This window comes from Nicotiana sylvestris, chromosome 4 (assembly GCF_000393655.2).
Source record: "Nicotiana sylvestris chromosome 4, ASM39365v2, whole genome shotgun sequence".
NCBI classification, from domain to species: domain Eukaryota; kingdom Viridiplantae; phylum Streptophyta; class Magnoliopsida; order Solanales; family Solanaceae; genus Nicotiana; species Nicotiana sylvestris.
In genome coordinates this window covers 30,638,282-30,710,370 of record NC_091060.1, presented here as the reverse complement: position 1 = coordinate 30,710,370, position 72,089 = coordinate 30,638,282, and the positions used below count along the sequence as shown (strand labels likewise).

The following is a 72,089-nucleotide window of genomic DNA, read 5'->3' as shown; positions in this document are numbered from 1 at the left end:
AGAGAAGATTCAAATGGACAAATTGGGATGATGCCAAGTGACCTTGTGACCCTCGAAGTCATTCTTGAACCGTTAATTGTTGCTAGGTGCATTGCACGAAATGTGATATTTTGAGCTGTTAAATGCCCTAACGCTAACATGATGACTTCATTTTGTTCCTCTTTGTTCTTCTCATTATAGTAGAAGGGCGGTTGATTTGTGGTTCTTAAGGTAACTCGTCCATACAACACAAGGTCAAAGGGCAAGGTAGCCATGGCTAGCAAAAACTTGGGCACAAGAGTTGTTGACCCATAAAGGGAGTTTGTGGAGTCGGAGTCTGAATTAAAAGAGGAGGTCCAAGGGGTGAAACAACAGATGGCAGAAATGTATCAGTCTTGGATCAGGGGGCATCCTCCACCTTAATTCCCCACTAACTACATTGAAAACCCTGCAACTGTCCCACCACTATCACAAATCCAGATTCCCACTGCTGCTGATATCACCCCACAACCTTTTCACACTCCACTCGCCAAAACCACCTCGTATCATGTTCCTTTGGCCACTCATGCTCTTGTAGCTCCTCCCCCAGCTATTTTTCCTCTATCCTCTAACGAGGCTGTGTTCAAAGTCCCTAATGCCCAACACTATGCTTCAGAACCAACTTTCAAAGTCTCAGATTCATACTCTCCCGCTCCTTATTTTGAGCCTCCCGGTGAAACTAAAAAGCCTGCTAAGATAGTGGAGCAAGATGAGATATCCAGGAAGGTGAAAATCTTAGAGCAGTCTTTAAGAAACATGCAAGGGATAGGGAGTCAGATGAGCGTGCTTACAAAGACTTGTGCTTGTTTCCTGACGTCCAACTGCCTGATGGGTTCAAGATGCCAAAGTTCGATTTATATGACGGACATGGAAATCCCGTGGCCCATTTGAGAGGCTACTGCAGTAAGATGAGAGGCGTCGGTAGGAAAGACAAATTAATTGATGGCGTATTTCAGTCAAAGTCTGAGTGGGGTAGCTCTAGAGTGGTACACCCGCCAAGATGCTAGCAGGTGGTACACGTGGGATGATATGGCTCAGGCCTTTGCTAGGCACTTTCAGTACAATATAGAAATTGTCCCAGATCGCATGTCCCTCGCCAAGATGGAAAAGAAGCCTAATGAAAACTTTAGGGAATACGGGCTCAGATGGAGAGAGCAAGCTACCAAAGTCAACCCTCCCATGGAAGAAAAAGAGATGGTCGAGTACTTTCTTGAAGCTCAAGAACCAACTTACTTTGGGCATTTGATCACAACTGTGGGTAGGTCTTTTAATGATGTGGTAAAAATGGGAGAAATAGTAGAAGATGGGTTGAAGTCCAGCAAGATCATGAGTTATTCTGCTTTAAAAGCCACAACATAAGCAATTCAGAACGACACATGAAGCTTGATGGGTCAGAAGGAACATGATGATTTTGCCATGGTTGTTTCAGAGTCACGATGTGGACCAAAAGGTCCGCCTCACCAATATACACAGCCTCAACTCCAACCCCAAACCTATCCCCGAGCTCCACATAATCCACCTCAGTATTATCCTTCGAACAATGTCCGATCATATGTCCAACCACCAGGTCACTCCCTATGGCGAGCGCCAGTACCGCATAATGCATTCTTACCTTCACAACATTTCAAGCACCCAACAACCCTAGAAAATAGGGGCAGGGAACGGAACAAAGGCAAAGAAATAGTTTCACGCCAATTGGGGAGTCCTACACAAGCTTGTTTGAAAAGTTAAAGCATTCTGGCCTGATTGAGCCGCTCCTCAGCTATACTCCAGACCCATATGCAAAAGGCTTTGATCCTACTGTACGATGCATGTACCACTCTAATGTCCAAGGGCATAGCATTGAAGATTGTCGTTCTTTGAAAAGGGAAATAGAAAGAATGATTCAAGAAGGGGTAATTGTGATCAATGACAGTGACAGGGAGCATGCGAATCCTTTGCGGACTGAAGTTAATGATATTGAAGTTATTAATGGTTTTGGCAATATTGATGTGGAACCCAGTGGCTAAGATGTCGTGCTTGGTAATTGGAAAGACGCTTCATCTCTTGGCTAGCTGGAGAGGAGTCTTGGTGGTTTATTTTGTTGTCATTTCTGTTGTCCGGGTTATTTTCGGGGTTGTAATCTGGATATTGTCTAGTGATTCAAACCCTTCTATCCTTTTATTTTGCCTAGTTTATTTTTCATAGTAACTCATTTAGTGTTGTCTAGGTTTGTTCCAGGGTTGTAACCCAGTTTAGTTTACTTGTTTTGTTGTTCAAACCTTTTCACCATCTGTCTAATGCAATTTTCTATTTTTTGTTATTTTTAGTCATTTTTGTTTAGTTCTCTTTTCGTTTTATAGTCCTTCTCCTGTTGACTCTAGTGACATGACATGCACTCGTAATTCTCAGCCTGGTCTTAAAAAGTTAGTTTAGTCATGAAGCAATGAAACAATTTTAAAGATGATAGGGACATTTGAGGGAAAAAAGTAAAGGCATTTTGAGATCACTTCAAGCCCGACTTGTGAAACTGGGGCAGATAGAACAAAAAGAAATACTATTGAAACGCATACTACCACATCAGGTTGAAGCTAAAGGCAAGTTTGCCCCAAATTGGCAGGGGTCGTTCATTGTAATGAGAGTGTTGTCCAATGGTGCTTCATATCTAACAGATATAGAAGGCAAATGTGTAGATATGGCTATCAATTCTGATGAAGTCAAAAGATATTACGTATGATTTCTTTGGTTTGTTTAATTGTGTTGTTTGTGTTTGGCATGCTTTGAAGATTGGAATGACGAAGGCATTTTATTCTGCTATCTAAACACTTTATCCTTTGTCACCCCTTTTATCTTTATTTATTTTCTTTCATATCCCTCTTTTGGAATCAGAAGCAGAGTTTAGAAATGTGATATAAAAAAAGGGAGAGAAAAGAAAAAAAAAAGAGAAAAAGAGAAGGAAAAATGGAAAAAGAGTAAAGAAAGAAAAGAAAATGAAAAAAAAGAGGAAAAAGAAAAAGAAAAAGGAAGAGAAAACAAAACAAAAAGGAAAAACAAAAACAAAAGTTTCCATGAACTACGTTCGACCTGATTCCTTTTAAGGATACGTAGGCAGCCTCACAGTTTGGTCTCATCAAAATAAAAATCCAAAAGTCCCACAAGCAAAGAAACTAGGGCAGAAGTTGTTTTAAGAAATCTGATTCCGAAAGTTATAATTTTGAACCCATGTGAATTGTTTAGAGCCTTTGATATCCTTTCTTTTTTTAACTCTATCCAAAAGCCCACGTTACGGTCCAAAGAAAGACCTTCCGATCAGTCTTCGAGAGATGCCAAGTCAAGCAAGGAGAGGTAATTCATATCAGGGGCAGCACTCTGGTCCAAGCAGAAAAAAAAATAAAAATGAGAGAGTCTTATTGATGAAAACACTCACGAGCACCGTAAAGCAATGAGAGCTGAGAGAAATAAAAAAATGAGAGAGTCTTATTGGTTAAAACTCTCGCGGGCACCGTAAGGCGACGGTAGGTTGAGAGAAAGAACAAAATGAGAGAGTCTTGATGGTGAAAACCCTTCGGTCACTACAAGTCGAATAAGGGTTGTGAATCAGATTGGATAATCAGAGCATTGAAGCCCAATTTCATGGTTTAGGGGTATAACAGGAGTTGAACATCAGACTTGCTCGACAGAATAGGCCACTAGTGCATGTCATGGTCATTAGAGTTAGTATCCACATCTGATAGGTTTCTACTTTGTAGTTTTCTTGTTAGGAATCACCTCTTTCCTTTGTCCTTTACTCTGTTCCTTTTGTCTTGTTTACTTCCTCTTCCTGAGTCTATTTGGTCAAAATAAGTGAGAAATGACTTCAAAATTTGCCACCATCTTTCCAATTGCACAAAACGGGATCTGGCAGCACATCAAAGTGGCATAAGTTAGGAAAGAACAACATGCGCACTGAGTTTGTAACAATCAACATGCTTTGGGATTCATGTGACATACAAAAGGTTTGGTATATATCAATTCATGAGCAATGCAACAGATGGATGGTGTAGGGTGAACGGATCAAAAGTTATTTTCTGTGATAAGATTAACAAAGAAAGTGGTTAACCAGTGACAAGCAGGGTCTTCCAAGCAGAAATCAAAGTTATCATGGCAAGTGAAGGAGCAATAGACCTCAAGGCCAAGGCCAGTGGTTTAAGTCAAGAAAGAACAACATACGCACTGAGTGGGTGGAAATTGACGTGCTTTGGGATTCATGTGAAACACAAAGGTTTGGTAAATGTCAGTTCATGAGCAATGCAACAGATAGAAGGTATTGGGTCTGAACGGAGAAGATGTATTTTCTGTGATAAGGATGACAGAGAAAGTGGTTAGCAAGGTCTTCCAGTGGAAGTCAAAGTTATCATGGGAAGTGGAGGAGCAATCGCCCTCAAAGTCAAGGCCACAAACCAACCACCACATTTTTAAACTGACAAGATTTTTCTTTGATTTGAATTAGGGGCAAAAAATTTCGTTTGTTTCGGAGAAACCCTCCGTAAGGAAAGGCAATCACCAGACAGGTTTGATCATAAACTTTCAGGATCCTCCTGGACAATGGGATTTAGTTCTAAGACTTTCATAGAAAATAAGATTTAGCGTAAGTTTTACCTTTAGGAAATAGGATTTAGCTTTGAAGTTGTCACTCTTAAGGTGAGATTTATTTTGAAATTTTCAGGACCCTCCTGAAAAATGGGACCTAGTTTAAAATTTAGAAATAGCATAATCTAGCATAAATGTATCCCAAAGGAATATAAGTTGGTTTAGAAGATTGCATGTTTGAGATAGGATTCAATTAGAAGTTTTCAGGGCCCTCCTGAATAATGAGACCTAGCTTTAAGATTTCCATTAGATAACAAGGTTTAGCATAAGTTCTGTTGTAAGGTAATATAATTTAGCCGTAAAATTGTCACTCTTAAGATAAGACTTGATTTTTGATTGTCAGGACCCTCCTGGATAATGGGACGTAGTTTAAAACTGGCTTGGATAACAAGATTTAGCATAAGACATACCTTCAGTAGATATAATTTAGCTTTAAAATTGTCGTTTAATTAAGAGTTGTCAGGACCCTCCTGGATAATGGGGAATAGTTTAAGACCCTCTTAGATAACAAGATTTAACGGAAGTAACACCTTCAGAAGATATAACTTAGATTTAAAATTGCCGTTTAATTAAGAGTTGTCAGGACCCTCCTGGATAATGGGGAATAGTTTAAGACCCTCTTAGCTAACAAGATTTAGCGGAAGTAATACCTTTAGAAGATATAACTTAGATTTAAAATTGTCGTTTAGTTAAGAGTTGTCAGGACCCTCCTGGATAATGGGGAATAGTTTAAGACCCTCTTAGATAACAAGATTTAGCGGAAGTAACACCTTTAGATGATATAACTTAGATTTAAAATTATCGTTTAGTTAAGAGTTGTCAGGACCCTCCTGGATAATAGGGAATAGTTTAAGATCCTCTTAGATAACAAGATTTAGTGGAAGTAACACCTTTAGAAGATATAACTTAGATTTAAAATTGCCATTTAGTTAAGAGTTGTCAGGACCCTCCTGAATAATGGAGAATAGTTTAAGACCCTCTTAAATAACAAGATTTAGCGGAAGTAACACCTTTAGAAGATATAACTTAGATTTAAAATTGTTGTTCAGTTAAGAGTTGTCAGGACCCTCCTGGATAATGAGGAGTAGTTTAAGACCCTTTTAGATAACAAGATTTAGCGAAAGTCATACCTTTAAAAGATATAGCTTAGATTAAAAATTGTCGTTTAGTCAAGAGTTGTCAGGACCCCCCTGGATAATGGGACCTAGCTTTCAAATTCTTAGTAATATTTGGTAATATGATTCAGTTTAACACTCACATATGTGCTCAGCTACCAAACTAGGGCAGAAAATTTTCTTTGTTTTGTCTATTTTTGTTGAAATCAGGTACCCACTTGGAGAACAAGGAAAAGCAATTCAAGGTCAGTAGTCAGGCGCCCACCTGGAGAGTACGGGAATACAGTTCAAGTTCAGCAGTCAGGCACCTACCTGGAGAGCACGGGAATACAATTCAAGTTCAGCAGTTAGGCGCCCACCTGAGAGCAAGGGAATACAATTCAAGTTCAGCAATCAGGCGCCCACCTGGAGAGCACGGGAATACAATTCAAGTTCAGCAGTCAGACGCCCACCTGGAGAGTACGGGAATACAATTCAAGTTCAGCAGTCAGGCGCCCACCTAGAGAGCGCGGGAATACAATTCAAGTTCAGCAGTCAAGCGCCCACCTGGAGAGCACGGGAATACAGCTCAAGTTTTGGCAATCAAGCGTCCACCTGGAGAAAAGGAAAGCATCTCAGAGTACAATTCGAGTTCAGCTATCAGGCGTCCACCTGGAGAAACGGGAAAACACCTCAGAATGCAATTCAAGTCAGCAACAAAAGAAGCTCGTGGCAAGAATGCGAGTCAACAGTCCTAGGTGATCAACAGAAGTTAGTCACAATAAAGAAAAAAAACAACAAAAAGAAAGGCAAGAAGTTAATCCAAATGCAGAAGTTGATGAAAGATGTGGGCTGCTCAAGATATGGTCGAGGTCACAAGCACTACATGTCCGGTATTGATCCGAAAATCTGAAGAAGAACGAGCTAGCACCTACAACTAGCAAGCGTCAAGGTTCAAATCCAAAGTCTGCATGAAGAACCATTCAAGACTCAAGATCAAGCTTCAGAAGAGTTATAGATAGGAATCTTGTAACTCGTAGTTGATAGGCTTAGCTAGTCTTTTTCATGTTTTGATTTTTGATGTAACATCAGGACTGCGGACCGGAACCTCGGCGGAACGGCACCTCGACCAGCTCTCCACCTCGGCACACTCCATCATCTCACTCACCTCTGAACTACACGTGGCCTGATTCCTTTATAGCCAAGGATATGTGGGCAGCTCAGATACCAGGGCTCGATCACATTCCCCTTTCTCTTAGTTTTAGTCTCTCCAAATAAGGGTCGGGTCAAAAAACCTGTCTAGTCGTTCTTTGCTTGAAAAGATTTCGTCTTTCCAATCAAAGAGAGGCAGCTGTAGATATGTGATTTTTGACCCTCCCCAAGATTTTTCACGTTTTAGCGTAAAATATTTAATTTAGGCCTAATATAGCTATTTCAACTCATTTTTACTTATTTACTTTATTTTATTACAAGAAAACGAAAATTACAAAAAAATAGGTTCATTAATGTTTTGTAGTCATTTTTAATCTTGGAAAAATACCAAAAAAAAATGGTTTTGTTTTAATGGTCAGTCTTATTTTAATAATTATTTTTACTTAAGTAGAGCTAATTAATATTTTTGATAATACTTTTAGTTAATTAAGCTAATTTTAGACATAGCTAGTCACAAAGGCCCAAGTTTCTAGCCCATTCCTTAAGCTCAATATCTAATACCCATTAAGCTAATCCTAGGGTCCCTTCTAGACTCTTCTTTGGAACAAAAAATAAATAAAAAGACCCTAAGGACCTAATACACAAAAGACCTAGGGACTAATTGGCAAATACACAAAAATAACCTAAAACCCTAAACCTATAAAAGGAGGCTAACGCTAGAGACCAACGGTCAGCCATCTTCTACTTCAAAACACACAATCTAAAAAAGGAACTCCTCCATAGCATCCCAAGGACACCAGCACAAACAACACCAGTAGTCACCCATACCAAACGACCCCATCTCCGCCAGCAACAGAACCAACGTCCACCCCTGAACCGCACACCAACCACGCGAACGACACACCTCTCACACCACCTGGAACTCGCCGGAGACATCAGAAGCCGATGCTATTTCTTTACTGCCGAAATACGGCGAGAACAAACCCAGTTGTTGCTTCTTCTTCTTCCCATTTACAAAAGCTCACTGGAACACGCACACACAGTAGAGAACACGGACAAAACTTGGACAGAAGCTAAAAATGGAGTTTGCCGGAGGTTGAGGTGTTCGAGCTTTCTGGTTGATATTTGCGGTCCGCATTACTGTTCGAGATTTTCTATTTTTCATTGTTTAGCTCTAAAATTTCGGCAGTTAAAAGGTCCGTTCTTTCATCATTTTAGCAATAATGTTTACAGTAGTCCAATTTGGTCTTCTATCATTGATGTCGCAGGATTATTGTCACCTAAATTTGGTCTTTATTGGCCTTTCCACTCTTATTCTGATTTCAATTATATCTTGGCATGTGACCCCAATGATGAGAGTGTTTATGTTGCAATGTTGGAAAATTTAACATAGAGGTTTTACGTCATTTAATATCTCTCTCATTTAATACTACATGTTATGTTTACTATTTAAAGAGTTAATTAAATAGGTTAAAATAATTCATGAACCATCGTAGCGTGCTTTAGGCACGTAATAAAATCATCACAACTATAGGTACGGTTCCCATGGTGTAGTTGTGAGGCTTAATTTTGAATTAGTTTTAAATATGAATATCCGTAGTTCATTTAGTTGAATAGTTTTGAGGCGTGTCATTCAAACATTTGAATCATATAACCTATGGCCCTCAATTAATTAATTTTAATCCTTAGAACTCGAGGCGTGCCATTTAGTTGAATTTCCATGGCCCTCGCAAACTTGAAAGTGCGGAGTTGCTTTAGGCACGTTATTTTAATAATTTACCTTCCTAAACTCGGGTGCGCATTTATGTGAACCAAATCCAAATCTCAATATCATTAGATAAAATGTGTTGCGGACTGCGGGTGCATTTATGTGACGTGGTTCAAAATGCGTTTTATGTGACGCTGAAATCTTCCTAAAAATTAATTAATTAAAAGCGGTTTAAAGTTAAAAATGTGCATAGGTTTAAATGTGTACTACAATCAGATAATAAGCCAATTATAACAGTTGAGCGACCGTGCTAGAACTACGGATTCCGGGAATGCCTAACACCTTCTCCCGGGTTAACAGAATTCCTTACCCGGATTTCTGTGTTCGCGGACTGTAATACAGAGTCAATCTCTTCCTCGATTCAGGATTTGAATCGGTGACTTGGGACACCATAAAATTATCCCAAGTGGCGACTTTGAATTTAATAAATAAATAATCTTGTTTCGATTGTCACTTTAAGTTGGAAAAAACTCCCTTTTACACCCCTTTCCCGGGGTGTAGTAAATAAGGCGGTGTGACAAGGAGATAGAGGTATATGTAGATGATGTTATCATCAAGTCCAAGAAGGCCACTGATCACATGGAAAATTTAAGGAAGTTCTTTAATAGATTGCAGAGGTACAACCTGAAACTGAACCCCGCGAAGTGCGTATTTGGGGTTCCTGCTGGGAAATTGCTTGGGTTTATTGTGAGTCACCGAGGAATAGAACTGGATCCATCAAAAGTCAAAGCCATTCAAGAACTGCCACCACCAAAGAACAAGAAGGATGTGATGAGTTTCTTGGGGAGACTTAACTACATCAGCCGGTTCATAGCACAACCTACAGTTATCTGTGAGCCAATCTTTAAGATGTTGAAGAAGGACGCCGCTACCAAATGGACCGATGACTGCTAAAAGTCCTTCACAGAATCAAAGAGTACCTATCAACACCATTAGTCTTGGTCCCGCCCGAGCCAGGTAGACCCTTATTACTCTACCTTGCAGTATTGGATGGAGCTTTCAGTTGCGTTCTGGGGCAGCATGATGAAACGGGGAGGAAGGAGCAGGCCATTTATTACCTCAGTAAGAAGTTCACCCCGTACGAGGCCCGGTATTCTCTATTAGCGCACACATGTTGTGCTTTGACTTGGGTAGCCCAGAAGCTGAGACATTACTTCTGCGTCTATACTACATATCTCATATCAAGGATGGATCGTTTGAAGTACATCTTTCAGAAGCCCATGCCCACTAGCAAGCTGGCCAAGTGGCAAATCCTGTTGAGTGAGTTTGACATTGTCTACGTGACTCAGAAAGCAATCAAGGGACATGCACTAGCAGATCACCTTGCTGAAAATCTCATGGATAGAGAATACGAACCCCTGAAAACGTATTTTCCTGATGAATAGGTATCATTCATAGGAGATGACATTGCAGAATCCTATGACAGTTGGAGAATGTTTTTCGATGGAGCAGCAAATTTCAAAGGAGTTGGCATAGGAGCAGTCCTAGTATCAGAAACCGGTCAGCATTATCTGGTGTCTGCCAAACTCAGGTTCCCCTGCACCAACAATATGGCCGAATATGAAGCCTGCATCTTAGGGCTCAAAATAGCCATTGACATGAACATTCAAGAGTTGCTAGTGATTGGAGATTCGGACCTACTTATACATCAGGTGCGAGAAGAATGGGAAACCAAGAACTCCAAGATACTCTCGTATCTACATCAAGTACAGGAATTGAGAAAGAGGTTCACAAAGACAGAATTCCAACATGTTCCCAGAATCCAGAATGAGTTCGCCGATGCATTGGCTACCCTATCATCTATGATACAGCATCCAGACAAGAATTTCATTGATCCCATTCTGTTAAAGATCCATGATCAGCCAGCTTATTGTGCCCATATTGAAGAAGAAGCAGACGGAAAGCCTTGGTTTCATGATATCAAGGAATATTTGGTAAAAGAAGAATACCCAGAGTTTTCAAATCCTACTCAGAAACGCATACTTCGGAGATTGTCTAACAACTTCTTTCATAGCGAAGGAATCCTGTATAGGAGGACTCTTGATTTGGGATTATTAACGTGTGTCGACGCAAAGGAAGCATCCAGGCTACTAGAGGAAATTCATACTGGGACCTGCGGTCCACATATGAACAGTTTTGTCTTAGCGAAGAAGATACTCTGGGCTGGTTACATTTGGATGACTATGGAAACGGACTGCATCCAGTATGTCCTGAAATGCGACCGTTGTCAGATACATGCAGAAATGATAAAGGTACCTCCAAATGAGCTTAATGCAACAAGCTCATCGTGGCCGTTCGCCGCCTGGGGAATGAATGTTATTGGACCAATCGGGCACAGGTTCATCCTAGTAGCCATCGATTATTTTACCAAATAGGTCGAAGAAGCATCTTACAGAGCAGTAACTAAGAAAGTCGTGGCAGGCTTTGTCTGCAACCGCATTGTTTGTCGATTTGGGATTCCAGAGTCGATCATTACTGATAACGGCTCCAACCTCAACAGTGACTTGATGCAAGCTATATGTGAAAATTTCAAGTTCAGACATAAGAATTCCATAGCCTACAGGCCTCAAATGAATGGAGCTGTAGAAGCCGCCAACAAGAATATCAAGAAGATATTGAGAAAAATGATAGAGAAGTATAAACAGTGGCACGAAAAGTTATCATTTTCTCTATTGGGGTATCGCACCACAGTCCGCACATCAACTGGGGCAACCCCCTATATGCCGGTTTACGGTATAGAGGCTGCTATTCCCGCTGAGGTAGAAATTCCTTCCCTTAGAATCATACAAGAAGCTGAGCTCGGCGAAGTAGAGTGGGTGAAAAGTCGTTATGAGCAAATAGCTCTTATAGACGGAAAGAGAATGAACGCAGTTTGACATGGTCAACTCTATCAGAATAGAATATCCAAAGCCTTCAACAAGAGAGTCAAGCCAAGACAATTCATACCGGGGCAGCTGGTGTTAAAGAAAATTTTTCCGCATCAAGATGAAGCCAAAGGGAAGTTCTCTCCCAAATGGCAGGGTCCATACATGGCTCACCGGGTTCTAATAGGAGGAGCCCTCATACTTGCATAAATGGACGGAGAAGTCTGGCCAAAGCCGATCAATTTAGATGCAGTCAAACGCTACTATGTGTAATCTTTATGCTTTCCTTATATGATGTAAATTAAACTACGCCTGACCTGATTCCCGTTTAAGAGGGGATACGTAGGCAACCCTATGGGTTCAGTCATAATGCAATAAAATTTCATTCCCCTCCCCTACAATTGGAAACTGGGGTAGAATTTTGAGGAGGACCCTTAATATTGAGGGGGACCCTCAAAATTCCGTAGCTGGAGAGGTTGCAACATCCCGAGCTATGTCGCAGTCATCGGTTCATCTAAAAAGCTACTTTAATTACACACTTATGTCATCTTTTTACGAAATCATGCATGTTTATTACTGAAACTGCTTTGATTAGCAACGCTAACCCAATGGTACATGTAGTATCACCAGATCAAAGCCGAGCGAGTCAAGTAAAATCCATCGGGGATACGAACTAACCTCCCCTTTACAAAACTCACAATTTTTCTTTGGATGCAGGCACTAGGATTGCAAAGTCATTAAACATACTGAATGCCCACGGAACAAACACTGTTCAAAGATATGACTCTCTGAACCGTTGCACTTGTAAACATTCGCTATCAGCATATACCAGTGATGTCCTATACGTCACAATGCTCCCAGTAATCACAACACCACAATCTGCTAGCAGCTAAGAAAACTCTACTTCCATTGGTTATCTTATTTTCTGCAAAAGGCTACTATTCTGCCTTTTGAGACTAAACACTGTCTCCATCTGCATTCCTGCATAAGGCTACCATTCTGCATTCCGAGGTTAAGCTCTACCTCCATCTGCATCCGCATTCTTGCATAAGGCTACCATTCTGCCTTCCGAGACTAAACGTTGTCTCCATCTGCATTTGCATTTTGGCATAAGGCTAGCATTCTGCCTTTCGAGACTAAACGCTGTCTTCATCCGCATCTCGCATAAGGCTACCATTCTGCCTTCCAATCTGCATAAGGCTACCATTTTGCCTTCCAAGACTAAACACTATCTCCATCTGCATCCAGCATAAGGCTACTATTCTGCCTTCCAAGGTTAAGCTCTACCTCTCTCTGCATTTGCATCTTGCATAAGGCTATCATTTTGCCTTCCGAGGCTAAGCTCTGCCTCCCATTTTCTTCGAAACTATGCACTATTTATTTCGCTTTTTCTTACGGGCTAAGCTCTGCCTCCCATTTTCTTCGAAACTTCGCACTATTTATTTTGTTTTTTTCTTACGGGCTAAGCTCTGCCCTTCAATTCGCAAGACTAAGCTCTGTCTTGTCCGTATCATGCTACTGCATCCTTCATGGGCTGAAATATCACCAACTCATCCGAAGGCGTCATCGTTCGGAGGCACCATCTTCATAGCCCGATAATACCATGTCATGGCCTGAGGATCCCTTTCAATATTTTGCATATCCTTATTCAAAGGCATCATGGTTCGGAGGCACCATCCTCATAGCCCTAGAGCATCATTTCATGTCCTACGAATCCTTTATCATACTCTTCATGGCCTAGGACGTCATGGTCTAAGGACGTCATCCTAACCATCTAAAGACAATATTCATGGTCCGACGGAAATTTACATCATGTTTAAATTTATGCACATTATACGCTAGTATTGTTTCATTGCAAGTAAATCGGCAAGCAACGGCTATCCCGGCAGGAGCGATCCCACTCCAGGTTCTGCAGCCATATCCAACCTAACCATTCACACAAGCCGTCCACTCACCCGGCCCTAGATATTGCGTCCGTTCTTGAAAAAGCCTCCATCGACATACTCCGCCGATGGATTCTGAACTATATATGGACTGATTCCTATAAAACCAGGGATATGTAGGCAGCTCAGAAGCCAGTGTGCGGCCTAAACCTCTTCAAACCGTATCGCTCGGTCAAAATTGGTCATCATATCTTTACCCGACAACTCTTTCATCCTTCCCGGGTAAAGAGGGGCAATAGTTAATACCCAATTTTTTTCTATATATTTTCAATATGCAAAATACCTTCAAAATAGCATATAATGCATATATAAGCATGTCCAAATATTTTATTATTTTTTCATAATTTTTAAAAGTTTTAATTGATTTATTTCCCCTTTTTTATCCATAAAATCTCAATAATTATTTTCAAATTATTATTTTTGGTAATTCATCTATTGGATTTTCACAATTATACCAAAATATGGCTAAAATAATTTTTACAATTTTATTTAGTATTTTTTTAAAAAGCTAATTGCATATAATTACAATATTAGCCTTTTTAAGGTTTAATTGTGTTTTATATTCATAAAATCAAGTCCTATATTTTAAATTGTTAATTATATATTATAAATCATTTTACTGCTTTCAATTACTTCCAGAAATTTATTTACTATTTTTTATAATTCAAAAAAGGAAAAATTGGCTATTTAAATAACAACCCATTTGTGTTTAAATTTTAGCCTAAATTGAACCCCAAATCAGACCCAATTTCCCAGCCCAATTTCAATTTTAACCCGACCCCTAACCCAATTAAACCAACCCAACCCAGATTCCCCACCTACCCTTTTAAATCTAGGCCGTTGATCATTCAGATCAACGACCACCATTACCCCTTATAATTTTTAACCCTGAACGACCCTTAAACCTAACTCATTCCCCACCACCCGCTGCCTCTGAATCCCTCTCCTCTCAAACTCTCTTAGAAAGGCTAACCCTAGCCGCCGCCACCCAAATCTACCCTAATCCCCTTTGATCTTCACCTAATCCATGGACTCCCATGGCTCTTGAGAGGTTTACTAGTCTCCTATGGCTCCTGGTCGTTTGTTTCCCTGATTTCATGGATAGATCTCAAAGGGATCTAGTCCAGTCTTGGCTCAACTTCTATCTATGGCCTTTTCCCGGCCACCCATGGTCGATCAAGTCAGATCCATGGCTTTTCCGGCTAGATCGGTAACTTTTCAATGTCTTTTCTCACTTTTTCTGGGTTCTCTGAAACCCTAGCTTTAAGGTCTTTTGATTTACTTTAAGATCTATCTTAGATCTGTGCTTACTATGAACTTTTTAAGTATTTTCTTGAAGGTTCTTCGACTTTCTTTCAAAATGACTCTTCATTTTTCAACGATTAGGGTTTCTCTTAACCTCTTTTAAAGATCTCTTCTCTAATTTTTGGTGTTATTTCATGATTTTACAATGTTCAAACAACTTGTTTATGCTTTTATTCTATTCGATTCAACATATTGAAAGCCCTAGTTCTTTTGGTCTCATCTGAGTTCTGAACTTGTCCTTGTTTGTTTGAATGTGTATTTGTTCGATTAAGTTCTTTGTTTCTGATTCTCTTTTCTTTGTGTGACTTATCTAATTTTGGGTTATTATCATCTCTTAAACTTGACCACTGTTGTTAAAACCCTAATTTCTTAAAAAGGTTTTCCTCACTTATTTGTTTCTGACTCTCTTTACCTGTTACTATGTTCTCTTCACTTTTGATTATGTGTAACTACATAACCTTGTTAACTACTATGCTTCGAATAGATCTCTTTTACTACTGAATCCTAGCTTATTCCTGCTACTGCTGAATGTTTGTGTTATCTCTTTTGCCAATGTGTTTGGCACTCATGTCTGATGCTTCTGTTCACTCTATTTATACATTGAAGTGCAGAATTATGTTTCCTTCTTGATTGATTCTGACTCCCTCAATATTGTGACTGACTACAAAAGTTTTCTTGTAAACCCTAACATTTTACTCATTTGTTTAAAATTAATTGATTCCTTTCCTTTACTGTGATGTTTGATCTTGATGGATCCTTTCCCAAAACTAAGCATATTTTGAACTTAGTCTCAATTATTTACTTCATACTTTTACTGCCCCCTTATATGGCAATAATCAATCTGTCCCCAAACCGATTTCTTTCCCTAATTAAACCTGTCAGTATCCATTAAGCAGTGATTCCTTAATTAAAGGGAATCACTTGGTTTAATTGATTCTGATTGTGATTGTTTCTATGTTTGTGTTAAGACTTTACTTATAACCTTATTTTTCACTCGTTTTCAAAACTATAAATACCCTCACTCTCTTCCTTCAAACAGGCGAACAATTTGAGTTCAGAAGACATACTAACACTCAAAAAACCTCTCTCTTTCTTTACCACTACTTGTGCTATTGCTCTGTCTAGCCGGCTGAAAGCCAAGGCTAGACTGTGGAATCTTGCTTGCTTTTTCTTTCTGCACTTTGCTTCTCTACTGGTATGTCCTAGTTAATTTTTTAAAGTCTCAACAACAACATTTTCCTCTGATTGTTTCAATTTCTTTTATTCTTGTCTACTACTACTTATGTTCGTGCATTTAAGTTATATTACTAGCATGCTGTAATATGTTCCCTTCCTCTTTCAATTATGCTTCCCTATGTGTGTACTCTGTTAGTCACTTGTTATGTGTTTGCTGGCTTATGAATCCCAAACCCTCATATCCCCTCTAAGTGTTTGTATTCCTCTGGCTGGTTTGTGGCCATGCCAGCATCAGTTATTACTGTTCATGGCCAAACCAGACCCCTGCTGGGGTCATGTGCTTATAGACAGCGTATTCCCAAAATCCCTTGCCCCTTTGAATGACTACTGATTCTGTGCCGTTTGAGTTTTACTACAACTGTTTTCAAATCATCCTTACCACTTAATATTTTCAACCCAGTTTTAAATAAATCTTTTTTAACAAAGGTTCTGCACCTCCACTATATTCTTAGAAATTAGGTTTTGCCCCTTTTGTGTGAGCCTTGCCTTGGGACCCTTGAGCTCCCTCTGAACTTGGACACATAAGGGCTGGCCCTTCCACACTGCACTCATTTCTGTATGGTTATGCAAACCTGGGTGTGAGCACTGCTCGGGATCCCATGAGTTCCTTAGAGAACTCTGACACACCCATATATGAGAAAGGCTTTGAAACAACAATGACATTTGAGGTGGTTTATTCCATAACTCAGAGAGGAAGTCAGAATCAGGCTTCCTATGGTTGTAACTTCCTGTTTTACACTTTTTCTGATGTAATTTAGTTATTTGGTCTGTAATAATTTGTAACAAATATTGTGGCTGGCTAGTGAAAAGGGATGGGGTGACTATGCATGTTTTTGCTATTAGAGGGGTAGATAACATGTCTATAGGGTGTATCTCTATATGATCTGTTAGAGAACATGCCTATAGGATCTGCTTTGGTTTAGTAAAATCCTGCATGCTTTACTCTCACGAATAGAGATCATGCCTATAGGATTAAAATCAATTCTAATAGAAGTCATGCCTATAGGAATTTCACTTTGATCAAATAAATCCTGCCTACTTCACTGCATGTTCAATTAGATACCATGCCTATAGGACCAAAATCAACCTTTAAATACTTAGATACCATGTCTATAGGAATTAAAATCAGCTATAATAGAGGTCATGCCTATAGGATCTAAAATTAGTTTGGTTAAAATCAGTTTGACTCATGCCTGTCTGAATCAGATTAAATAACTCACTCTTTTCGTGTTAATTAAAACGGTTTAGAAAGCATGCTTATAGGATCTGAATCGCCTGTTTAAAATTAACCACTGCTCTACTGCATTCCTAATCAGTAATAGACATCATGCTCATAAAACATCATTATCACGCCTAGGAAAGCCTTAGGTAATAATGATAAAACTAAACTCGCCTTTGTCTAATTAGCACTGCTACAACCAGCAGGCAGGCCTGATTCGGACTTCTTATCTGAGTTATGTAATAAATTTGGTCTGCTTCAACAATTTAAACACCCTGCTTTAGTGTTTTAAAATTTAGACCCTAGTTGTGTTTAAGTCATGCTATTTATACGCATTGTTTGTGGAGGTATATATGAGCCCTTTAATTGTTTATATGTTCACCTTCAAAATGTAGTCCTACGTATTTTTTGTATGTCGTCTTAGCCTTTTTATCTTTAAAACCTAAGAGTCAGCCTAAAATCTTCCCCCTTATAGGAATAGTAGTCCTAAATTTCTCCGGGACTGATAGGAATGGGACGGGTAATAGCATGCAGTTGAGGTCGAGACCAACTCGCGCTTTAATACCTTAACGGGGTGGGAAGGGTAGATATGGATATGATGACCCGTGCGCTAATACCACGTGTATCCCCTCTTTTGAGGAGTGTCATACCGGGTATCGCATTGATGTGATCCATATTATAAACAAGACTAGGACCCCGCCCTCCCTTTTACATTCTCAAGTATTTGTAAAACTGTAACTCTTTTTTTCAAAATTCGCCTTTTAATAATTGTTTTCAAACGCTTGTGTGTTTAACTTAAATCCTATCTTACTTGATCCTTCATTTGTTTACTTGCTAATTGCACAAATTCACAAAACTGTCTGGCCGGGAACCACATTAGTGGATCCTGAGGGGTGCCTAACACCTTCCCCTTAGGATAATTTCAAGCCCTTACCCAATCTCTGGTTATCAAACGAATTCAGAAATGAACCTTATAGGTGTCCTAATGCACCTTAAATCATTAGGTGGCGACTCTTCAAATGCAAACCCAGTTCCCAAAAGGACTGAGTTGTCCCATATCAAAAATGTCATAAACCCTATTTTCCGATCTGAAGAAGGAAAAAGGGGGCGCGACACTTGGGACCTCGAAATTCAATTCCGGGCATACGCCAAGTCTCATATTTTCTTACGGACCCTCTAGGACCGTCAAATCACGGGTCCGGGTCCGTTTACCCAAAATGTTGATCGAAATCAACTTAAATTCATTTTTAATGCAATTATCATTTTTTATAGATTTTCACATAATGGATTTTCGAATACATGCCCGGACTGCGCATGTAAATCGAGGTGAGATACGAAGAGGTTTTTAAGGCCTCAGAATATAGAATTTATTTCTAAAATAAGTGATGACCCAAGTATACTTTCATTGAATATATTGTGGTAAATAGAAATGACATGTAGTATCTTTTATTTGTTGTATAAAGCTTGTATTATTAATAATATCCTTATACTCTTACGTAAAATCCTTTTTTTCATTTATATGTTGTACAATATAAGCTTAAGAAAAGTTATTTTTTGTGATTTTCAATCAGGTAAAATATTTCCGCTCGCATATGTTGTGTTTAATTCGGAGAATGATGCATTATGGGAGTGGTTCTTCCAGAATTATCGAGAAACATACGGTATAAGGGAAGGAATGTGCATTGTATCCGACATACATGAAAGCATTTTGAAGGCAACTTCAGTTGTGTATCCAGAAGTACCTCATTGTGAATGCATATTCCATGTATGGAACAACATAAAGTTGAGGTTCAAGAAGAGCCAGAAGAAAATAAGGCCCATATTTTTTGCTATGGCTAAAGCATACATAACTGAGGAATTCAACCAACACATGACAGAAATATGTAACCTTGACGGGAGAGTGAAACAATACTTATTCGACATTGGATATGATAGGTGGTCCGTAGCTTATTCAACAGTTAACAGGTCCATGGTGATGACTTCAAATATTGCAGAATTTATGAATTCTGCAAATAAGGCGGCGAGGGATCTACCTATATACAATTTGCTTGACTACTTGATGAAGTTGGTTGCATCTTGGAATAACACAAACAGAAATGGAGCAATGGCAACTGGTACAACGCTTAGTACAAAATATGAAATATTTGTCGCGCCCCCTTTTTTTTCCCTCCGCGGAGAGAGGTCCGGGTTTCGACATTCATTGAGGGTAAAAACTCATTTTCTTTTAGTAATTGGGTATTTGAAGAGTCTCCACCTAATGAATTATGGTGCGTTAGGGCACCTAGAGCGATTAACTCTTGGATTGGTTTGCATTACCAGAGATTAGGGTAAGGGCTCGAAATGACCGCGAGGGGAAGGTGTCAGGCACCCCTCTTGGTACACAACTGTGGGTCCGGTCGAACTTATTTTTATGAATTAGTCCATTAACAAATAAATACTTGAAACAAATAATTACAAATGAAGCGCGTTTGTGTAACTCAAATAATAAGACAAAGGTTTTGAACAAGTTGTATTATAAACAAAGTTTAAACAAAAGGAATTTTGAAAAAGGAGAGTCCTAGGTTGGTTAGCCTATAGGATCACCCCACACAATGTCCAGTAAATACTCCTCAATAAGGGCTACACGTGACATTAGCGTGTAGTCATCATATCCCATATCTAACCTTCTCACTCCTTTAGTGGTCATTAAAATGAGTGTTGGTTAGTGATCTCTATTGCGTGCTGTTACCCACCCCTTCTTAATGGTCTTGGAGGAATTTTAGGACCTCTACCTATAGGAAGTTCTAGACACACCCTAAGGTTTTAAAGGTGAAAATACTAAGGCGACAGGCAAGAACAATTAGGACCTTAGCACATAAGATAAAAGGGAGCAATTAGAGGCTCAAGTTTACCTCCTCAAACAATACACATAAGCAGCACGACTCAAGCACAAGTAAGGGACTTTTGTTAAACAATATCCCAAGGCATGATGTCTAAGTGAACATCAAAACACAGAAGATAGGCAGTTTATTTTATAAACTCAGAAGTAATGACTCTATCAGTTTGCCTACTAATTTTTAAAGCCTGTTAAACTCAGAAAAACATTAAGTAACGAAAACAGTTTCAGAGTTACAGGATTTGAAGACGCCCTATAGGCTTGCCTACATGCGGAACAATAATAACTACATTTATATAGTAAAAACAGGGAAAATTTTAAAATAGACTCTTGAATCCCTATAGGCATGATGTTTAATGATAAATTAAGGCAGTTTTAGAAAGAAATCATTTCAGGAAAAAAATAAAACACTAATTAAACCAATTTCGAAGGGAACTAATCGTGGACTGGGTTGATTTATTGGTTTAAATCTATAGGCAGGATTTTCTGGTGTTGTTCCATATAGGAATGATATCTAGTTGTTTGAAACTATTTTTTTAGAAACTTGCAGGCATGATAACAAATGAAAGCACATGTAAGCACTCGTTATAATAGAAATTGAACTAGACCATATTCTATAGGCATGGTATCTACTTGTGGAGTTGATTTTAAGACCTATAAAAATGATTTCTACTGTTGGAACCATTTGAGACCTATAGGCATGATTTCTAACATGGTGAGGCAAACATAGAAAAATATAAAGTTCTATAGGCATGGTTTCTACACGTATTACCTCACAAATATGTAACTACCCACCCTTATCACTAGTTTCCCCAATATTCATTTACAAATTATTACAGACCATATGAATGAATTACATAAGTAGATAAGAAAATAAGAAGTTATTCTATGGGGAACCTGTAAATAGGCTCAGATTTTCAAAGCCTCCAATAGCCTCAAATGCCCATATTCCATAGACAATGCCATCATCTATGTGCGTCAGAGTTTCCTAAGGATCTCAAGGGTCCCGGGCAGTGCTCACACCTAGACTGGGTAACCAAATTGAATAAGTGTAGTGTGGAAGGGCCAGCTCTAATGCATCAGATTTCAGAGGGATCCCTAAGCAGTCACACATTAGAGGGGCAAAATTTAAAACCTAAGAGTAGATGTGAGAGTGCTTGAAAAGATTTAAGCAGGGAAACAGTTTGAAAAGGAACTTGTTTGAAATAGTTTTGTAAAAGAGAACAGAGATAGTTTTGAAATGAGAGAGTGGAGTAGTAATAGCAGTCCAAACACAGAACCCCTAAAACATATTCATACACAGCGAGAGATCATAGAACCAAAGCAGGTTCAACAATCACAAACAGGGGTTCAAGGGATTTGGGGACACATAGGTTACATAGGTAAACACATAGTGACAGGAGCACTTAAGTACAGAATCAACAACATGCTAAAGGGTTAGGAGCTTAAGAATTAATACAGAATCGGGTTACTTAAAGATAGCCCAACTACTTTGCATAGATCATTAGTAAGGGGAGAGTCATATTGGGGTACACTAGAAGTGGTTTAACATTTCATAAACATGTTGAGTATAAAGGGTAGTATATAATTAACATAAAGAGATTAATTACATGTTGAACAGCAGAAACAGAGGTAGAAACCAATCAGGAACATGATAAACTGAAGGAGAAAAAGAAACATATTGTTTTTGAGACTTAAATTGAAATCAGGACATACCAGTAAAGAAGACAGTAAACAAAAAGTGGTGGAGCAGGAGAGCACAATAGTTAGTCTTGGCTTGCAGCCTGCTTACTCCTTTAATTAAGGGATAATCAACCAACGGCAATGGGTAGAAAAAATGTTTAAGGAGAGAAATCAAGTAGGGCATCAAGTACAAGTTAGACAATTAGGGGTAAGTACATAAGGTTCAATTAAGGAAACAGCTAGTGTAGAATCAGCAAAATACTCGCTAACCAAATAAGGTAAGAAAACAAAATAAAGTTGCAGAATATGAAAATAATCGAAAATCAGCATATAGTAAATCAGTGAATCATGACTCGAAATTACTGATTTAAGGAAAATATCATGGGTTCCCAAGTTTAAACAGGAGAATCGAAGGTCTAAAGGGAAGTTTTCAAATCAAGCCAAGAAACAGGGAGTTCAGAGTCAATCAAAGAGAGAGTTTTAGCATATAAAAAGAGTGAGATATGAGTAACCAAAAATAGCAAGCAAGAGGCAAGTATTGACCAGTCGAGATGAACAAAAACACATAGAGGTGATATAAGTTAAGATAAAAACTTAGTAAGAACATATTCAAAGCAAGATAGTCACGGAAACTCAAACAAACAACGGTTAGTCATGCTAACACACAGAACCAAACGAAGAGATCTAGAAAATTATGGCTTTCAATATTGGCGAGTTAAAAAGATAGTAAAATCATAGAATCAGTCGAAATATGCAAGAAATAGAAGTTTAAACATAAAGAATCAGTTTAAACAAAGTTTTTTTTAAAAAAAGTTCTGATACACTAATTTTTAGAAGAAGGTGAAAACACTTGAAATCAACGATTCTTGTAAAATAGTTCCAAGGATAGTGTAAAACATCAAAGAAACAAACTCAAATCGTTTTAAATTTGTATAGATCTAGGAGATGTAGGCAGAAATTAGGGTTTCTTAGTGTAAAACATCAAAGAAACAAACTCAAATCATTTTAAATTTGTACAGATCTAGGAGATGTAGGCAGAAATTAGGGTTCCAGAAGAAACTCAAATAGAGATGAAAGAACATGTCTAGAATCCCAAGGATTGTAACAAATACAGTGTAATTTTGCTCGAAATCACATTGGAGTAGCCAAGAACAGACAAGTGACGAACCCTATATGCAAGTCGGTGTGGCCCTGAGGCCCTTAAAGACCTTAGAGAAGGCAAGCATGGCATTAGAGAAGCCATTGGAGCCTTAAGGGTCATTGAGAGATCACCGGAGAAGACCGGAGAAAAGTGGTCAGCGGTTTGAAGGGCTAGGGTTTGGTTGAGTTACTGAGAGAGGAGAGGGGATGAGAGAATACAGAAGCGGCGGATTTGGAAAATGAATTAGGGTTAGGGGTAGTTTAGAGTTAAAAAAGGCAAGGGTTAATACGGGCCGTTGATCTCTCAGATCAACGGCCATGATTTCATTGGTTTTGGGTTGTGTAGGTGGGTTCAGGGTTTGGGTCAGGTAATTTGATTTAAAATTGGGCTGGGGTTGGGTTAAAATTGGGGCTAAAATTGAAATTCAATCTGGCTATATTTTAAATAGACAATTTAATCCCATATAATTTATAATAAATAACTGAAAATTTCTAAAAAATAATTGTGTGTACTAAAATGATTTAAAATAGATATTTAATATTTTAAAAAATATATAAGATCAATCGTTTGCATATAAATGTAATTATACATTAATAAGGCTAATATTGCAATTATATGCAATTTAGCTTTAAAAATGCGAAATGCAATTATAAAAATGCACTAAAAATATTTCAACAATATTTTGGCATAAATATAGGATTTACATGACTAAATAACCACAACAATAATTTGAGGGATAATTATTGGGCATTTTATGAGTAAAAGGGAAGGAAATAAATCAATTTAAAATCTTCAAAATTATAGAAAAATTATAAAAACCTTGTGCATGCTTATATATGCATATATATGCTATTTTGAAAGTATTTATGCATATTAAAAATATATAAAAAAAAATTGGGTATCAACAGCTGCCCCTCTTTACCTGAGAAGGATGAAAGAGTTTTCGGGTAAAGAAATTATGGCCAATTTTGACCGGATGGGATGTTTTGAAAGACAGAGGCTGGACTCTGGTCTTTAATATGCCTACATATCCTTGGTTTTACATTAATTAGACCATAAACGGGAATCAGGTCAAGCGTAGATCAATTACATCAGAATAGAAAAATGAACATAATCTAAGCATAGTATCTCTTGACTGCATCTAAATTGATTGGTTTTAGCCAGATTTCTCCATCCATTTCTGCAAGTATGAGTGCTCCTCCTGTTAGCACCCTGTGAACCATGTACGGACCTTTCCAGTTGGGAAAGAATTTCCCTTTGGCTTCATCCTGATGCGGGAAGATTTTCTTCAATACCAGCTGCCCTTGTGCGAACTATCTTGGTTTGACCCTTTTGTTGAAAGCTCTAGACATTCTGTTCTGGTAAAGCTGACCGTGACACACTGCGTTCATCCTCTTTCCATCTATAAGGGCCAATTGTTCATAGAGATTCTTTATCCACTCTGCATCGTTGAGTTCAACTTCCTGTATGACTCTTAAAGAAGGAATCTCTACCTCGGCTGGGATGACAGCCTCGGTACCATAAACCAACATATAGGGAGTTGTCCCGGTTGATGTGCGAATCATGGTGCGGTAACCTAACAGAGCAAAGGGTAACTTCTCATGCCACTATTTGTGGTTCTCTACAATTTTCCTTAGTATCTTCTTAATATTTTTGTTGGCAGCTTCTACGGCTCCATTCATCTGAGGTCTGTAGGCTGTGGAATTCTTGTGCTTGATCTTGAAAGTTTCGCACATAGCTTTCATCAGATCACTGTTGAAATTGGCGGCGTTGTCGGTAATAATGGACTCGGGAACTCCAAATCAGCAGACAATACGATCCTTGACAAAATCTGCGACTACTTTCTTGGTTACAGTTTTGTAAGATGCAGCTTCTCCCCATTTTGTGAAGTAATCAATGTCTACTAGAATAAACCTATGTTAGCTTGAAGCAGTGGGCTTAATCGGATCAATAACATCCATTCCCCAAGCAGCGAATGGCTAAGGTGAGCTTGTTGCATTGAGCTTATTTGACAACACTTTTATCATGTCGGCATGCACTTGACATTGAAAGCATTTGCAGACATACTGAATACAATCCGTCTCCATGGTCATCCAAAAGTAACCTGCCCTGAGTATCTTCTTATCCATGATGAAACTATTCATATGTGGACCACAGGTTCCAGCATGCACATCCTCAAGTAGCTTAGACGGTTCCTTTGCGTCGACACACCTTAGTAAACCCAAATCAGGAGTTCTTCTGTACATGTTCCCTCCGCTGTGGAAGAAGTGATTAGACAATCTTCGGAGTGTGCATTTCTGAGTGTGATTTGCATGCTCCGGATATTCTCCCTTTGACAAATACTCCTTGATGCCATGGAACCAAGGCTTTCCATCTGTTTCTTCTTCAACATGAGCCCAATATGTCGGCTGATTATGGATCCTCACCGGAATGGGATCAATATAATTCTTATCTGGATGTTGTATCATAGATGACAAAGTGGCCAATGCGTCCGCAAATTCGTTTTGAAATTTGGGCATATGCCGGAATTCTATCTTTGTAAACCTCTTTCTCAATTCCTGCACCTAGTGCAGATATGGCAATATCTTGGAATTCTTGGTGGCCCACTCTCCTTGTACCTGGTGCACAAGCAAATCTGAATCACCGATCACCAGCAACTTCTGAACGTTCATGTCGACTGCCATGTTGAGCACTAGTATGCAGGCTTCATATTCCACCATGTTATTAGTGCAAGGAAATCTAAGTTTGGCAAATACCGGATAGTGCTGACCTATTTCTGATACCAAAATTGCTCCAATGCCTACTCCTTTGAAATTTGCGGCTCCATCAAAGAACATCCTCCAACCGTCATATGCTTCTGTAATGTTTTTTCCTACGAATGATACTTCTTTATCAGGAAAATACATTTTCAAGGGTTCGTATTCTCCTCCTACCGGATTTTCAGCAAGGTGATCTGCCAATGCTTGTCCCTTGACCGCATTGTGAGTTACATAGACGATATCGAACTCACTTAGTAGTATCTGCCATTTAGCCAACTTCCCAGTAGGCATGAGTTTCCAAAATATGTACTTCAGAGGATTCATCTTGGATATAAGGTATGTAATGTAGGCACAAAAATAATTCCTCAATTTCTGGGTTGTCCAGGTCAAAGAACAGCAAGTGCGTTCAAGCAGAAAATACCATGCTTCATAAGATGTGAACTTCTTACTCAAGTAATATATGGCTTGCTCCTTTCTTCCCGTCTCGTCATGTTGTCCCAAAACACATCCGAATGCTCCATCTAATATAGATAGATAGAGTAGCAAAGGTCGTCTTGGTTCTGGCAGGACCAGAACTGGCGGTGTGAACAGGTACTCCTTGATCTTATCAAAAGTTTTCTGGCAATCCTCGGTCCAACTTCTTTCGGCATCCTTTCTTAGCATCATGAAGATGGGTTCACATATGACTGTGGACTGTGCTATGAAGCGACTGATATAGTTGAGACGTCCTAAGAAGCTCATCCTCTTAGGTGGTGGTAACTCATGAATAGCTTTAACTTAGATGGATCCACTTCGATCCCTCGACGACTGAAGATGAATCCCAGTAACTTTCCTGTGGGAACCCCGAATACACACTTTGCGGGGTTCAATTTCAATATGCACCTCCTTAGCCCGTCGAAGAACTTCCTCAAGAATGCTATGTGATCTGCGGCCCTCTTGGATTTGATAATGACATCATCCATATACACCTCTATTTCTTTGTGTATCATATCATAGAAGATGGTTGTCATGGCTCTCATGTAAGTGGCCCTAGCATTCTTCAGACCGAACGACATCATCTTGTAACAGTACACACCCCACGGTGTGATGAAAGTTGTCTTCTCTGCATCTTCTTCATCCATCCAAATCTAGTGATAACCCGCGAAGCAATCTACAAAGGATTGGAGTTCATGCTTGGCGCAATTATCGATCAGGATGTGTATATTAGGTAGTGGGAAGTCGTCCTTGGGACTTGCTCTGTTTAAATCCTGATAGTCAACACATACTCGGACCTTTCCATCCTTCTTCGGAACTGGCATAATGTTAGCTAACCGGGTTGGATATTCAATCACCTTGAGAACTTTGGCTTTGATCTGTTTGGTAACTTCCTCCTTGATTTTTAGGCCCATGTCTGGTTTGAACTTTCTGAATTTCTGCTTTACTGGCAGACACATGGGATTAGTAGGCAGCTTGTGAGCCACTATAGATGTGCTCAAACCGGTCATATCGTCATATGACCATGCGAAAATATCCTCATGCTCTCTTAGGAACCGAATGTACTCTTCCTTCTCTGCCGGTGACAAGTAAATGCTGATGCGAGTCTCCTTGACGGTCTTGGCGTCTCCCAAATTTACTGCTTTTATTTTGTCCAAGTTGGACATAGGCTTGTTCTCAAAATTCATAACTTTCCTAAAAATTTCCTCGGGTATCTCGTCTTCCTCATCTGAATCACTATTCTCATGTTGTGTTGCCTTATTACATGTCACAGTCACTAGTTCATCACGAAAAGTAATAATAACACTGTAGAAGGAAAAAATATAGAAATAGTAATGAATAATGATAAAGAACCAATGCATTTGATTAAAACTGAGAAAAATGTTCAGACAAAGTGGCTCGATGAATCGAGCATTCATTTTGAAGCAAGTAAAACTTAAAATAAAATTACGGGAAATCTTAAATGCCTAGAATGGCTTATAGAAGTAAATTCTGCCAAGCTACCCAGGGACTCGGCAGGCTTGGGATAGTGTGGTAGTCCAGTTTCTAAGAACAGCTCCCTTCGCTACAGTCTGAATAGGAAGGCCTTCTTCTTCCTCCTCCTCAATTATGGCATCGCAATCCATGTCCTCATCCTCTAAGAACAAATTCTTCAACCTAGCTAGTGCTTATTCCTCTACAATTCCCCATATTGTGTCAGCCTGATGAAAAGCTTGTTCCAAACGTGGACTGGTTGCTCAAGAGGGTAATACGGTCCACGCCATGGAGGTGACCAATCCTTGTATTCTTGCCATGTGTACTGGTATACGAGCCCAAACGTGGTGCCATGATTTTTCAGCTGTATTGGTTTGGTGATGCCTTGGAGGTTATTTCCCAACCCTTTGTCGGGTTCATATCCAGACCATGCTAGTATGCTTTCTATTTTGTTACTCCACCACTTATCCTTCTCGACAGCATTGATCCGTTCAATGTGATGGTAGGTTTCCCCTCCTAGCCTTCTTCTATGTCCAATGGCCAGGATGGTTTGACTAGTGTAGATGGAGTTACTCCCATCTCCGTGGATGATTACCTCCTGGAGGTTCCATTCAAATTTCACGGCTTGATGTAGTATGGAAGGCACGGCTCCAGCAGCATGGATCCATGGCCGGCTCAACAGAAGATTATATAAGGCTGGTATGTCAAGCACTTGGAATTCAATGTCGAACCAAGCTAGCCTCATCTGCAAGCAAAGGTGGATTTCCTCGATCGTATCCCTCTAGGGACCCATCGAAAGCCTTCACATTCATGCTTCCTACCGTACCTCGTGGAAACCTTTGTCCAACCTCTTCAGACTGTCCAATGGACAAACATTTAGGCTCGAACCTTCATCAACCAAGACCCTGGCAATGAACTTGTCTTCAAATTGCACTGTGATATGCAATGCTCGATTGTGATTCAAACCCTCAGGCAGTAGCTCATCTTTGTGGAAGATAATCTTATGGATCTCCAACACTTGCCCAACCATGTTGTCCATTTCTCCACCAGTGATATTATTGGGTATATAAGCCTCGCTCAGTACTTTCATCAAAGCATTTTTGTGTGCCTCTGAATTCTGCAATAGTGACAGGATAGATATCTAAGCATGGAATTTGTTCAGGTGGTCAACAACAGAATACTCCTTTGCCTGTACTTTCCTCCATAGGTCATCTGGCCCGGTATCAATGATAGGATGCCTAGTAGTGGCCTCCTTACTTGAACCTCCCAGGTGTTCATGTGTATAGACTCTTCCTATTCTAGTCATTCCTTGTGCAACGTCAGATTCCTCTACCTTGGCTTTCCCTTTTCGCCGAGCCTCAGCAACATAATACCAGGGGTATTGCTTTTGAGTTGAATGGGGGTGTGGTTGATACTATCACAGTAAAAGGTGTGACCACTTCTACTTCAAATGTTGCGGGGGTGGTTGCGGGCGGAGCCACTTCCAGCTCGAATGGAACTGATGCAGTTACCTCAACATCGATTGGTGCCTGAGTCTGAACTATAATAGGAGTAAGTGTGACTGTAACCTTAAAGTCATCGCCTTCTCGAATAAGCCTAATCGATCCCTAAGGGTCCCATTTTTCATTTGTCTCTATCACATGTATACCATCACCTCTATGATCAGGGAGGGGATTGTTGCAGACATTAGGTGTGGCTTCATTTGCTTGTATGACCTTATTATCAATTAGCGTCTGGATCTTATCCTTCAATGCTCGGCACTCAGCAGTAATGTGCCCTTTCATACTGGAATGGTACGCACAAGTTTTGTTCGGGTTGACCCATTGGGATGGATTTTCTAATGCCACAGCGGGAACATGAGTGACGTAACCTACGATTTCAACCTTTCATACAGTTGGTCGATGGGCTCAGCAATGACGGTGTACTGTCTAGGTGGCTTGCGGTCAAAGTTGGGTCTTGGTCTTGGATAATTTTGGCGAGCTCGTGGTGATTGGAAGTGGGATGGATGGGAATTATAGGTGTGATGGACAGTGGTTAGTTGGGAATATCTGGGAGATGAAGGTTGATATGTAGGCGGTGATGCTTGGTATGTGGGTGGAGGTGCTTGATATGTAGATGGAGGTGTTTGATATGTGGGTGGAGGTGTTTGATATGTGGGTGGAGGTATTTGATAGGTAAGTGGAGATTTTGGGCCCTGGGCCACCATTACTGCTCCAACATCTCTCTTCTTTGATATGCCAGCTGATTGTAGTGCCTTATTCGTGGCTTGCAGTGCTCGAAGTTTGTTATCATCCCGCTCTTGATTCCTTCTTCGATTATTTACCCGAGTTTGATGATGTCAGAGAATTTGTGATTTTTGATAACCATCAACCTCTCATAATATTGTGGATCCTGTGCCCTGACGAAGAATTTATTCATCTGTTCTTCCTCCAACGAGGGCCTGACCTTGGCTGTTTCTGACCTCCAACGAGTAGCATACTCACAAAATGTCTCAGTAGGTTTCTTCTTAGGATTCTAAATGTAGAAAACATCTGGTGCATTCTCTGTGTTGAACTTGAACCGATCGATGAAATCCAATGCCATGCTTACCTAATTGGACCATTTCTTGGGATTTTGGTTGTTATACCAAGACAAAGCGTCCCCAGTAAGGCTCCTCATAAAGAGATTCATCCGGATCTTTTCATCTTTCCTGACCCCGACAAGCTTGTCACAATAGATACTTAGATGAACCCTGAGATCACTTGTGCCATCGAACATTTCGAACTTAGGAGGTTTGTACCCCTCTGGCAGTTCAACATCCAGCTGTATGCACAGATCTTCATAGTTTAAACCTTCTATTCCTCTGTCGCCCTCAACACCTTGAACTCAGCTTGTTAACTTCTTGAGTTCTGCAACCATGTTTTTAATGAGCAGATCCTTCTCGGAGGATTCCGGTGTACATGAGGTTGGTTGGGTAGAGGGAGGTATAGTTTCCACATATATGGGGTTGCTTTGATGGGTGCCAAGAACTTGGGTGTAGTGATGGTCATTGGTGGAGTTTTAGGGATCGGAAATGGGTTGTGGTGTGTTTTGGGGAGTGTGGTAAGTGGTGATTGGTGGGTACTGAATTGGTTGATGATGATGTTGTGATGGAGTTAGTATTGGCAATGGATTGATATTTTGGGGTGGAGTCGCGTATTGATTTAGTACGGTAGGATTTTGTGGTTGTTGATTTTGTGTGTTCCGAGGAGGTGTCGGGTTCTTTGTGTTTTGTTGGTAGATATCAGGGACATTGACGGTAAGTGACAAATTTGCCAAGTTGCGAACCTGTTCAAGTTCTCCTTGCAATTCCAGTATCTTTTGTTCCAGTCTCAAAACCAGATCATTTGGGGCCGGAGTACTATGGCCATCTGAAGTCTCTGCATTCTCAATATTTTCCTTTCGGATTCCACTTAAGTCATCTATTTTTTATTTTCCTTTGCTTTTTGTGTTGCTTGGAGGAGAAGGAGGTGGAGGTCCTCTAGATCTTGTGTGATAAGCTGATGAGGCCAGTATGAGTGAACCAACTTAAGGAGATGGGAATAATCAAAATAAAGAAAGAAAAAAAAAACAAAAAGGTGACAAGTCAGTGAGGATCCTGAAATGTTTACAGTATTTAAACACATATTGCGGAAATGTAAATTTGTGTCCTACTTTGGGAACCTCGTTGTGACCAAGGCGGACCTAGCGACAAATAAACTTGGAGAAATTTTAATGCCGATAGATGCTTCATTTCATAATATAAAAATAGAGGAATCCCAAAATGACACTAAGATAATAATAAAATAAGTCACTACTGGCACTTGGCCTTATTACATTTTTAGGAAAAGCAAGTATCTAGCCTATTTGGTCCTAGAAGGACCTTCCCTAGATTCGATCTTCCGGACTCCATCATATAGATCCCCCAGTTCGCGCAGCCCCAGCAGCAAGTAGGCTCTGGCCAAATGTCCTCCTTCAGCGTTCTAGCAATTTTCAATCCTCTTTATGTCTTTGCCTTCCAGCTCCACTATTACTCGCTCCAGATATTCCAGTTTCTTGTTGGAAGTGATTGTCATCTATTTCCACTCCTCGATCAACCTCACATTCCTCTCATGTATTTCCCGGTGCTCATTCTCAGAGTCGTGGACCCTCTTTTGCAGCCTGTTGTATTTGACTTGAGCTTCAACTTCCTCATCTATGATTTTGTTCCCTCGACCGGCCCCTGGTGTCACCATTCCTTTCATATTGTCCTCCAACCATGCCGGGTAGAGAGGCTCACACCCTACATGATACCTGTCTGGCTCAACAGTGTTCTTCTCCACAATGATTTTGCAGTGCCACATGTGCTGAGCTTGGCACTTGTAAGGGACGTCATCATCTTGAAAGTCTGCCCTAAAATGACTCATCTTGTCAACCCTTGGTACAACCTGTTTCCTACCTTCTTGCCTCATAACTCGCATAAGGATATATGGGTATATCCCTCTCAATCCGATTAGCACCAAGTGCAGAGCATCCCTGGACCTGATAATAAATCCGTCTATTGGGAACCATTCAAACATCCACTGCACCTGTTCCTCGGTCAGATTGTCGAAGAACTCTACCCATTCTTTGGCATTTTCCGGCTGAGCAAATCTCTCTGGAATGTAGGTCATCTGCTTAGTGTGATGGAAGGCAATATAGTCGTTCCAATCCCTTCGCGGAAATTCTTGGCGATGGTGACCCTTTTGAAAATGTTCCAACAACCATAACTGTAGCAATAAATTACAACCCTCAAAATGTTTGACCCCTCTTTGATAGCGCTCCAGAGCCCTGTAGATGTCGGCTATGATCATGGGGACTATGGTATATGTTTGTCCATTAATCCCTTCCATTAGAGTCTTGGAGACCATGGCCAACCTAGTGTGGATTCTTCCCTTTTTCATTGCGAACAGTATCAGGCCTCAGAAGCACACAATGAATACAAATATTCTGCGGTGGATGTGACCCAGAGAAGTGAGAGAGATCTTATCATGGTAAGTACAGAAAGACTTGCTATGGTCATACCTCTCGTACAGGTATTCGAAAGGTATGTAAGATTCTTTTAAGCACACTAGGTCAACATTCTTCTTCAGCCCCATCATCTTCAAAAATCCCCTACCCGTACGGTTTTCTGGTACCAATAGCCCAGGACTGTCCCAAGTCAATCCCGCAAGCCCTCCAATTTCCTCTATAAGCGGTGTCATTTTTATGTCGCCAAAACGAAACACATCCATTTCACTATCCCAGAATAAAGTGGCAGCTTCGATCAATTTGTTGTTTGGCTCAATATCTAGCAAGGAAGGCAAGTTACCCAAGTACTTTCTCACATGTTTCTTATCACTTGAGGAAAGGTCCTCCCACCAATCTAGCAGAAATGGTGGGATGTTGCTAACCATACCGAATTTGGGGACCTCGTGCCTCATTTTCTGCAAAACAAAAGGTTTAGACCTTACCCCCACCGAACTCGACTATTTATACATTTATGATCAATATATCGGTATTTAGTTCTCCAAATTAATGCATAGAATGTGGTTGTGCCCGTTGGGATAATAGAAAACCTGATGGACTTTGGAAAAGGCTTATCTTAAAAGACCATTACGTGGACAACATAACTGATCCGACTAGGTTTGACTATGATGCATGCACAATTTTAACCAGAGTAAGGTTTCTGTAAGGTTTTAGACCTGTACCCTCAAGCAGACAACTCGAGGGGAAAGGCACGGAACCGTCGACTGCACCACTGATCGACTGGTTTTACCGCAAATAAGCCTTTCCGAATTTAAGGGTAGTAAATAGGAAGAGCGCAATCACTCATTAAAGCGTTGCTATAGGATTTGATACGCACGAGTGAAATATGATGCAGAGCATGATTGATACATCAATTAATAACATGTATTCAAGTATTTGCACATAAGAAAAGTAAATACAACATTTAAATAATTGAAAGACAGTTACAGAAAAAAGAAAACAAAGAAACAAGTCAGTTTCAGGGATAAAGAACCATAAATGCTTAAGAAATGGACAGTTAAATTCAAATAAGGGAGAAGGGTACGGGATAAAGCATGCTTGGACTAATTTGTAAAAAGATAAGTTAGTTATAGTAAGAGCCTAAAGGTAACCCCAACAGAGTCGCAATGCTGTCGCGCCCCCTTTTTTTCCCTCCGCAGAGAGAGGTCCGGGTTTCGACATTCATGGGTGGTAATAACTCATTTCCTTTTGGAAATTGGGTATTTGAAGAGTCGCCACCTAATGGATTATGGTACGTTAGGGCACCTAGAGCGATTAACTCTTGGATTGGTTTGCATTACCAGAGATTAGGGTAAGGGCTCGAAATGACCGCGAGGGGAAGGTGTTAGGCACCCCTCTTGGTCCACAACTGTGGGTCCCGGCCGAACTTATATTTACGAATTAGTCCATTAACAAATAAATACTTGAAACAAATAATTACAAATGAAGAACATTTGTATAACTCAAATAATAAGACAAAGGTTTTGAACAAGTTGTATTATAAAAAAAAGTTTAAACAAAAGGAATTTTGAAAAGGGGGAGTCCTAGGTTGGTTAGCCTATAGGATCACCCCACACAATGTCCAGTAAATACTCCTCAATAAGGGCTACACATGACATTAGCGCGTAGTCATCATATCCCATATCTACCCTTCCCACTCCTTTAGTGGTCATTAAAACGAGTGTTGGTTGGTGATCTCTATTGCGTGCTGTTACCCACCCCTCCTTAATGGTCCTAGAGGAATTTTAGGACCTCTATTTATAGGTAGTTCTAGACAGACCTTTAAGGTTTTATAGGTGAAAATACTAAGGTGACAGGCAAGAACAATTAGGACCTTAGCACATAAGATAAAATGGAGCAATTAGAGGCTCAAGTTTACCTCCTCAAACAATACACATAAGCAGCACGACTCAAGCACAAGTAAGGTCCTTTTGTTAAATAATATCCTAAGGCATGATGTCTAAGTGAATATCAAAACACAGAAGATAGGCAGTTTATTTTATAAACTCAGAAGTAATGACCCTATCAGTTTTCCTACTAATTTTTAAAGCCTGTTAAAGTCAGAAAAACATTAAGTAACAGAAATAATTTCAGAGTTACAGGATTTGAAGACGCCCTATAGGTTTTCCTACACGCAGAATAATGATAATTGCGTTTATATAGTTAAAACAGGGCAAATATTAAAACAGACTCTTGAATCTATATAGGCATGTTGTCTAGTGATAGATTAAGGCAGTTTTTGAAAGAAATCATTTCAGGGAAAAATAAAACACTAATTAAACCAATTTTGAAGGGAACTAATCGTGGACTGGGTTGATTTATTGGTTTAAATCTATAAGCATGATTTCTGGTAATGTTCCCTATAAGCATGATATCTAGTTGTTTGAAACTGATTTTTTAGAAAATTGCATGCATGATAACAAATGAAAGCACATGTAAGCACTCATTATAACAGAAATTGAACTAGATTATATCCTATAGGCATGGTATCTACTTGTGAAGTTGATTTTAAGACCTATAAACATGATTTCTATTATTGGAACCACTTGAGACCTATAGGCATGATTTCTAACATGGTAAGGCAAACATAGCAAAATATAAAGTCCTATAGGCATGGTTTCCACCCGTATTACCCCACAAATATGTAACTACCCACCCTTTTCACTAGTTGCCCCAATATTCGTTTACAAACTATTACAGACCATATGAATGAATTACATAAGTAGATAAGAAAATAAGAAGTTATTAAAATAAGAAGTTATTCTATAGAGAGCCTACAAATAGGCCCAGCTTTCCAAAGCCTCCAATAGCCTCAAATACCCAAATTCCATAGACAATGCCATCGTCTAGGTGCGTTAGAGTTCCCTAAGGATCTCAAGGATCCCGGGCAGTGCTCACACCTAGACTGGGTAACCAAATTGAATAAGTGCAGTGTGGAAGGGCCGGCTCTAATGTATCAGATTTCAGAGGGATCTTATAGGGATCCCTAAGCAGTCACACATTAGAGGGGCAGAACCTAAAACCTAAAAGTAGATGAGAGAATGCTTGAAAAGATTTAAGCAGGTAAACAATTTAAAAAGGAACTTGTTTGAAACAGTTTTGTAAAAGGGAACAGAGATAGTTTTAAAAAGAAAGAGTGGAGTAGTAAATAGCAGTCCAAACATAGCACCCCTAAAACATGTTCTTACACAGCCAGAGATCATAGAACCAAAGCAGGTTTAGCAATCACAAACAGGGGTTCAAGGGATTTGGGGACACATAGGTTACATAGGTAAACACATAGTGACAGGAGCACTTAAGTACAGAATCAGCAACATGCTAAAGGGTTGAGGAGCTTCAGAATTAATACATAATCAGGTTACTTAAGGATAGCCCAACTACTTTGCATAGAACATTAGTAAGGGGAGAGTTATATTGGGGTACACTAGAAGGGGTTTAACATTTCATAAACATGTTGAGTCTAAGGGGTAGTATATAATTAACATAAAGAGATTAATTACATGTTAACAGCAAAAATAGAGGTAGAAACCAATCAGGAACATGATGAACTGAAGGAGAAAAAGAAACATATTATTTTTTAGACTTAAATTGAAATCAGGACATACCAGTAAAGAAGATAGTAAACAAAAAGTGGAGGAGCAGGAAAGCACAATTGTTAGCCTTGGCTTGCAGCCGGCTTACTCAAAATAATAGTGAGTAGCACAAAAGTGAGAGCAGAAAGTTTAAGTGTGTGAGAGAGAGCCTTTTGAACCAAAGCGTTCGTGTGTTTGTGTTAATGAGAGAGTATGTATATATAGTAGTTCGAAACTAGGTAAAATAAGGCAAGAATCACAGTAGTATAGTAATTATGGAACCAAGTACTAATCAGAATCAAATCAATGCAAGTACTCATTTAATTAAGGGGTAATCAACCAACGGTAATGGGCAGAAAAAATGTTTAAGCAAAGAAATCAAGTAGGGCATCAGGTACAAGTTAGACAATTAGGGGTAACTACATAAGGTTCAATTAAGGAAACACCTAGTACAGAATAAGTAAAATACTCGGTTAACCAAATAAGGTAAGAAAATAAAATAAAGTTGCAGAATATGGAAATAATCGAAAATCAGCATATAGTAAATCAGTGAATCAAGACTCGAAATTACTGATTTAAGGAAAATATCATGGGTTCCCAAGTTTAAACAGGAGAATCGAAGGTCTAAAGGGAAGTTTTCAAATCAAGCCAAGAAATAGGGAGTTCAGAGTCAATCAAAGATAGAGTTTTAGCATATAAAAAGAGTGAGATAGGAGTAACCAAACATAGCAAGCAAAGAGGCAAGTATTGACCAGTCGAGATGAACAAAAACACATAGAGGTGATATAAGTTAGGCTAAAAACTCAGTAGGAACATATTCGAAGCAAGATAGTCACGGAAACTCAAACAAACAACAGTCAGTCATGCTAACACACAGAACCAAACGAAGAGATCTAGAAAATTAGGGCTTTCAACATAGGCGAGTTGAAAAGGTAGTAAAATCATAGAATCATTCGAAATATGCAAGAAATAGAAGTTTTAAACATAAAGAATGAGTTTAAACAAAGTTTTTTTAAAAAAAGTTCTGAAACCCTAATTTTTAGAAGGAGGTGAAAACACTCTAAATCAACGATTCTTGTAAAAGAGTTCCAAGGATAGTGTAAAACATCAAAAAAAAAAAACTCAAATCGTTTTAAATTTGTACAAATCTAGGAGATGTAGTAAGAATTTAGCGTTTCAGAAGAAACCCAAATAGAGATGAAAGAACTTGTCTAGAATCCCAAGGATCATAATAAATACGGCGTGATTTTGCTCGAAATCACACTGGAGTAGCCAAGAATAGATAAGTGACGAACCCTAGATGCAAGTCAGCGTGGCCCTGGGCCATTGAAGATCTTAGAGAAGGCAAGCATGGCATTAGAGAAGCCATTGGAGGCTTAGGAGTCAATGAGAGATCACCGGAGAAGACCGGAGAAGAGAGGTCAGCGGTTTGAAGGGCTAGGGTTTGGTTGAGTTACTGAGAGAGGAGAGGGGATGAGAGAATACAGAGGCAGCGGATTTGGAAAATGAGTTAGGGTTAGGGGTAGTTTAGAGTTAAAAAAGGCAAGGGTTAATACAGGCCGTTGATCTCTCATATCAACGGCCATAATTTAATTGGTTCTGGGTCGGGTAGGCGGGTTCAGGGTTTGGGTCAGGTAATTTGATTAAAATTGGGCTGGGGTTGGGTTAAAATTGGGGCTAAAATTGAAATGCAATCTGGCTATGTTTTAAATAGACAATTTAATCCCATATAATTTAGAATAAATAATTGATAATTTCTAAAAAATAATTTTGTGTACTAAAATAATTTAAAATAGATATTTAATATTTTAAAAAATATAGAATATCAATCTTATGCATATAAATGTAATTATACACTAATAAGGCTAATATTGCAATTATATGTAATTTAGCTTTAAAAATGCAAAATACAATTATAAAAATGCACTAAAAATATTTCAACAATATTTTGACATAAATATAGGATTTACATGACTAAATCACCACAACAATAATTTGGGGGATAATTATTGGGGATTTTATGAGTAAAAGGGAAGAAAATAAATCAATGTAAAGTCTTTAAAATTATAGAAAAATTATAAAAACCTTGTGCATGCTTATATATGCATATATATGCTATTTGGAAAGTATTTATACATATTAAAAATATATAGGGAAAAATTGGGTATCAACAATATTGGTAAGGGATAGAATCATTGCATCAAGAACGATGACGGTAAGTTAAGTTTTAGTACCGTCTCTAATTATGCTAATAATAATGAATTCACACAAGGTAGAAAATTTAGAATATATAAATATGTTATACAGTGTTTTGATGTTGGTGTTACTACATAAAAACCATATTTTATGTTGTGTATACATGTACAACATCTAAATATATGATGTAATGTTGTGTATAAAGCTACATATTTTATGTTCTGTTTTTATATGTTGGTGTTACTACATAAAGACCAGATTCCATTATACAATGTATAAGGTTAATATTTTACTTTTTGTATAATTTGGTATATTGTAGGTTATACTATCAAATGAACACTTGTTCACAGTCATTGATGATGGTAGGCGATTTGCGGTGTGCATGCGGAAAAGACAATGTAGTTGCAGAAGGTTCCAAATGGATATGATACCATGTGAGCATGCATTGGCAATTGTGACTAAATACGACATGGATGAATACCAATATTGCTCGGGATACTGTACCAAGGATTACATGTTAAAGACCTATGAGGTTCCGGTTTATCCAATTCCTGATGAAAGTCAATGGGAAATTTCTGGAGATGTCTTAGGGGATGCCGTTAAACCACAAAAAGTAAGAGTTAAACCTGGAAGGCCAAAGAAGATTAGACTGAAAGGTGCCGGTGAATTTCAGGGAAAAAGATGTAAAATTACATGTAGTTTGTGTGGGCAGCAAGGTCACAATAAGAAATCCTGCAGGAATCCTCCAAAGAATGTTTAGCTCTTTTCATAGTTTGCTAGTCGTATATTTATTTAGTTTGACAACTGCGGTCATATCTGCTTTTTTATGGTTAAACAGTATTTTAATTTAAAAAAAATACATCACGTTTTATGGCTAATCTATTGGCTGCATCTTAATATCGGTATCTCCGTATTTGGTTGGTACGTCCTTTGCTTCGTATTGGTCTCCCGCAAAAGAGAAATAGATAGCAAATACTATACAAGTTTATACAAGGATGATCTTCAAATGTCAAATGGTGAATAAATGTGTTGGCGAAATGTATAATTTATGAACAATCACTGGACTAATACTGGTTATGATCAGTTTTATAATGTGTGTATATGGATATAATTTCATATATATGGTATCAAGTTTGAATGGTATGAGCTGCCGTGGGTTATACTGTAATTCCAGAAGCTCATCGTAGCTCATAATAGATTGTATTTTACAAGCTAATTCAGCACTAGTTGAAAACATTAGTTTGTCTAACAACTACAGGCATAATACAGTGTATACAGTTGATAGTCAACATCAATTGTTGCCTATTAAGGGAGTTATCCATCTTTGATAGTCCAAATCAGTTGCTATCTTTCTAAGTATAACGTTGGGTTTCAAGAATTTAAGCATGTAAATGGAATAGCTTAGACTTATTGATGTTGGATTAATTTTTATATAGCATCTTGCTGCCATTCCGTATAATAAAATTATTAAAATCTCGTTTGGAACTGCTCTGATAGTAAGCAACCTCCACTTCCAACCATGAGGTTGTGAGTTCGAGTCACTCCAGGAGCAAGGTGGGAAGTTCTTGGAGGGAAAGATGTCGAGGGTCTATTTGGAAACAGTCTCTCTACCCTATGGTAGGGGTAAGGTCTGCGTACACACTACCCTCCCCAAACCCCACTAGTGGGATTATACTGGGTTGTTGTTGTTGTCGTCGTTGGGAACTGCTGCAAATTTTAACTTGTAATGAACTACTAAATACAAATATGTACTGGACTATATCTGGCAGACTTAGATGATTGGAGAATTCACCAGTAAGCTAGGTAATTAGGATAAGAACTGCTTTAAGCTCTGCAAGAGGATTGACATATCTGCACAAAAGCTCTTTGTTCATGAATTGCATAATTCTACTAATTGATATATCTTTCTTGCTTTAAGTTTATAAATGTGTTGAATTTCTCTGTCTTAGTAGGGCATCTGAAGAACATACGTCGCGATATCAACTTAAATATTTTCTTTAAAAAGACAATTTTGATGCAAATGTGACGCGCACCAAATCTGCACATCAGTGTATATAGAGTTTGTACTTGAATATGGAGTTGTTTGTAATTGTTCTTGGTATAAAGTTATCCAATGTTATGATGATTATCCCTTGTATACAATCGATTTCTTATTGTAAGATAGTTTGTTAATCCAGTTGGGAAGTGGGTTGATCCAGAGACGGATTCAGGATTTAAATTTTTTAGGTTTCATTTTAAAGTTTTTAGCATTGAACCCATTATATTTTCAAAGTTATGGGTTCAAATCTACTATATTTGCAATTTTAATGAATTTTTACTTACAAATTTTTACTCCGCATCGAAAGTTATGGGTTCAGTTAAACCCGTTGGTAATATACTATATCCGCCTCTGGATTGATCCCACTTCGGAAGAGAGAAGGCAATTTTGAAGCCTTTTAAGCACTTGTCCCTTTTATATCTTTCATTTAAGACACATACTTTTAAGTGTGTGCAATTAAGTACACTATATATTTCTATATTATAATCAAAGACTTGGACTTGGGTCGGGTCCTAAAATTAATTATTTTATTTTGTGACAGAAAAATTAGATTTATTTAAATTTTAAATTCAAAATTCGAATAAATAGTTATGTTTGTTATGAAAGGGTCCAACCGAATATGACTGTTTGTGAAACAAGACATTTTTTTCTGAAAGGGTCTGGTAGTTGCCTATAAATATACAAGAATTTCCAACGAGGTAGTATAGAAAACCACAAGTATTATTTCAGGCTTTATTGTATCCTGAAGAGAATCGTTTTGTATTTCCCTAAATTAGTATACAGCCAATAACTCTTTAAGGACAGTCGATTTTCATGCCTCAAAGCCATTTTTGTTTATTATTTTCTAACACTTATAAAAACACTGAAAGCAATAAGTTATAACCATACTTATTATTATGCAGGTAGAAGAGTAATCTCAATTTATCCACTATCAAGTACCAATAAATACTCAAGATGCCAACAAGAAAGTACTCTGCTGCTTTGGGGGAAAACTATAGTCCCATTACTGTAGAAATCTTTTGTTCAAAAAGTAGCCAAAGAGGCGATTCATGAATAAGTTAATCACGTAGGGGATTTGGGTATAAGTTGTACTTTGAAATAAGATTTCTATTAAGAACTTTTGCCACTATTAGATTATTTTAACATGTTGTGTTAGGTACATTTTATAAGTTATTAATCCCACGTGTTTTTTACCATACTGTATAATTATCTTTTTAAGTGGTGTGATACTATACAAGTTTTATTTATACTATCTGTGTGTAGAAGTACCTTTCAGGTACTTGTCCAAGAGATGCACAGATCAATGCTAAAATATTTTTGTATCACAACCAAAAAGATCTCTACTTGATGAACGACAACCTATATCAGTGTATTATGCTGCAATCCAAGCAACAAATATCTATTAAGCAACATACATAAAGTGAAGCATGAAAATAAACTTATAAATACTATAAATGCCAAAAAAAAAAAAAAAAAAAAAACTCTGCTTGGTTAGGGAACATATATAGCACCATCGCTGTATAAATCTTTTCTTCTGAAAAGTTTCCAAGTGTATAAGACGATTAAAAAGCCATCATAAAAAACATCACACGCTGCTACTTATTCATGAATGGTAGCAGAATACAACTTATAAATTCCAGTAATAGTTTGGCAGCATAGTTGATTTGGACGTATAAGTAGAGTAAAAAGCCATCTTAGAAACATCATATCCTGCTATATATCCTTGAATGGTATAAGAACAAACCAATAAATTCCAGTAATACTTCAATAGCATAATTGCTTGTCCATGGACATTATTCACGGGAAGATAAAAGAGAGTTTTATATGAGAAAACCATGATCAGTATTACATAACCGAGTAGAGCTACTATTTATTCTTATAAATAAACACGTTTCCTTTTTCTGTTTCATTTCCCAGGGACTTCCGCATCACTAGCGACAAGCTGATCCTGCTTCATTCTGCCATATTCCCACATTAACGACCCACACCTGAGGCGTTGACCATTGATATCAGATACATTTTTCATCATGTTTTGTCCACATATGAATGATTCCGCGAACATTGCAACAAGCGCAACACTGTCACTACATTTAAAAAACAAAAAACTAAAATTACCATATGTTTTAGAGAAGACTTAAGTTATACGACAACCTGTATAAGACACTGTAACAATTCGCATAAAATCTTACGTCTCTTGCTGAATTGGCAACTCATCAACCACGACAACATCTGTCACGACCCGGATTTTTCACCCTTGAGGGTTGTGATGGCGCCTACTAGTAAAAGCTAGGCAAGCCGACCATTTGCACAAATTATCTTTTTCTCATTTTAATTCTTTAACAAGTGTGAAGCAACAGTTTATAGACAGCGAAAATTAAAACAAGCGGAAGAAATTATTAAACCATTTAAATAATCCCAACATAATTTCTTGAACAAAACTATCCAGAACTGGTGTCACGCTTCACGCACAGTCTAGAATTACTACAAACAAGATCTGGAAAATGAATAATACACTGTTTCTGAAATATGTAAATGAAACAGGATGAAGGGATAGATGGAGACGTCGGGGCCTGCGGACTCATGCAGGACTACCTCGGAATCTCCGACTGGACTGAAGGCAGTCACCCAAGCTAAGGTCCGAATGTTGCTGCTCCGAGATCTGCACACAATGCAGACTGTAGTATCAGCACAACCGACCCCATGTGCTGGTAAGTGCCTAGCCTAACCTCGGCGAAGTAGTGATGAAGCTAGGACCAGACTACCAAATAAACCTGTGCAATTATATCATATACAGTGGAAAATAAAGCAGAAATGTACAGTTAAGAATGGGCGGGGAAAACATGTTGCGGGGGAATATCATTTACCAACAGTAACTCAGGAGAAAAGCATAAAGAACAATTTAAGATTCGCAGCCAAAAGAATAAGGAAACCATAACAAATCAATAACCACTTTCATCCTTTAATGTTGCGGTGCGTAACCCGATCCAAATCAAATATATAAACATTGTTGTGGCATGTAACCCGACCCAAATATAATAGCATTGCGGCGTGCAACCCGATCCAAATATAGTGTTGTTGCGGCGTGCAACCCGATCCAAATATAGTATTGTTGCGGCGTGCAACCCGATCTCAACATACAATTCAACTCCAATCACAAAAGAGTCCCGGCAAGGGAACAATAAGGAAACGATAATATCCCGGCAAGGGAATCGACAGTAAGTAGTAAATATATCTCGGCAAGGAAATCAGCTATAACCAAACTTGTTTCAATTTTTAGCTTCACAACAGAACCCTCGTCTAGAACCAATATTCAACCATAAGCAATTTTCACGAGATTAATTATAACTCTTGTCCAACACAGAGAATCAACAACTTATGCATTTGTAGTACTTGTTAAAAAACACAACAATGTCAATTTAAGACTCGCGGGGCATACTTGACACCAACGTATAGATACTTGTCACCATGCCTATACGTCGTACTCAACAAATAATACATAGCAAATAGGACTCGACTCCTAATCCCTCAAGCTAAGGTTAGACCAAACACATACCTCAAACTTCCACAGCCAATTCAAGCCTCAAACACCTCTTTTCCTTTAGAATTCATCTCCAAATAACTCGTATCTAGTCCAAATTGATTTAACAACATCAATAAATGCTAAAGAATTCATACCCAATGCTTAATTATAGGTTTTTTTATCCTTTTCCCCAAAAAGTCAAAAATTGACCTCGGACCTGCTTGGTCAAAACTCGAGGTTCGGACCAAAACCCGATCACTCATTCACCCACGAGCCCAAATATGCAATTAGTTTCGAAATTCGACCCCAAAACGAGGTCTAAATCCCAATTTATCAAAAAGCCCCAACTTTACCCAAATTCCTAATTTCTACTATAAAAATCCTAGATTTTAAGATGAAAATTGATGAAATGCAATGGGAAAACAAAAGAGAAAGGTTTAGAATCATATACCAATATTTTGGGAAGAAATTATTCTTTGAAAATCGCCTCAATGCTCCCAAATTTCAAAAATATGAAGTAAATGGGTTCTGCCCGTTTTTGCTTCTGCTTTAAAATCACTAGGCAGGCCTTCATCGCGTTCGTAATGGGCCTGTCGCGTTCGCGATGGGTCAGGCCTAGCTGACCATCGTGTTCGCGATCAGAAGCTCGTGTTCGCGAAGCTTCAGCTCCCAGAATCATCACATTCGTGGTCAGGTGGCCGCGTTCGCGTAAGGTAAGTTTGAAATCCCTCCCCGAGGCCACTAACCCTACGCGTTCGCGAGGGCCTGGACGCGTTCGCGTAGGGTATTCTCCCCCACCCCCACAGCCTCGCGTTCGCGTCCCAAGCTCCGCATTCGCGAAGAACAAATTTTCACCTGAGGAATATTGCCTTCCACGTTCGCGAGTGAAGCCACGTGAACGCGAAGCACAAAATCCCTGTGCACCAGAAACTGAAAACCTGCAACTTTTTCTAAGTTTAAAACCTTCCGAAACCTATCCGAAACTCACCCGAGCCCTCGGGGCTCCAAACCAAACATGCATACTAACTCAAAAACATCATATGAACTTATGTGTGCGATCAAATCACCAAAATACACCTTAAATAACGAATTTAGCATAGAAATCTAAGAAAACCCTCAAAACTTTCAAAGTATCAATTTTCACAACTACGGGTCCGAATCTCATCAAACGACTTTCGTTTCTTACCAAATTTTACAGGCTCTACTTAAATCACATATAAGACATGTACCGGGCTCCAGAACCAAAATACGGACCCGATACCAACAACTTCCAAACATTTTCTCATTTCTAAAAACTCACATATTCTCCAGAAAATAATTTTCTTTAAAAAATTCATTTCTCGGGCTTGGGACCTCGAAATTCGATTCCGGGCATACGCCCAAGTCCCATATTTTCCTACGGACCCTCCGGGACCGTCAAATCACGGGTCCGAATCCGTTTACCCAAAATATTGATCAAAGTTAACTTAAATTCATTTTAAAGGCAAATTTTATCATTTTCCACATATTTTCACATAATGGCTTTTCGGCTACGAACCCGGACTACGCACGTAAATTGAGGTGATGCAAAGAGAAGTTTTTAAGGTCTCGGAACACAGAATTTATTTCTAAAACGGGTGATGACCTTTTGGCTCATCACAACATCAAAGGGATCATCCTCTCTCTTATCTTTATATGGACTTTGATTCAATTCGATGACATTACTTTTGCCATAAAAACCAAGAGCACATAGAAAGTACGGGAGTGTAACAGCATACGCGTCAATTACTCTTCGGACCTTGGATTTATAAGCGGTACCTTGCTTTGAATCATAAAGGTAAAAGCATCTACCTTTGAAAGATAGTATTGCTAGTACCCAGTGCCAATTGTCCATAGAAGCAAGAATGGGAAATAATACGTCGTCGACAGTATGCCATGGACGGTTACAAAGCATTAGATTACCCAGAATGTATTGGGCGACATCGTGATCAGGATTCAACACGATGATATCTCTATTTTGTCCAATGAATTTCTTATGAAGAGCCTTAATCTTCAAATCAAATAAATAATCTGTAATGGTAAACTTCACTGTAACATCTGGATCATATTTCCCCTTCTTCCTCAAATAGTAAAATAAGATATCCACATGCTGTCAAAGAGTAAAAATATGGTTATTTTAATCACTAAATATCTTAACAAAAGTCAAATGCACTACATACCGTGATAATTTTAAGGGGACCGGCTTCACGAGACCATTTCGGCCTATTCATGGCTAAGCTCTATTGGGTGGACAATTACCTTTCTTTAACTAGGTGAAAGAGTAAATCAGACATTTCATTTCTTATTATAAGAAATTTTAGAGAGCGAATGAGATTGATCGAAACTATAGGTTGTTTCCTTGCAGGAGAACTAAACTGCTTACCTAGAAACAACTGATATTAAGAGAAACATCTAAATATATGGTCAAATAAGTCATATCTTCTTTGCTTTTAAGTAACTATAGGTTGTTTCCTTGTTAATGTTCAAGGATTAAAGACAGTGGATTAAGGAGAAAATTTTAAACATGAGAACTAGTTGAGGAATTACACTGGCAGAACCTGTGTGTACCAACATCAAATTACATCAATTAACGATACTTATTCTTTTTTTGACAAAATTCCAATTGGAGGTGCAATCAGATAACTTGCCAGCACATAGCTAGCTACCATTTATAATAAGAGACAAATTGTGAACTTCAACCATGTATAATAAAGGAGAACTACTATCCTGTATAAAAAGAATTATCAACACCACGTGCAGATGCAACTTTAAACTTATAGTCCAGCTACTCAGACAATATTCCTGTCTCTAAATGGTGTCTATCTAATTAGTCAAGCTTTACACTCTAAAACATTCACAGCTCTCGATATCTGAGAAACTAAACAGGTGCATGAACCAATAGCTTCATGTCAGACCATCTTGGTTGACAACATTCGACTGTCATTGACAACAAAAGTCAATGCACAACATACCCTGATAATTTTTACACTGAAAATCAAATATATCATAAAGCTTACGCCATATACTTGCGTTGTGCATCAAAATGGGACATATTGTTCCTTTACTGTTGTCTATAAACTCACAACCAAAGATATAAGACATATTTGGAATAAATATTCAATGTATAAATGTCTAACGTACCGTATCATTTAAAGGTTGGCCTTTGTATGCAAGCTGGTGGAAACACCCCTTCTTATGAACATGCATAACCCCAAATTCAAATGGCAGCTGTAATACATTATCCTTTTTGGCGTAAACACAACCCCTGAAAAATACCGAATTTATCATCAAAATAGTGGTCTTTAAAAAACCATATTTACGCTAAATACCAGTGGGTACTTACTTTCTTTTTATCCACAAACCTGTAGTAACCCATGTCTTGAACTCACTCTTGATCTTGTTGTAATCATCATCAGTTGCAAAGCATACCAAAGGGTATCCTCCAGTCACAATGGTCTTTGTTGAGCGTCCTCCCACCGAACTGTTGCTTGAACCAATAACACTCAATAACGATGACTTATTGACTGGTCCAGATGTCTTATAAAACATTCAGATGTAGGTTCCACTACCGCCGGATTTGTATATTTCACAATTTGTGACTCTGGGACGTCAATATAAAAATCCTCCATGGGATCTTTGGCTGAATATCCAGCACCAACATAAGTATATTGATTAGTAATAATCGCATTCCAAAAATGTCATTATACAACATGTATGATATTATGATATATTTACTAAAATATCATAATACAACATCCAAAGTTACCAGAGGCCTCAGGATTTGTATATTTAATAATCTGGGACTCCGGGACATCAATATAAAAGTCCTCCATGTGGTCCTTAGCTGAAGTACGAGCTCTAACATCATCATCGTGCTCGACTTTGGGTAGACCATAAACATACACACATCCAGGTCATGTGAAATGTGTATAATCAGTTTTACAGATCATGAAGTAGTGAAAACCCATAACATGTATGTTCATGAGGCAATATATATAATTATCCTACATATATGCGATCCGTCTTTTTATACAACAAACAAAATACCCAGTGGGTATATATGTAGTTGATATTGTTGTATCATAAAAAGATCGTACTTAAATTTATACAAGAAATATATATGTCATAACTTAAATATAACATGAATATGTTTTCTTCTACGTCATATATGGTATAACCCATATTCAAAAATTAAATTAGGTATAAAATGAATACTATATATAAATTTGCAAACAAAAGAAATCTTACGCCAAAAGCAAACAAGTATGATTACCGGTAAAATACACATTGGGATCTTCATTCATTTTCCCATTGTTTTCAAAGTGATTACTATCATTGATGCCACGAGCCTTTGCGCTTTTATCACGACCTTCGCTGCCATGGTAACCATCTAATTCACAACCACCATACATGCCTTGGTGGCGAACTCCTCCCCCAAGCTATTCAAACATTAATTAATTAACTTTTAAAACATATATATGATTGAAAATTTAAGAAACTGCTGTAATATATAAACTCCAAGATAATAATTCATCGATTGTTATGATAAATACCTCATCAGTAGTGAGGCTATCCACTTTCTTTGACAATAAATCAATAATGTTAACTAATTTGGAATTAGATTCCACAATGAATACATTCATCTTTGATCTAGTGAAAAAAATAAGGATAATAAAAGCATTGCTAAATATATTATTTTAAAAGCCAAAATAATAAGATACACATACCATTTGAAAATCTTCCTTCAAAACCTTCTGACAGTCTAATATACGTTTGATCTCAGCTATCAAATCCATACTAGCAGGTTCGGGATCAGAATTTAATTTTCTGTATATCTTAGATGGCATACATTTGATCCCACCTATCAAGTCCATACTAGCAGGCTCATGATCTGAATTTGATTTCCTGTATATCTTAGATGGAATAGGAAAAGGAAATTGGAAGTCATCGTCGCCAAGTTCACATACAACATCATCCTGAACTGCTGCATTCTCTTCCATTTCAATATCAAAAAAAGCAAGCACATCCATACTTGGTTTCTCAAGTGTTGTTGGTAAAATATTTCTCACCTTCAACTATATAGTAAAATACATCAATATTATAAAATATAATACAAATGCTTATTAACAGGTGCAAAAAGTATAATTAAAAGTAACCTTTATATCAGACAGTAACTTTGATGCCTTTCCCGAAGTAGGATTACTGATCACTTTCTAGCTAAGTATGCGAGGGACTCTATGCTCAACAAACACAGAAGTTGATCTTTTGTTCGAGGACAACATTCATAAAACCAGATTTGGAATGTTAATGGAAATCCATATAGCCTGGAATATTTTTTTGCTTTCTTCCCTCGAAAAGCTTTTTTCAATGAGGTATACGTTTTGTTAAAAACCAATTTACCCCATGGATAATTTTCAAATTCACCAGACTCAACTAACTTAAAGTGACCAACTGAGACGGGACTATCAGGAAGTGATGAAAATAAAAAGATGTTAATGAAAAAAATCACAGCAATCTTCACTGCATCTTGATCTGATGACCATCTCTCCCCTTCAAAACAATCGACTATAGCCTGGCTATTAAGCTTCTTAATTCCTCCAAAACAGCGATCAATCAAACTACAACTTTGATTAGTATCATAATGTTTATGCGCCACACCAGTACAGTTCAGACCCGTAACAAGCGCAAATTCACCGATACCAAAACGTATTTTACAACCATTCAATGATAACCACAATTCATCTCTATTATCGTGAACAACCTCCCTCAATAATAAAGTATGTATCAAACGGGGTTGCATAGCTACCATCGGCAAATTAACAAAGTATCCGAAATATGTTTCTCTGAACATTTTAAATTTTCTTGGAGTCAAATGCTTCCTCAAATTTTCAATCGCGCTAATATTACTGTTGGCTGCAATCTTTACTTTAGAATGATCTTTGTGACGACCTGGCCAATCGTCTCATGGGTTACCGCTCTGTTTCTCCCATTTCAGCTTCTTTATGCTTCGTTATCCGTGTTTTATGTGATTGGATTGATTAGTTTGAGTTCGGGGAGGATTTGGTAAGAAATGAGACACTTAGTCTCTTTTAAGATAAGTTGGAAAAGTCAACCAGATGTTGACTTATATGTTAGAGGGCTCGGATGTGAGTTCTGATGGTTCGGTTAGCTTCTGGAAGTGATTTGTGACTTAGGAGCGCCATAGGAATGGATTTTGGAGTTGTAGAGAAGATTTAAGCTTGAATTGGCAAAGTTGATATTTTGGCGATTTCCGGTTGATAGGTGAGATTTTGATATAGGGGTCGGAATGGAATTCCGAGAGTTGCAGTAGCTTCGTTATGTCATTTGGGATGTGTGAGCAAAATTTCAGGTCATTCGGACGAGATTTGGTAGACTTTTCGATCGAAAGCATAATTTAAGAGTTCTTGGAGTTCTTAGGCTTGAATCCTATGTTAAATTGGTGATTTGGTGTTGTTGTGAGCGTTCTGAAGTTTTGAACAAGTTTGAACGATGTCATAGGATGTGTTGGTACAATTGGTTTGAAGTTTCGGGGGTTCCGGGATGTTTTAGGCCGAAAATCATAGCTGTAGCAGGTCCAGAAGGGTTGCAGGCCTCGGAACCCACCAGTGCGGTCTGCACAAAAAGAAGTGCGTCCGCGGTAGGTGTTGTGCGGACCGCACAAAATGCAGTGCGGCCGCGATGGAGAATATTTCATTGGTCCTACTTCGGAAGCTCATGTCCTTTGATCTACAAGAAATTTTGAGATGATTCAAAAACAAAAGTTGTAACCCTTCTTGTCTAGTTTCCAGAAAGGTAAAGATATTGCAATTTGGACATCTGTAGCAAAAGGTATGGCCAAATACTAAAGCATGTCACTGCAGATAAAAACATGTGTGGCCGCAGTCATTTTTGTGCAGACCGCACTGGTTTTGTGCAGACCGCGGTCCTTTTTGTGCGGTCCGCAGAGGTGAAAATCCGTGGGGTACTCTATAAATACGAGGTTTAAGGTTTTATTTAATATTTTGACCTAGAGAGCTCGGATTTTGACGATTTTTCAAGAAATTCATCGGGGTAAGTAATTCTAACTCAGATTTGGCTAGAGTACATGAATCTATCATTGAATTCATCATTTAATTCGTGATTTGGGATGAAAATTGGGAAGAAAATTTGTGGCATTTTCCAAAAAATATATATATAATGATGATTTGAAGGACCAAATGGTACCGGAATTGGATAATTTTGGTATGGTTGGACTCGTGGTTGAATGGGTTGTCGGATTTTGTGAGTTTCGTCGGATTCTGAAGCGTGGGCCCGGGGGGCGGGTTCGAGCAATTTTGGGATTTTGATGTTAAATTGGATATTTTCAAGTGGGCTTCGCTCCCTTAGCATATTTTAATGATTATGTACTGATTGTGGCTAGATTTGGAGTATCCAGAGATCGATTCGCGCGGATAAGGCATCACGGGCTAGAGTTCGGACCGGATCGTGGTGAGTAATGATTGTAAATGATGTTCTGAGGGTTTGAAATCCCGGATTGCACATTGTTGTGCTATATTGAGGTGAGGCACACGTTTGATAACAAGCGTGGGGTCGTGCACTATTGGCGATTGTGACTTGGTTCGTCCTGATTGATGATTTTACCCGTATTTGATTGAAAACTATTTGCTATCATCATTATTTGGGCTGAAAGCCATATTTGGGCCTAGTGCCAGCTATTTGAACCCTTCGGGGATTTTTGTTGATATTTCCTTACTGTTTTGACTTTATACTTGAACTCAGTCATGTTATTTTCCATTGTTTTCAAAAATCAGCCTTGTTTACTCTGCTTTAACACTTGAAATGATATTTTAAATAATATTTTGTGCTGAGCGTTATGTTTTACTGTTGCCCGAGTGGCTTATGTGATTTTTGACTGAGTAAGGCCGAGGGCCTATTTTGTGAGGATATTTTTGGGTCGGGCTGCACGCCGCAGCAGTGAGATACTGATTATGATAATGAGGTCGAGGGCATGAGATTGTGCGCCATGAGGTGGCTTGATATTGGAGATTGTGCGCCATGAGGTGGCTTGATATTGATATGAGGACGAGAGCCTGTTTATGATGCCACTAGGTGGTTTGATATTGCGCTTGGGCCGTAAGGGGCCCCTCTCAGAGTCTGTACACCCCCAGTGAGCGCGAGTACCCATTGTGATTTGAGATTGAGCCCGAGGGGCTGGTATTGTTCTGAGATTTGAGCCCGAGGGGCTGGTACTGTTTTGAGATGTTTCCAGAGGGGCGAATTTATTGGTATTGTGCCCTAGGGGAAAATTTCTATTTGTTTACTTACCTGTCAATTACTTGTTTTACTTATTGAGAAAGGGATTTTCACTAGACTTTTCACTATTTTACTGTTTTAAGTGATTTTACTGCTTTAGTATGGAATACCTTGTGTTTTACGTGATTTCTTACTTTCAGTCATTATTTATATTTGTTATTCACTGAGTTAGAGTACTCACTTTACTCCCTACACCTTGTGTGCAGATTCAGGTATTTATACACCCGGTAGCGGATTTTGGCTGATCGGAGGTAGAGTCATCGGAGTTTAGCAAGGTAGCTGCCGGCGTTCGCAGCACTACTTTTCTCCTTCTTCATTTCATTAGTCTTTGTTTTGCACATTTCAGACTTTTCAGTTGTATTTATACCCTAGTAGATGCTCGTGACTTATGACACCCCGGTTAGGGCTGTGTCGGGTTATATTTTCGCTACGTATTATCATTAAATCATGTTTAGACTGCTTTTATATTGTTTAACTGTCTTAAAAAGTGAATTGGGTTTAGTTGGCTGGCCTTGTCTTCTCGAGAGGCGCAATCATGGTCGGGTCTGGGTTTGGGTTCGTGACAGTTGGTATCAGAGCCTAAGTTACATAGGTCTCACGAGTCATGAGCAGGTTTAGTAGAGTCTCGCAGATCGGTACGGAGACGTCTGTATTTATCCTCGAGAGGTTGCAAAACCTTTAGGAAAACTTCACATTCTTGAATTCTTATCGTACGTCCTTTGATTCAGGTTGAAATGTAACTCTTTAAATTCCTTCCACGCGTTCGTGTGCACGCATGAGCGCTCAGTATCAGATGTACATCGATGGCTTGTGATTCCCTGATCGAGGGGCGAGACGTGATCTCTGTGAGTTGATGTTAGGCCAGTTTGGAGGACTTGAGGTCGGATCTTTGCCTATAGCTTGAGCACCGAGGTGCTGATTGTGTAAGCAAGTGTCTTCGAACTGATATGTTCGGTAGTGTCCCTATTAGTGGAAGTGACGGCTGCATGGCTATGTGATGAGTATGTTGTAACTGCGAGATGTATTCTTATGAATTGGAAGCGACAAGGAGGGTTTGCTGGAGGATAGAAGGACTATTAGGTACTTGATTTTCATCTTGATTTGAGGTATAGACTCGAGTTATGGGTGTGGGAAGAGTCTTTTCATGTGTCCTAGTTGGGAGTGAAGTAAATTTCATGCTGCGGTATGAGTTCAGACTCAGGAAGGCTAAGTGACTGCGTAATGTTTGTGAGGTGGAAGGTATACAGAAATGTTAGTTGAAGACAAGGCAGGTGGGTTATTTCCTACGAAGTGTTCCAAGGTTGTGTGATCCTTATGTGTCTTTTAGAAGGTCTCGTTTACAAGTGAAATATAAGTGTTGAAATTTGAATTTTGAGTCACTTAAGAGAGTGGGCTTGACTATTGCAAGGATGAATGCGAGAATTGTAGAAGATTCAAGGCACCAGATGGTCTGTGTTTCATGAGCTTATGAAGGTTTGAGTTTAATCTCGCTATGGTATTATGGCAGCAATAGAGTATATGCATTATGAGTTATTGTGTATGTTTTGGTCTACGGCTCCGAGCCAAGTGGGGGAGTCTGCTATTGATTAAGCGATTGCATGGTTATGTGCTATATTGGTTCCGATTTGAGACGTTCGGGTGAATCAGTTATGGCCTATGGAGGTTGAGACCGAGGACGGCTAATTTTCGACTAAGGTAAGGTTATATTATGCTTCATAGGTTTGCGAGAATCACAGAATGTCTTGAGTGGTTGTTGATAAAGAATGCTCGATGCATAGGGCAGGAAGTTGCTTGGTTCTATTGAGATGAGGTTACATTCCACGATGTCGGAGTGCCAACGAGGCACGGGTTGTTCGGTTTATTTGATCAGGCTAATTGCAGTTTGAGTTGAGTGAATAACTCACGGGAATAGTTCTAATGTGTTTAGGATTTTACACGTAACAATAGGGTATTTTAAGGTTGTATATGTGGTTAGAGACTGAGTTTTCATTGGAAGATGTCAAGACTTGTGGTGTTTCCTATATAAATTATGGGATTCTATGTATCAGTATTAGGAAGGTAAAGGTAACGGATTTAGATTCGCAGGAAGTTCTTTAGAGTAAAGTATTTTGAATGTGATGCTTTTGGGAATTTAAGAGGGTATTCAGCAGCTTATGAGTCTTAGACAGCATGGTTTTGTGCTTGGGTCTCGTGTGGTGAGTCTATATCGAGGAATGGTGGCGTTATAGCAAGGAGGAGTGTCAAGCTGACGGTAGATCAAAAGGAAACTAGGATAGATGGGATAGCTTGGTAGTAGGCCGGATCGGTATGGTAAGAATATGATTAGTTCTTTGGGAGTGTACGGGGTAATGAGTTCCTACAGGCATTTTACGGCAATGCTCTTAGGTTTTGCTAGCTTGCGTAGCTTGGTCAAGCTAGAAGGATTCAGTCCTGGCAGGTTTGGTTTTGTGCAAAAAGGAGTCGGGGAGTTCTTGATAATTTCTACCGCGGTTTAGAGGTGTATATATATTTCTACTGGCATGAGGAGCATGGGATTTATAACAATTCTTTATCCAGATGGGTTCAATGGAAAGATCTTGGCTAGTTGAGTACGTAGATGTTTGTGGCTCGGAAGGAGGATGAAGTTCTCATGTTATCCTAGGATGGTATGGTATATGCGGTATGTTGTGGAGGATTGAGATTTGTGTGGGTAAGGTTACGGTTTAGTTTTGAATGGAAAGTCATAAAATTCTTAGGCAGCACGGGCAGTTTCAGGTGATTTGAGAAATGAGCGTCAGATGATTAGGGGGATGATCTTCAAATGATTAAGGAAATGGTATTGCTAATTGGAGTGATTTGACGAGGGTATATGTTTCAGGAAAGGCAATGTGATTAAGTTGAGGTACTACAATAGTATTGTGGCACCTTCTTGTTAGATCGACTGCTGGTATTCGAGTTTGGTTGGTGGCACAGAGGAATTTTAGAGTATCTCTCGTGGAATGATTGGGTATTTGAGGTGTGGTATGCATTCGGATGGCGGAATTGGGATCAGGTATGTTGATTCATGGGCCATATGGAGTTGGAGACAGGAAGTTCTCATATTCAGGCTATGTGGTAGTTGTGAGTCGTATGTATTGGCACTGTTTAGTGACTATCGGGATTTGGAGACCCGAGCGGACCTTTTGTGTTTGGTATGTTAAATCTTGGATGTGATATTGGGTTCAGACTGGTTGTCATTGTGTTGTGTCATTCTGGACTATTGTACTAAGGCGACGCTATTGGCTATGCTGGAAGTGCCACGGATTGAGGGACGAGGTTCGACGGATTTTGTGTTTGTAATAGGGTGATTTTATATATTTTGAAGACCAGCGAATGACTGGGAAGGATTGTCTTTCTTATTCGGGCTCTCGTGATGGATGTCAGTGCAGAGGCCCTTCGTATTGATTCAGTTTTGGTAGTGAGGGACTTTTCGGATGTGTTTCTTGTGGCTGGGCAAGTTGCCAGGCAAGGTTGTTGATTTCGGTATTAATTTGATGATGGGAATCGTATCGTATGGCACCGGTAGAGTTAAAGGAGTTGAAGGAGCAGCTTCAAGATTTCCTTGATAAGGAGTTCGTTGGCAGGCCAATGTGGGTGCGTGTTTTAATTTGAGTCAGCTTGGTTAGCTCCGAATTGTATTGTTGAGGGATGTATTGATTCGATTATTATTGAGCTTATTAGTAATCTGGGGAGATCTATGATTTACCCTTCCGTGTTATGAGGCATTAGGATTTATTGGTTATAGGCACATGTGGTGCGGTGTTATTGGGGTCTCTAAGTGGAATATGAGCGGGAGGAGTATCAGATATTGCTTGGCAGATGGCGCATCGGTTATGTTCTTTCGGGTTATGCGGTGTTATGTATTTGCTTTACTGTGGGTATGATGATTTGCTTTGGTTCTAGACATCAATTGCGCGTGGTCGTCAATTTCGAGCAGAGTGACTTGAGGTGTTTCACGTGGAGTAGTGTTTGGATATGGTCGCGCATTGCAGCAAAGTTGTGTGGAGTATGACCTTGGGGGTTAGATTTGTGTGTTCTGTTCCTATGATGTTAGGCGGGTTCTCAGCTTTGTGTTGTGGTGGTACTGGTGAGCTTGAGGTACAGCTCTTCTATTTAGGTCATTTTCATGATTTGAGTATGTTCGGATTGTTGCTTATTAGTGTGTGTATTATGCAAGTTGTGGCTTAGGCCTGTATTGATGTGTCATGTCACCAAAGTAGTGTATTGGATTAGAGGAGACCGCTGGGATCATTAATGAATACGAACGGATTAAATTTCAGCATGTGGGAAGGGTAATATCGAGGTTCAACTCAGAAATTTGTTATAGTGTTTGCCAAAGAAGAAATGGCTTCATGAATGGTTGATTTGGGAAATGGTTATGGCTTACCGCGTGTTTTAGTGATCATTGGCAGTATATGAAAGTGTTGGGATGAGACTTTAGTTGATAAGAGTTTTCTACCGGTATTCGATTGTTGTGGGCAGCTACTGTGAATAGAAGTTATTGCTACAAGCGTTTGAGTTATGTGGTTTATCATGTAATTGAACCTAAGGTTGCAGGTATGGGTTATTACAGCTTGTTCGGGCTTATCCATAATATAAATGTGAGATTCTGATCGTATTGATGATTTTAGAAGTGGAAATATGGTTATATGTTTTATGGGCTAGATTGCGTTGTGAAATTTCAGTTACAATGTGTTATCGGACCGATATGAGATAGGGTGACATTGGATCACCCCGGGTATATGCATGGTAAGGTTATTCAGCGTTTGGTTGGCTTTTGGAACAACTCTGGGCACGTTCGAGGACGAACATTTGTTTAAGTTGGGGAGGATGTGACGACCCAGCCAGTTGTCTCATGAGTTAATGCTCCATTTCCCCCATTTTAGCTTATTTATGCTTCGTTATCCGTATTTTATGTGATCGGGTTTATTAGTTTGAGTTCGGGGAAGATTTGGTAAGAAATGAGACACTCAGTCTTTTTTAAGAAGACTTAAGTTGGAAAAGTCAACACGATGTTGACTTATGTGTTAAAGGGCTCAGATGTAAGTTCTGATGGTTCGGTTAGCTTGGGGAGGTGATTTGTGACTTAGGAGAATAATCGGAATGGGTTTTGCAGTTGTAAAGAAGATTTAGGCTTGAATTGGTAAAGTTGATATTTTGGCGATTTCCATTTGATAGGCGAGATTTTGATATAGGGGTTGGAATGGAATTCCGAGTGTTGCAGTAGCTTTGTTGTGTCATTTGGGATGTGTGTACAAAATTTCAGGTCATTCGGACGAGATTTGATAGACTTTTTGATCGAAAACATAATTTAAGAGTTCTTGGAGTTCTTAGGCTTGAATCCTATGTTAAATTGGTGATTTGATGTTGTTATGAGCATTCCGAAGTTTTGAACAAGTTTGAACGATATCATGGGATGTGTTGGTACAATTGGTTTGAAGTACCGAGGGTTCCGGGTAGGTTCCGGGGAGGTTCCGGGATGTTTTAGGCCGAAAATCATAGCTGTAGTAGGTCCAGAAGGGTTGCAGGCCTCGGAACCCACCAGCGCGGTCCGCACAAAAAGAAGTGCGTCCGCGGTAGGTGTTGTGCGGACCGCAGAAAATGCAGTGCGGCCGCGGTGGGGAACATTTCATTGGTCCTACTTCGGAAGCTCATATCTTTTGATATACAAGGAATTTTGAGATGATTCAAAAACGAAAGTTGTAGCCCTTCGTGTCTAGTTTCCGGAAAGGTAAAGATATTGCAATTTGGACATTGTAGCAAAAGGTATGACCAAAATACTAAAGCCTGTCACTGCAAATAAAAACATGTGCGGCCGCAGTCGTTTTTGTGCGGTCCGTAGAGGTGGAAATCCGTGGGGTACTCTATAAATATGAGGTTTTGGATTTTATTTAATATTTTGACCTAGAGAGCTCGGATTTTGGCGATTTTTCAAGAAATTCATCGGGGTAAGTAATTCTAACTCAGATTTGGCTATAGTACATGAATCTATCATTGAATTCGTGATTTGGGATGGAATTTGGGAAGAAAATTTGTGGCATCTTTCAAAAAAAATATATAAAATGATGATTTGAAGGACCAAATGGTACCGGAATTGGATAATTTTGGTATGGTTGGACTCGTGGTTGAATGGGTTATCGGATTTTGTGAGTTTCGTCAGATTCCAAAGTGTGGGCCTGGCGGGCCGGGTTTGAGCAATTTCGGGATTTTGATGTTAAATTGGATATTTTCGAGTGGGCTTCGCTCCCTTAGCATATTTTAATGATTATATACTGATTGTAGCTAGATTTGGAGCATCCGGAGGTCGATTCACGCGGACAAGGCATCGCGGGCTAGAGTTCAGACCGGATCGAGGTGAGTAATGATTGTAAATGATGTCCTGAGGGTTTGAAACCCCGGATTGCACATTGTTGTGCTATATTGAGGTGAGGCACACGCTTGATAACGAGCGTGGAGTCGTGCACTATTGGCGATTGTGACTTGGTCCGTCCTGATTGATGATTTTACCCCGTATTTGATTGAAAACTATTTGCTATCATCATTATTTGGGCTGAAAGCCATATTTGGGCCTAGTGCCAGCTATTTGAACCCTTCGGGGATTTTTGTTGATATTTCCTTACTGTTTTGACTTTATACTTGAACTCAGTCATGTTATTTTCCATTGTTTTCAAAACTCAGCCTTGTTTACTCTGCTTTAACACTTGAAATGATATTTTAAATAATATTTTGTGCTGAGCGTTATGTTTTACTGTTGCCTGAGTGGCTTATGTGATTTTTGACTGAGTAAGGCCGAGGGCTTGTATTGTGAGGATACTTTTGGGTCGGGTTGTACACCGTAGCAGTGAGATAATGATTATGATAATGAGGTCGAGGGCCTGAGATTGTGCGCTACGAGGCGGTTTGATATTGATACGAGGCCGAGAGCATGTTTATGATGCCATGAGGTGGCTTGATATTGCGCTTGGGTCGTAAGAGGCCCCTCTCGAAGTCTGTACACCCCCAGTGAGCGCGGGTACCCATTGTGATGTGAGATTGAGCCCGAGGGGCTAGTATTGTTCTGAGATTTGAGCCCGAGGGGCTGGTACTGTTCTGAGAAGTTGCCCGAGGGGCGGATTTGTTGGTACTGTGCCCGAGGGGCAAATTTCTATTTGTTTACTTACCTGTCAATTACTTGTTTTACTTGTTGAGAAAGGGATTTTCACTCGATTTTTCACTGTTTTACTGTTTTAAGTGATTTTACTGCTTCTGTATGGAATGCCTTGTATTTTACGTGATTTCTTACTTTCAATCATTATTTATATTTGTTATTCACTGAGTTGGAGTACTCACTTTACTCCTTGCACCTTGTGTGCAGATTCAGGTATTTATACACCCGGTAGCGGGTTTTGGCTGATCGGATGCAGAGTCATCGGAGTTTAGCAAGGTAGCTGCCGGCATTCGCAGCACTGCTTTTATCCCTCTTCATTTCATTAGTCTTTGTTTTGTACATTTCAGACTTTTCAGTTGCATTTATACCCTAGTAGATGTTTGTGACTTGTGACACCCCGGTTAGGGCTGTATTGGGTTATATTTCCGCTACGTATTATCATTAAATCATGTTTAGACTGCTTTTATATTGTTTAACTGTCTTAAAAAGTGAATTGGGTTTAGTTGGCTAGCCTTGTCTTCTCGAGAGACGCCATCACAACCGAGTCCGGGTTTGGGGTCGTGAAAATATTCCAGTTTGAAATAAAAATCCCAAATCTACACAAAATATATTTTCAACTCATAAGAATGAGTCCTGTTATTAACTTAATAGTTTATTTGATATTTATACCTTATACGGATAAATTAAAAAAGAAACTATAACTGATAAAATTTACAAGTATAACTGATGTTGCGATAATCTTAAATACAAACATAAAATATCTTCAAATTTGTTATCTACCCACTGGCCCATCAACCTTTCTTCTTTTGTTGTGTTTCACAAACTGAAATTGTATATCCTAAAATTCATCCTCAACCCCTTTTGCTCGTTTCTTCTCATCTAACTTTCTTGTCGGTTTATGGTTACTTATACCTAATTCATCCATGTTTGATTTTGCAACTTGATTATAACTTTTGGGAGTAGAGTGTGAAGGTACTTTAGAAACAATTGTGAGACCTTCAACCCTTTGCTCCCTAATCTCTCCAATTGAACTCCCTATTTGCACACGCCTCTGGTTTGTAGACCTTTCAGGAGTTTCATACAACAACTCAAAGTTGGGACGAGAAAGTGATAAAGCATTTTCACTACTTCCTGAAGGAGAATCACAGTAGGTATCCCTGATAGCCTTGACAACTGAGACATCCAATTTCAATCCTCTGCCCAAATAATTATTCAAAACTTTTTTTTGTGGTTGATTTGACTTCTCCATTGTTGCAAATTCTACAGAAAAAAATGAAAGCCTAAGATTAAATTATTGACAAACTGATGTAAAAAATAAATTAAATATATAGATTCCAGGGTTTTCTTACCTTAAAGTTCAAAAACCCACATAAGCAATAGAGAAAACGAAGAAGTAATCGGATATTTATATGAATCAATAAGATATTTATGAGTTAATTTGTATAATATTATGGCACGATTCCATATCAAAATTATCGCCGCCATAAAGAAAATTGATCGTAATACCCGCAAATTAGCGTGAAAATTATCAGAAGCGTGAAAATTATCGGAAGCGTGAATTAGTGAATGATAAATAGGAGAAAAAGAAATATCTATAGTATATGAAAGCTCCATCAGCGAGATACGTTGATGGAGATACGAAACTAAAAATACGATGAGAGAGAAAGTAAGAAAAAAAAGGTACTTCCTTGACTAGTGCAATCCGTTAATTTATTAAATATTGAGATTAATTTTTATAATCTGCTGCAAATATAAAAAAAAGTGCTTTTATGAAATAAACGAGAAATGCTATTATTTATTTAAATAATAGTTAAAAAGGGAAAGCATGTAAAAATCTCATAAATTTGTATATATTGTATTCAATGCTCTTCTGGAATATGAGTATGGATTCAACTGTCGTATGGGTTGCATGCCAATTGCTAAATGCTAGAAGACATTTTAGAAGCCTTAACCAAGAGCCAATCTCATTATAAAATTATAGCCCGTTTGGCCAAGCTGCAAAAATTAGCTTATTTTGAGAAGTGTTTTTTTTTCAAAAGTATTTTTCTCAAAAGTATTTTTGGTGAGAAGCAGTTTGTGTTTGAATAATAAATTTGAAAAATACTAGTGTTTGCCCAAGCTTTAAAAATTGATTCTAAGTGTATTTTTCTCAAAAGTGCTTTTTAAAAAAGTGCTTTTGGAGAGAAGCTACTTTTTTCTGCTTCTCCCCAATAGCTTTTTTTTTTCCTTTCAAAAGCCTGGCCAAACACCTTAATTTTAGAAAAAAAATACTTTTGACCAAATGTAACAATCCGATTGGTCGTTTTAAGCAATTGCGCCCGATTCAGTAGTTTGAGGTCTCGAGCAGCTTCACATTTTGTATATCGACTTGTGTGCATGGTTGGATTCAATTTCCGGATGAATCAGAGTTGAACCGGAAGAAGGAACCTAGTTTTGGAAGTTTAAACAGTGAAAATTTGATCGGAATTGGACTTTTAAGTAAACAGCCCCGGAATGGGACATGGGTGATCTCAACAGCTTCGTATGGTGATTTTGGACTTAGGCGCACGTTCGGATTCGGATTTGGAGGTCCGTAGGGTAACTTGAGGTGTTTCGTCGAAAGTTGGAAAAGTTGAAGTTTGGAAAATAGAGAAGTTTGACCCATAGTTGACTTTTGTAATATCGGGGTCGAAATGCGATTACGAGAGTTGGAATAGCTCCGTCCCGTCATTTTGGACTGTCTGCAAAATTTGGCGTCATTCCGGGTTGAATTGATAGGTTTCGGCATGAGTTTTGGAAGTTAGAAGGTTTGAAAGTTCCTAAGTTCGATTCTTGGTGTGATTCAATGTTTCGGCGTTGTTTGATATGATTTGAGACCTCGAGTGAATCCGTGTTAGGTTATATGACTTGTTTGTGTGTTTGGATGGGGTCCTGGGGGCCTCAGGTGTGTTCCGGGTGGGTTACGGGTCATTTTCCCTTGTTTTTGAACTGCTGCTTTCTGCTTCTGGTATCCTCTTTCGTGTTCGCGAGCAGCGTTTCGTGTTTGCGAGCAGCCTTTCGCGTTTGCGAAGCTTTGTTGCTGACCACCTGAAATCCTTCTTCGCGTTCGCGAAGCTCTGTCTCTCCCTTCATCGCGTTCGCGTTCGCTTTCGCGTAGTTATGTCGTTCCACTCTTCGCATCCGCGTACTAGTTCCCGTGTTCGCGAAGGGCAGTCCTTGGGCCATCATATTTCCCTTCTTCACGTTCGCGGACGCATAGTTGCGTTCGGTGAGTAACCTGAGCACCTCCACTTTTTCTTCTTCGCGAACACGATATTTCCTCCGCATTCGTGATGCTCAAAATCTGGGCGGACAAAATATAATTTCCAGATCGAGGGTTACACCATTTTCACTATTTTTGGAGTTCTAGATCTCGGTTTTGGGCAATTCTTTGTGGGTTTTTCAAGCAAAATGATTGGGTAAGTGTTCTTCACCTAGAATATTATATTCCATGAATTTGTCTTCATTTCTATCATTTAATTTGTGATTTGGGTTGAGTAAAATGTTGGTTTTTGAAGAAAAATCCTAAAATGAAAACTCGTGATTTGAGGGGCCAAATGGTATCGGAATTTAGTAAATTTTGTATGGTTGAACTAATTTTGGAGTAGGTGATCGGATTTTGTAAAATTTTACGGGTTCCAAGGTGCGGGTCCGGGGGTCGATTTTTATATCTTCGCAAAGATTGAAACTTTATTATTCGGAATAGTTCCTTATTTGATTTATTTGTGCTCTGGAGTTGTTATAGTTGGATTTGAGCTGCCCGGAGGTCTTTTCGCCCGAGAAGTCCATTTTAGAGTACCGAGTTGTCGCCTTTGAGGTAAGTATCTTGTCTAACCCTGTGTGGGGGACTTCCCCTTAGGAATTGAGTCTTCTATGCTAATTATAATCCGTGCATGTGAGGTGACGAGTGTGTGCTCGGACTTATTTGTGGAGAATATGCTCTAGGGTTCCTAGGTCCTTATGTTCAAATGTGGAGAGTATTCTGTTATGATCGAGTTTAATAATTGCTTAAATTGTCTCTATATGCTCCATATGATATTGCTAACTTTCCTTGAAATCCTACATGTTGCATTGACCCTTAATTACCTTAATTGAAGTGATCGCCTTCCTTATTGTTTTGATACTTCTTGATTGTGAGTTCCTTTATGACTTTGTACAAATATGTTACATGTCCAATTTTTGTGATTACCGGTGTAGTTATCACGTACTTGTTATGTCTTGTTGTTTAGTTAAGGTTTTTTTGTGAAGATAATTATCGGTACAAGTTTGGTTATAGCTGATTCCCTTGCCGGGACATAATTAATCCTTATTATTGGTTCCCTTGCCGGGATGTGTTTACTCTTGTTGTTGACTCCCTTGCCGGGATATGGTTGTTTCCTTATTGTTCCCTTGCCGGGATTCTTTTGTAATTAGTGTTGGTTTGAATATTATATAGATCGGGTTGCACGCCGCAACAATATTAAATGGATCGGGTTGCACGCCGCAACAATATTATATGGATCGGGTTGCATGCCGCAACAATATTAAATGGATCGGATTGCACGCCGCAACATCATCATATAATTCGAATCGGGTTGCACGCCGCAACAATATTATATGATTTGGATCGGGTTTCACGCCGCAATATCACTATATGATTTGGATCGGGTTGCACGCCGCAACAGTACCATATGATTGGGATCGGGTTGCACGCCGCAACAAGAAAGAATAAAAGCGAATGTTGATTCTTATGGTGAGAACGAGAGTAAAAGCACGAAGGGTGATGCCGTGCACGTTCTGCTGTTGTGTTTATTTGTTGTTATCAATTCAAACGTTTAAACCGTTTAATTCCTTATAAATATATATATATGTATGTATGTATACACACACACACACACATACATACATTCCAATATTTCTAACTTCAATAATTGTTACATCCTTAATTTAATTAGTTTCTCAATTATATCTCCTCCGTCTGAGGTTGTATTTTTCTAAAAAAAAAGAAGAAATTTTTACTAAGTTTTAAGTTGTTAACTCTCAAGTTAAAGGCAATAATCCATTCGATGTTGTATTTTAAATTAACAGAGGTATTTTCTTTACTTAAGGGATTTCCAAAGAAAACAACTTCATCTTTTCTCGTTGGCTTTCTTATTTAGCTTAGAAATTGTAATTTTACTTATATTAGGTGAATGGAACTTCTTGGACATATTGGGTGCATTGTATAGCATATGGATTTTGTTGTTAGAAGTGAAATGAAAAATGAAATATGGGGGTATAAGGTGTCATGTGTGCTGAAGGCTCGGAAGTTGAGATTATGATATGAAAAATCAAGGGTTGAGATGGTCGGGATTGCGTACTAGGCATGATGTGATTGATTTAGTTGGCATTGTTTTCCTTTACTTTGATACATTCTTACTTATCTCTGTTCTTGTTATGTCAGTGTTGATTTACTTGGTTATCTGATTTACTTGGTTATGTGGTTTACTTGGTTACCTGATTTACTTGGTTATCATTCGTTACTATCCGTGTTCTCCCTTATTGTTCATACTGTTTGTATTTTTATTTCTCTACGTTGTTGGTATTACCTCGATATCTTTATCTCGATATTTTATTATCATATCCCGTTCATTTCATTTGACCCGTATGTGTCTTGATTGTTCCTCGTCACTACCCCGCCGAGGTTAGTCTTGATACATACTGGGCATCGCCGTGGTGTGCTCATACTATACTTCTGTACATTTTTTTGTGTACAGATCCAAATATTTGATCGTAGTAGCTGTGCGGGGGGTTGCGGTGGAGACTCGAGGTAAACCTGTTACAGCGTTCGCAGGCCTCGGAGTCACCTTCATTTGTATTTATTTCCATTTGTTCCTTTTGTTTCGGAGCAATGATGTATTTATTTTTGTATAACTACTCTTAGAAAGGCTTGTGACTTGTACCACCGATTTTGGGAATTGTAATTTGTTCAGAGTAATGTAAATTAAAGTTAGTTAACATCAATGTTATATCAGTATATGTTAGGCTTACCTAGTTTAGAGACTAGGTACCATCACAACTTCTTCGGATGAATTTTTGGATCTTGACATCAAAAAAAGTGCTTTTGCCTCAAAAAAGGCTTGGCCAAACAGGCTATTAATACCAATATAAAATTAGAAACAAACATAGTACGGAGCAATTTTTATTTAGTTCCTTCTTGTTAATCAAGAAATAAAGAAGTAATTAACCATATAGAAGTACATAGGTTAGGGGCTCAATGTAAATCGACACTCGTCCCACTAGCTGGTGATCACTTTGATTTAAATAAAAGGAAAACATAGGACATTGAAAGCTAAATAAAATAATGTGAAATGGGATTAAGTATAAATTATATTAGTCATGTGATCTTGCCAGAATCTTGATTTCGTCAGATTAAATCTTATATAATCCTTTTATCACAGATATTTATAGTGATTGAATAATTTTTATTTGTGTATACAATGTAAATTATTAAAGACTAATTGGTTGGGTAAGTGGTTTTTCCACCTGAGAGACGTGCGATTGATTGTCCTCAGGTCCTCACCAACGTTTTTTTCGGTCAGAGTTCGTTGCATTGGACTTGTCTAGTGCGGGTTAAATTTTATGTGTGGTTTACGAGCCATTACACAGTGAGAAGGTTATCCAGTACATACCCAAAGAGCAGAGGTTGTGAGTTTTCCTAGAAATTTTCCCAAAAAACACGTAATCCAACGTTATAATGTATGTTTATTACTCCAAATTTACAATTTGGGATAATATCACCCTTTAAAATTTAAAATTGGCATAATTTAACACAAAAATTAGTACAAATGTATCTTCTACAAATCGAGCTCCATGTGGGCTTTAATACAACCAAGAATCAATTGGTGAGCATACAAAAAGAGTCATTAATTAATGGGACATAATTAAATATGCACCTTTATAGCAAATTGAAAATTTTAGCTCGGTTTGTCCAAAAAGTTGACATTTTAGCACCTTTATAGCAAATTAAAATTTCTAGTTCGTTTAATCCAAAAATAGCTTTTGGTTCCACATCTTTTGAACTTTCTAATCAAGTTGGAATAAAGCGACTCGAATAAAGCTTAAACCAACAGTCAAAATTGCTTTCTAAAAATTATTAAACTTGCATTATGGAAATGGTGGAGTCAAGATAAAGGCAATTGTCACATGAAATGTCGACAAAAAAGATCTTCAGTAGGGACAGTTTGATATTACCATTACACAGAGAAGTTCAAGCTAATTTCCTATAATTGTTACTGTACTTCTAGTTGGACAGCATCCAATTAATTGCATTTAACTCGAGCTAACTGGAGAAAGTTTCTTAGCTAGCGTTTGGACATAAAATTGGTTGAATCTTAAATTATTATTTTTAAATTGTATTGAAAAATAATTTTTGAAAGTTAAAATTGTATTTGACTATACATTTTACTTAAAGAAAAGTTGAAGATTTAAGAGTGGAAAAAAAATTCACCCAATAACTGGGCCAAACCAATTTTTGGAAACTTGAATTTTGCTTTTAAAAAGACTGATCATATTTAATGAATAAACAATATTTTTTTTAAATAGCCAAAATATAAGTCCAAACGGTAGCTTAGTTATCACACATTTGGATTTTATTGGCATAACACACAAGTCACATAAGTTTGTTCTTTTTTAAAAAAAAATATATTCTTTTGGATGTGGCAGGGTCGTGCACAGAGAAAGAGAAGGTAGAAGAGACTTGATTTGTTTTTGGCCTCGGCGTTGGTTATGTGCATTGAAGTCTCAATTAATTTAAAGATTTGCATTGAGTAAGACTCATTAATTAGAATATGATAATATTTAACTAGATATAGTGTTTGAGATGTAATTCAACATATATACTATATTAATAATACTGGAATAGAATATTAAAATAATGATTTAAAAGGTTTAATATTTATAACCTAATGAATTTGCATCATTCAAAACCATGAGAATCATATTGAAATGAATGACGTCAAACATTTAGCACGTCTCAAAATAAAATGAGTACCATTACATAAATTAAAATTTTTGATCTAGTGAGAACTCCCTCTTTCCCAAAGTATCCCAATTTGAGCCTTGGGCAATCAATTGAACTAATAAATGTTCTTAGTCACGTGACACGACCAACGACTTTTGTCAGAGGAAAGAGTTTAAGTTAAATACATTGTTAGTGTACAGTTTTTTATATTATTATGTCATATTTATCTATTTTAATAGATAATTTGATTTATTCTCAAGATTTAAAATCTCACATCCTAAAAAGGCTTATTTATAAATAATTTTTGAGAAATCCGATAGAATAACTTCTTTTTATATTGACGATGTATATAACTTAAATTAGATGGTAAGAAAAGGAGAATATTGGAGCCTATGAATGGATATGAGCACAATCTCTCTCTCTCTCTATATATATAAGGGCATTAAGAAAGTGAGGTGGCACATCTCTCAAGGCAAGAAAAATATTTATCTTTTTTCTCCTTTTCTTGAATTTTTCAACACTTTCTATTTCCTAATTATTTTATTGTAAGAAGTAGTTAAAGTCTAATAATTAATCCTAGGTTTCACAAAATAAAAGCACACATTCTTCGACGATTCAATTCATATTTATTGCCACAACTTTTCATATCTAAAAAGAATGAATAAACAAATTCTACAATCAATTTGAAAGCTAAAGCCCTCCATCATCACTTAATAAGGGAATTGAAAGGGTTCTTCCTCATTAAACATAAAACAATAGTACACCAATATATATAGAGACTTATCTTTAGCTTAGTTTTGTTTCTGTTAGTGAATTTCATGGCTTTCTATTTTCAGCTCCACTATTACTATTACATATACGTGTTTTGCTTAATGCCTAAATAATCTCATTTATAAGAGTCCTTATTCGTTGAAGTTTAAATTTTTACCTTTGCAGAGTTGGTAATGGTGGGACAAAAAATGGATATCACTGTATCGTGTGGACAACCTGCTAAGAACCCATGGTAGGAATGTTTTTCTTAATTTTTTTCCAATTTTAGGTGTGTTTGATCAGACATACTCTACATAAAAATATTTCTTTAATGTCTATTTATGCAGACTAATTCTAAGAAACACTCATACTTCATCGCAATTTTACAGCAAATGAAGACCAATAATTCACATTTTCTATTAAGGTATGGTTAATTAAACTGTAAGACTGTTCTCTTTTTTTTCTTTAATTTTGGGTCACATAAAAGTGGTACATAGTGATTACTTAAACCATAAAAATATTTTCTCCTTTTCTCCCTTATTTTAGGGACACATAAAAATTACAGGTATTTAAGGGTCATCTAAGAATTTATGAATCGGGATGAAGAACGAAGTAGAGGAAGAACGTAGAGAATCAGTTGAGCAAATTCAAAAGAAGATGATGGAGATCCTTATGATGAACTGTAGAATATTTTTATTTTTTTCTCAACCGGACTATAAAAATACTGTCGTAGATAGGCACATATCTTCATTATGTTAAGTTGTAGTCGATTCTAACATATTTTTTGGTATGTTTGATTTTCGCTACTATTTAGATTTGGACAAATAAAAAGATCGATATACTTATTAATAGAAACTTTGGCTAATAAAGTCACTTATCTTTTTTCTTCTTCTGTGGGGGCTTTTTTCACCTCATTTATACATTATCTTATTTTTATTAGCTCAAAAAGTCTCTATAACATCCTCTTTCAAACTTTTCCTCTCCCCCTATAAATCCTCTGTTATTTATATCTGTAACTTTCAAATATTGTTCAATGTGTAATTTTTTGACACCCTTTGTTTTCCACATATACGCCTATTTAAATTCATTAGCTATGACCGTCAGACATACACTCATAAATTAGTTGAATTATAAACTCAAAAAAATTGGCTTGCATATCAGTTTTGGATTCTTTCCTTCCGTGTTCAACTTCTTTTCGAACATTATTACTTTTGATACATCGTTGTGATTCTTTTAGCAAATTAAAAATGGATGTGTAATAGGTTATATGGGAGTGTAATTTTACTTACTTTGTTTTAAGGTGATGTATTGATATATTTTTAGCAGATTCTGATAATTTCTATTTTTGATGTTCACTTCTTCCTATTTTGTCTCTAACCGGAATGAAATATGTTGAATTAAGAAAGCAAGTTTGTCCAGGTCTTAGAGTTTCTGATATCAATTATTTTCTATTTCAATGAAAGGAATTAGTATATGATAAATTTCAATTGTCTAAAAAAGTATGTCAATGAAACTGAAGCTTGCAAAATTTGTCCTCTTGTGAATTCTTTCCCCTTTTTGATGATGTTGTGTGTTAAATTTATTGGATAAGCTTTTTAGAAAATGAACAATTCTTTTTAGATTTTATGAAATTTTAGCATAGCCTTGATGATTTTGAGAAAGGAAAGGTATAGATTTAGAGTGAAAGCATTAAAATATAACTTTTGAAAGCTGGTGAAGAAAAGTTACATAGTTTTTTGATATATTAAATGAACAAAGAAAAAGGTATAATTAAAATTTATACGCAAATTTAAAGAGATCAATTTTTTTGAAGTTCATCTCTCTTTCATATTTCTTAAAAAATACAAATACCGTTTTACCTTTATGGGCAATTATATAAAATCATTCTCTGACAAACAAAAAGTACACAAGTGATGAAAAGTTAAAGAAATAAAACTAAATACATAATAAAATCTAATCTATTTGGATTATAAAATAACTAAATTTCTTTAATATTAAAGCATTAAAAAAATTACTTCATAAATCGATAAGGTCTTTTACAATTACCTTCACTAGTTGCATAATAATCAGGAGGAGGTGTCACACACTACTTTATTGCTTCCATGCATACAAGGGCGGATTTAGAGGGGCAGAAGGGTGTTCATCCGAATCCCATTCACCGAAAAATTACATTGTACATATAAGGCATAATTTATTTTTTATCTATATATATTATGTTTTGAATTCCCTTGACATAGCTTAAAAGCATAGCTTAGTGGTCTAGGGGGTTCAATAACTTCATAAGGTCATTGCTTCTATTCTCACTAGCTATAATCTTTTTAACTTTTCTTTTTAAACCCCTTAGGTTAATCCTGTCTCCGCCACTACATGCATATCGTTGAAACTTTCTAATCAAAGTTGAAATAAAGCTTAACCTAATAGTCCAAATATGATAATTGCTACTAAAAATATTAGAAATTGCATTATTGAAGTGGTGGAGTTAAGATCAAGACAATTGTCACATGAAATATAGTAGAATATCTTCGGTAGGGACAGTATTATATCTCCATTACATAGGAGAAGTTCATGCTAGTTTCCTATAATTGCTAGTGTACTTCTAGTTAGATGGTGTAAGAGACGGGAGTTAAAATTTAAATTTTACGGGTTCTAAATTTTAAAATAACGATATCAAGTGTTAGTAATTAATTTCTATATATATATGCAATAAAGTTCTTACTATAAATATATAGTTTGAATTAAAGCTGATTTGGACGAATTTGTTCGCAACGGAGCAAAAACGTTCGCGCGGGGAGGGGATCAAAGTATAAAGAAGTGAACCCACGAAGATGGCAAGACGTGTCAATATATTGTATGTGTAAAATTAGTTAAAGTATACACGAGCTAACCGAGATACCATGATTATAAAAAAAAAAATTGAACTATTAAATGTTTTTAGAGAAAATACATAAAGACCACATTAAATTTATCCAAAAAAACATATTTCAACACTTACACTAAACGTGTGGTTTTTACCCCCTTAAACATGTTGTGAGTGAATTTTATTCCACACTAATAGCTGATGTGACCAAAAAAAAACAATTAAGCGCGTAATATAATAAACATATTAAAAGGTGGGCCCTTTTCTTTTCTCTTCTTCAGCTACCCTCTTCTTTCTCCTTCTCCCTTTTTCTTCTTCAGGTCTGTTTTCATTTTCTTTCTTCTTCTCTTTTTCTACATTTTTCTTTAATAAGTTTAGCAAAAGTTTTTGAATTAATATGCAGATTCGTGCTAAACTATAAGACAAAAGAATTAACGTAAATTCGTATATTCTGAACCTAACGTCTCCCCCCTCTCTGTAAAGGACGAAACAAGAGAAAGAAGTCGCGGCTAGGACTAGCGCTACTACATCGCTTCAACGAATAATTAAAACGAAATTTGCATTCGTCATCGTCGTTAACCTTAGTCAATTAATGAAGATGAAAAGGTAAATCTTAGTCAAATATAATAAACTCCAGATCTATATATAAACGAATCAGAAAATGATACATAAGATGACATAGGGGCGATCAATCTTATTGAAGTTTTTCATTGCTTCTCTCATCAATCGATGTAAATGCTTGTTTCTTTTCTTCTCTGCTAAGAAGATTACAGAGGAGAGGAAAAAGAGAGAAAAATCTCTCCTTTCTAGAAAGGTTCCCTCCATATATATCGTTATGGAATCCTTACTATGTTCTTAGGTCAATGTACTCTCATACCAAGTCCGCTTTTGTCGTTCTCTGAGTATTGTTCTTTGACTTGGCGGGTATTGTGAGTACGTGGTCTAGAACAAATCATGTCGTCTTCCACTATCTCGCCGCTTGGACGAGATCTCGGTTGGGTCGACCGCAGCGGTCAGATTTTGACCA

General features: G+C 38.1%; 2 protein-coding genes across 2 annotated transcripts; one reads left to right on the top strand and one right to left on the bottom strand.

Annotated features, from left to right (window-relative positions):
- Positions 1-38,415: 38,415 nt before the first annotated feature.
- Positions 38,416-39,162, top strand: LOC104248840 (uncharacterized). The gene is made up of 2 exons (XM_009805168.1): positions 38,416-38,421; positions 38,722-39,162. Exons 1-2 carry the CDS (start codon positions 38,416-38,418, stop codon positions 39,160-39,162), a joined length of 447 nt encoding a protein of 148 aa, XP_009803470.1.
- Positions 39,163-43,051: 3,889 nt separating this feature from the next.
- LOC104248841 (uncharacterized) lies at positions 43,052-49,651 on the bottom strand. Its single transcript, XM_009805169.2, has 6 exons — positions 49,135-49,651; positions 48,706-49,053; positions 48,252-48,417; positions 47,322-47,618; positions 47,120-47,243; positions 43,052-43,099 (listed from the first exon to the last, which is right to left on the bottom strand). Exons 2-4 carry the CDS (start codon positions 49,006-49,008, stop codon positions 47,482-47,484), a joined length of 606 nt encoding a protein of 201 aa, XP_009803471.2. The 5' UTR covers positions 49,009-49,053; positions 49,135-49,651; the 3' UTR covers positions 43,052-43,099; positions 47,120-47,243; positions 47,322-47,481.
- Between the last annotated feature and the right edge of the window lie 22,438 nt (positions 49,652-72,089).

What these genes read in the sequence shown, in the direction of transcription:
- LOC104248841 (XM_009805169.2), bottom strand. Translation starts at nt 49,008, where the DNA reads ATGGATGTGCTTGCTTTTTTTGATATTGAAATGGAAGAGAATGCAGCA. An exon ending in TGAAGGAAGATTTTCAAATG is followed by an intron (nt 48,418 to 48,705) that starts GTATGTGTATCT and finishes ATGTTTGAATAG; the next exon opens with CTTGGGGGAGGAGTTCGCCA. An exon ending in TCCCAATGTGTATTTTACCG is followed by an intron (nt 47,619 to 48,251) that starts GTAATCATACTT and finishes CTGGATATTCAG; the next exon opens with CCAAAGATCCCATGGAGGAT.